Source organism: Podarcis melisellensis (assembly GCF_964234715.1).
Source record: "Podarcis melisellensis genome assembly, chromosome: 16".
NCBI lineage: Eukaryota > Metazoa > Chordata > Lepidosauria > Squamata > Lacertidae > Podarcis > Podarcis melisellensis.
Window position 1 is genome coordinate 6,420,802 of NC_138533.1, and position 72,089 is coordinate 6,492,890.

At 43.5% G+C, this 72,089-nt stretch overlaps 6 long non-coding RNA genes across 7 annotated transcripts in view; 2 read left to right on the plus strand and 4 right to left on the minus strand.

Annotated features, from left to right (window-relative positions):
- Nucleotides 1–1,689, minus strand: part of LOC309358721 — a 4,510-nt gene extending 2,821 nt beyond the window's left edge. Inside the window, exon 1 of the long non-coding RNA XR_014163516.1 lies at nt 1,505–1,689. This is a non-coding gene — a long non-coding RNA (uncharacterized lncRNA). The remainder of the gene's footprint in view (nt 1–1,504) is intronic.
- A 13,916-nt stretch (nt 1,690–15,605) lies between these two features.
- Nucleotides 15,606–17,704, plus strand: LOC309358722. The gene is made up of 2 exons (XR_014163517.1): nt 15,606–15,820; nt 16,920–17,704. It is a non-coding gene; the product is annotated as an uncharacterized lncRNA (long non-coding RNA).
- A 5,446-nt stretch (nt 17,705–23,150) lies between these two features.
- LOC309358798 lies at nt 23,151–46,783 on the plus strand. Of its 2 annotated transcripts, XR_014163611.1 has the most exons (3): nt 23,151–23,297; nt 37,071–37,244; nt 45,728–46,783. It is a non-coding gene; the product is annotated as an uncharacterized lncRNA (long non-coding RNA). The 2 variants fall into 2 exon arrangements; XR_014163612.1 differs by lacking the exons at nt 23,151–23,297; nt 37,071–37,244 and adding an exon at nt 44,750–44,776.
- On the minus strand, nt 31,407–34,624 carry LOC309358718. Its single transcript, XR_014163513.1, has 2 exons — nt 34,196–34,624; nt 31,407–32,014 (listed from the first exon to the last, which is right to left on the minus strand). It is a non-coding gene; the product is annotated as an uncharacterized lncRNA (long non-coding RNA).
- Nucleotides 40,452–42,575, minus strand: LOC309358739. The gene is made up of 2 exons (XR_014163541.1): nt 42,531–42,575; nt 40,452–41,582 (listed from the first exon to the last, which is right to left on the minus strand). It is a non-coding gene; the product is annotated as an uncharacterized lncRNA (long non-coding RNA).
- Nucleotides 46,784–68,673: 21,890 nt separating the features above from the next.
- LOC309358723 lies at nt 68,674–70,597 on the minus strand. Its single transcript, XR_014163518.1, has 2 exons — nt 70,356–70,597; nt 68,674–69,378 (listed from the first exon to the last, which is right to left on the minus strand). It is a non-coding gene; the product is annotated as an uncharacterized lncRNA (long non-coding RNA).
- Nucleotides 70,598–72,089: the final 1,492 nt, after the last annotated feature.

Consider the following 72,089-nt stretch of genomic DNA (forward strand, 5'->3'; position numbering starts at 1 on the left):
GGGGGGGGAGAGAATTCAACCTGCAATTTGTTAACTGCCTGCAGAGCATTTGGCACAGTAACGGGGAATGTAAATCTGCACTTGAATTTGTAAGCTTTAATAACAACTGTTCTCTAACAAAGGTGTCAAAAGCAGTATATAAGTCAACTAAGGGTTTATAGAAATGTGTCCAGCGCTGGATTTAGGGCAGTTTGGGCAGTCCGCCCCCCCAAACAGGGTGCTGAGTCAAGGGGACACATAATAATAATAATAATAATAATAATAATAATAATAATAATAATAATAATAATAATAATAATAATGCCACCTATATTTATATGGATACCTACTGAGAAGATCCATAAGAAAGCAACTGTGCCAAAAGGAATTATAAGAAATATTTAGGGAGCGGGTTGCCAAATTTTGTGCTCGCTCAAGGTGCCATATTACTAAAGTCTGTTCCTGATGTGCCCTTTCAGCCCTAATGTCTTCATAAAATAAAACAGGTTGGGATAAAAGAATTATAGGTGAGGACTGACTTAAAGCACGGTGGGTTGGTCAAAAGCATGACCTTGTAGTTGTGGAAAACGTTGTTGAGTGTGACTGAACCCAAATTAGGAACAATACCTCTTTCCTGACTTATCTTGTGTAAATAAATAGGTTATAATTGTAAAGGTTTTGGTGGTGGTGGTGAGAGAAAAGATGGTGGGTGAACTGCCTCATTCATTGCCCTTCTAAGGTAAAGGTAAAGCTAAAGGATTGTTAAGTCCAGTCAAAGGCGACTATGGGGTTGTGGTGCTCATCTCACTTTCAGGTTGAGGTAGCCAGTGTTTGTCCACAGACAGCTTTCTGGGTCATGTGGCCAGCATGACTAAACTGCTCCTTGCACAATGGAACACCGTAACGGAAACCAGAGCACACGGAATCGCCGTTTACCTTCCCACCGCAGTGGTACCTATTTATCTACTTGCACTTTGACATGCTTTTGAACTGCTAGGTTGGCAGGAGCTGGGACAGAGCAATGGGAGCTCACCCCGTCACAGAGATTCAAACTGCCGACGTTCCGATCAACAAGCCCAAGTGGCTCAGTGGTTTAGACCACAGTGCCCACCCGTGTCCTTCTAGATTGCCCTTCTAGATTCACACCAGCCAGGTGGAAATGATTTTCAGACCATTTCACTCTTGTTACCAATCAAAGGGGAATTAAGTATGCCAGCTACAGTGACTTGTCTTATACTAAGTCAGACCCATTGGTTCATCCAGTTTGGTGTTGTCTACAATGACTGGCTGTGCCTCTTCAGAGCTTCAAGCAGGGAACATTCCCAGTCCTACCTGGAGATTAAACCTGTGACCTTCCACAAGCAAAGCAGGTACTCTCCCACACAGTTAAAGACCCTCCCCACAATAATTTAGAGCCTTGCATCTTTTGCCCACCACAGTGACACAATTAGCTGACACATCATCCACTCCCAACGTCCACCATTCCCAAACCCCATGCACGCTGAGATTTCCTCTCAGAGCTTACCTGATGTCTCGGAGGATCAGAAATCGCAAGAAGTGGTTTGAAGATCCCTCAAGCTCTGCCTTTTTATACGGTTTCTTGGGTGGCCTCGAGAAGTTGAGACATTTTTGTGTGTGCTGTTACTTCATGCTGGAAAAAGAAATAATTACATCCTTGACGGTGATTACCAAAATGTTGTGAATAATAATCTTGCTTGATAGTGTTTATGAGTTTATCCTGGATTCAGCAACCCTATGTTTTAATATGTTACACCCTAAATACCTGGTTTTATTTCAAAACAGCACTGGCCTGTTTCTTGGGGTGTTCTCACCGGATCCGCTGGAAAAGTGGGAGATGGCAACCCCTTGGAAACATAGGAATCAATAGATCTAGGTATTCTCAACCAGAAACCACAGGGAGAATGCCAGCTGTTAAGAGTTGCCAACCATGATGATTTCATGTAGCATTTCAGATGTCCTGATAATAATTGTCCCTTAGCATTGTCAAGCACCTCATGCTGTGCTTTTGTTATTTCATTCTCTGTTCTTTTGTGGAGTGGGCCTTAACTTTGTATTATTTTGACAGCCTGATTTCTGTATACTTTTGACAGCATGTGGGAGCACAAGGATTAACCTTAATTTTTGTCATCCTCTCTAGAACTGTTTTAATACTTTAATCCTGGGATATATACCTTGGGCACTCCCAAAACATCGGGTGTTTGGGATCCATAGCGGCCAAAAAGTATTGAAATGGAAATTCCGTGTTTTTTCTGAGATTGCAATGTATGAGAGGTTTGGCCCAAGGGTGATAGTGGGAATATTTCAAATTGTATCCCACTAATTCCAACTCAGAGTAGACCTACTGAAATTAAACCACCTATGTTAGTCATGTCTACTGACTTCAATGGCTCTATTCTGTGTAGGACTAGCATGGGACATAAGCCTTCTTCTATGATTGGAGAGACCTCTTTGATATCTTCATGTGTAAGGTTTTCATTGTTTGAACTAGGGGGGTATAATTTTATTTACTTGTTGCATTTATACCCCACCTTTTCCTCCAAAGAGTTTGAGGTGGTATACGCAGTTCCTCCTTCTTTATTTAATTCCCCAACAACCCTGTGAGGCAGGTTAAGTTGAGAGGCAACGAAGGACCCAAAGTCACCTGGTCAGTTTCATAGCCAGGTGGGGATTTGAAACCTGATCTCCCAGGCCCTAGTCCAACACTTTAGCCACTACACCACACTGAATTTCACACTATGTAGCTGTGCCAGAAATCAAGACCTCCTAGTGAACTGGTAGCCTTTCCCTACACAGTGATACCTCTGGTTGTGAACGGGATCCATTCCAGAGGCCTGTTCACAACCTGAAAAGAATGCAACCCATGTCTGTGCGTCTGTGCATGCGCAGGTCACAATTTGCCGCTTCTGCGCATGCATGTGACATCATTTTGCGCGGCAAAACCAGGAAGTAACCCGTTTCATTACTTCCGGGTCGCCACAGGACGCAACTTGAAAACACGCAACCTGAAGCAAACGTAACATGATGTATGACTGTAATGTGAGAGGCTTTCCCAGGAGAAAGAAGGTCATTAAACTCTAGTGAGTTTCTATCTTTAAATACATTATCTTCTGTATCAATAAAAGAAGATAGACCAAAAAAAATAAGGTCAAAGGTAAATAAAGATGCTTTGGAGAACATGTTCTTGGTTACGTGTCTAAATGTGGCATGTCATCCAGGAAATCTGAGATCTGTCACAAGTGCTGCAAACCCTATAGACAGTCTTGGGTGCTAACCTCAGCAGAGAGGCTTCTCTCAAGGGTTCTGTCTGCCTCAGAAATGCCCAGCTTATTACCTGGTCTCACCAGCTTAAGTGACATAAGGGTGGATTCTACTGGGACTTAAGGATAAAAACCTTGGCGGCAAGAGCAGTTTGACAATGTGACCAATGGACTAGGGGGGTGGGCGGGCTCTTCTGTGAAATGGCAGGCTGTGTAGAAGAAGAAGAAGAGTTTGGATTTGCTATCCCACTTTATCACTATCCAAAGGAGTCTCAAAGCGGCTAACATTTTCCTTTCCCTTCCTCCCCCACAAAAAAACACTCTGTGAGGTGAGTGGGGCTGAGAGACTTCAGAGATGTGTGACTAGCCCAAGGTCACCCAGCAGCTGCATGTGGAGGAGAAGAGACGTGAACTAGGTTCACCAGATTACGAGTCTATCACTCTTAACCACTACACCACACTGTACTTTGCTGTACCTCAGTGTCTATGCACATTTATATCAAAACCCATTAGAGGGACAATTAATCCAGTGCTCTGTAGCTGGAGATTTAACTTCTGTGATGGGTTGGGTCACATTCCCTCTTGGTCACCCTTTTACGGGGCCACAGACCAATGGTGGATGGGGCCAAAGACAATGAATGCAAAGTTTATCTTTGTACAGAAGGCTAGTTTCTGCACATGCTCACCCCACCCCCACCCACCCTACACCCAGACAAGCCACAGTACTGAGAAGGCCTTCTGCCTGGTTCCCTGTAACCTCGCTTCTTGCAGGGAGGGAACCACCAGAAGGCCCTCGGAGCTGGACCTCAGTGTCTGGGCAGAACAATGGGGGTGAAGACACTCCTTCAGGTATAGTGGGGCGAGGCCATTTAGGGCTTTCAAGGTCAGCACCAACACTTTGAATTGCACTCAGAAACATGCTGGGAGCCAATGTAGGTTTTTCAGGACCAGTGTTATATGGTCTCGGTGGCCACTCAATGAGAGTGTGAGGGCTGTGGCCTAGATAAAGGCACAAGAGCCACACAGGTAGGCTTAGAGGGCCTGGTCACTGGGACTTGAGTTCCTCCATTACTGTTCTTGAGACTCTAGGGAGTTAAGGGCACAGACAGGGGCAGAGATTCTCAAGACAGGGACCAGAAAATAGAGACCATCTCATGCTCTCCAAGTGCCCTGATTTTCCAGGGACAGTCCCGGGAGGAGGATGAGCTGGTGCTTTTTGCCAGCGGTGGCGGCAGCTGTGAGAGAGCATCCCATTGCCTCTCTGTGTCCCTGCCAGCCTACTTCCTTGGGCAACTTGGAGCAGCTATTTACTATTTATACACCACACATCTTACTGGGTTGCCGCAGCACTCTGGGCAGCTTCCTCCAGAAAAATAATCTCTCAAAGGACCTGTTGATGGCATTTTACCATTGTACTGTTGAGAGTGTATTAACTTATGGTCTCTGTGTGTGGTTTGGGAGCTGCACAGTCAGGGGAAAAACAATGCTGTCCAGGGTTGTAAAGACTGCAGAGAGAATAATTGGGTGCACTCTCCCTACCTTGGATCAAATCTACGCTTCCAGGTGTCATAAGAAAGCTGCAGAGATAGTGCAGAATAGTGCGCAGCTCGGAAATGATCTCTTTCAGCTTCTGCCTTCTGGAAGGAGGTACAGGGTTATAAAGACTAGCACTAGCTGCCTGAGAAACAGTTTCTATTCAAATGCGATTTTGGTTTTAAACGCAGTGTAAGGTAGTCTCTATGGGAGTATATTGTATTTAATTATGGGGTATCAGAGTTTTTAGGAGGATAACCAGGCTGAGATAGCAGGCTTGTTGGTTTCTGAATGTCTGATGTAGATTTTCAATTTCATTGTTCTGTACGGGACAATGACAATAAAGATTACCGTATGATGCATTGTATCGTATCAATTTACTGTATTTATTTTTCCTGATTTGAACTATAAAATGATGTTTTTCTTGCGACAAAATGAGAGTATACCTAAACATTTTTTTTAGAAAAAAAAAGCATGGTATAAACCTAATAAAACATCAAGCATTAAAAAACTTCCCCATACAGGATTGCCTTCAGACAGCTCAGGGGCTGGATAACTTAGGAAGAACTTCCTGACAGTAAGAGCTGTTGGACAGTGGAATTTGCTGCCAAGGAGTGTGGTGGAGTCTCCTTCTTTGGAGGTCTTTAAGCAGAGGCTTGACAACCATATGTCAGGAGTGCTCTGATGGTGTTTCCTGCTTGGCAGGGGGTTGGACTCCATGGCCCTGGTGGTCTCTTCCAACTCTATGATTCTATGATTCTATAACTCCATACCCTCTAACACTTCTCTGATGAAAATAGGGACCTCCTAAGGAAAAGCGAGGGACGTGGGTGGCGCTGTGGGTTAAAGCCTCAGCGCCTAGGGCTTGCCGATCAAAAGGTCGGCGGTTCGAATCCCTGCGGCGGGGTGCGCTCCCGTTGTTCGGTCCCAGCGCCTGCCAACCTAGCAGTTCGAAAGCACCCTTGGGTGCAAGTAGATAAATAGGGACCGCTTTCTAGCGGGAAGGTAAACGGCGTTTCCGTGTGCAGCTCTGGCTCGCCAGAGCAGCGATGTCACGCTGGCCACGTGACCCGGAAGTGTCTTTGGACAGCGCTGGCCCCTGGCCTCTTGAGTGAGATGGGCGCACAACCCCAGAGTCTGGCAAGACTGGCCCGTACGGGCAGGGGTACCTTTACCTTTACCTTTACCTAAGGAAAAGCGGGACATTCTGAGATTAAATCAGAAACCAGGATGACTTCTCTAAATCAGGGACGTTCCTGGAAAATAGAGACACTTGGAGGGTCTGTGTGAGGCCACCATCCATGGGCCACCTCCATTTTTTTCCTGGCTGTTAGTGGTGAGGTGACTGCCTACAGGATACAGTGGATATAGGCAGAGGTGGGTAGCTTTTTACTTTTCAAAGGTTCATCTGTCAGAGGTGACATGCTGGTGGTAGAAGAGCCAGTGGTGGGTCAGAAGTGAGGAGAAATCTTCTCTCTCTCCCTCCCTCTCCCGCTTTCTTCAATCCCATTTCAGCCTCTCATTCTTCCACCCCTGACTCTCACCCTCTATCTTTTTGCTACTCTCTCACTCTCTTTCATTCTGCTACCTTTTGCCCTTTCTTTCTCTTTCATCCACTGCTTACTTTCTGTGTCTTTCTGCCCCTCTTTCTGCCACCCCCTCTCTCCTTCTCAGCTGCTCCCCTCCCCCTTTCTCAGCCACCCTTTCCCCTTCATTTCCCCCTCTTTGCCAAATGCATGAAATTATGCTAGGGGCCTATGTGGCCCCCTAACTGGGCCTGTGTTGATGTCCTACTTATGGAACAGCCTCCCTGTGGATGCATGTTTATTTGTTTGCTGAATTGCGGTTTATCTTCCCTCATAAAGATTCCCCTTTGATATAGGTTGCAAGTCTGGAGATGCAAATAACATTCAAGTGTCAAGGAAGAACAATAACAACAACTGTAAACCACAAAGAAAAACAGTAACAGCCTGTTAAATTAAAGCATAGCTAAAGCAGGACTAGCAACAACCCTCCGGCTCATGAATGACAAACCACAAGAAATGATAGTCTGCAAAATAACTGAAGGATGTGTTACTCCAACTGTGCTTCATTCGTTTTCGTGGGTCTAACTCTGACTATGTTGGGTACAACCTAGACTGATAGGAGCCAACTCCGAGGGTCCAAAGTCCCTTCTGCCCCTATTAAAATATTTGAGTAGGGCGGGTCTCCCCAAATTTGATGGACATTGCCATTCAAATGGTGTGCATAGACCACGTCTTGTGATTGATTGCGCAGACTGGGGCTTACCTGCCCCCTCCAATATTTTATTCAAGTTGGTACTTCTGCCCAGACTCAAATTAAAAGCCAGGGCAAAAGAGAAAGCTGTTGGCAACTTGTCTTTGGCCTGTGAAGTTGGCAAGTCATTACCTTTTTACATTCTTCACTTTTCATGTGAACATGTTCTGTTTAGTTCTTCTGGCAGTGGCCTCCTTTGGCTAAGACTAATTCTACCAGTTTTGTGTGGGTGTCTTTTTCAAGACATTTTTATTTTTCATGTTAGGTCACAGCTCAGTGATAGAGAATCTCCTTCAAATGCAAAAGGACCCATGTCCATTCCATGGAATCGCCAGTTAAGAATGGGCATTTTCAACCTGAGACTCAGATGCTGTGTCAACAATGCACTAGTAGGGCTGTAGCTCAGTGGCGGAGCATCTGTCTTGCATGTAGAATATCCCAGGTTCGATTCTTGGAATCTTTATGTTGGTCTTGGAAATATCTCTGTCTGAAACACCCAAAAAGTCACTGCTGGTCAGGACAGGCAATGGCGAATGAGATGAACTCATGGTCTGACACCACCTTGAAGACCTTTCAGCAAACAGCTGAAAAAGTAGCATTGCCCTTACCCAAATTTCACTTCCCCATTGACATCTGGCAAAGTCAAGGGGTCTCTTTGATCATTTGATGTCTTGGAGTGTAGGAGCGAAAATTGGCAGAACTTGCCGGAGAGCACGATGGTGCTACCCACAGGCCACATTTTAGGAACAGTACAGTGGTACCTCAGGTTAAGTACTTAATTCGTTCCGGAGGTCCGTACTTAACTTGAAACTGTTCTTAACCTGAAGCACCACTTTAGCTAATGGGGCCTCCTGCTGCCGCCACGCCGCCAGAGCAAGATTCCTGTTCTTATCCTGAAGCAAAGTTCTTAACCTGAAGCACTATTTCTGGGTTAGCGGAATCTATAACCTGAAGCGTATGTAACCTGAGGTACCACTGTAATTTGTTAAGGGAGCAAAGAGTTGTCAGGTTAAGCCACTTGGCAAAGTTTAGCTGGGGGTGTGTGTGTCCTCCTAACAACTCTCAGCACCCTAAACATATTGCAGTTCCCCTCATTCTTTTGAGGAAGCCATAACTGTTCACAGTACTGTCCTTGTGCTTTGAATGTGTGGTATGACTGTGACCACAGAGGCTGGTGGCTCTTGTAGTAACATTGTTCAAAGGGATATGCTTTTGTCTGGGGGGGGGGCAAAGGGAGAGGCTGGTTGGAAGTCCCAAGAAGTTGTACCAGTGCAGAACAGGTGGTGGTAAAAGAAAGATGAACCAAGGGGTAGCAGAGGTGGAGAAACATTTTGTTCTCCCCACAAAAAAAATACATTGATGCCAAAAGTTCCTTGCATATAGAATCATAGAATCATAGAATCATAGAGTTGGAAGAGACCACAAGGGCCATCGAGTCCAACCCCCTGCCAAGCAGGAAACACCATCAGAGCACTCCTGACATATGGTTGTCAAGCCTCTGCTTAAAGACCTCCAAAGAAGGAGACTCCACCACACTCCTTGGCAGCAAATTCCACTGTCCAACAGCTCTTACTGTCAGGAAGTTCTTCCTAATGTTTAGGTGGAATCTTCTTTCTTGTAGTTTGGATCCATTGCTCCGTGTCCGCTTCTCTGGAGCAGCAGAAAACAACCTTTCTCCCTCCTCTATGTGACATCCTTTTATATATTTGAACATGGCACATCATATCACCCCTTAACCTCCTCTTCTCCAGGCTAAACATGCCCAGCTCCCTTAGCCGTTCCTCATAAGGCATCGTTTCCGGGCCTTTGACCATTTTGGTTGCCCTCCTCTGGACACGTTCCAGTTTGTCAGTGTCCTTCTTGAACTGTGGTGCCCAGAACTGGACACAGTACTCCAGGTGAGGTCTGACCAGAGCAGAATACAGTGGCACTATTACTTCCCTTGATCTAGATGCTATACTCCTATTGATGCAGCCCAGAATTGCATTGGCTTTTTTAGCTGCCGCGTCACACTGTTGGCTCATGTCAAGTTTGTGGTCAACCAAGACTCCTAGATCCTTTTCACATGTACTGCTCTCAAGCCAGGTGTCACCCATCTTGTATTTGTGCCTCTCATGTTTTTTGCCCAAGTGCAATACTTTACATTTCTCCCTGTTAAAATTCATCTTGTTTGTTTTGGCCCAGTTCTCTAATCTGTCAAGGTCGTTTTGAAGTGTGATCCTGTCCTCTGGGGTGTTAGCCACCCCTCCCAGTTTGGTGTCATCTACAAATTTGATCAGGATGCCCTTGAGTCCATCATCCAAGTCGTTGATAAAGATGTTGAATAAGGCCGGGCCCAAGACAGAACCCTGTGGCATCCCACTAGTCACTCTTCTCCAGGATGAAGAGGAACCATTGATGAGCACGCTTTGGGTTCGATCAGTCAGCCAGTTACAAATCCACTGAGTGGTAGCATGGTCAAGACCGCATTTTACCAGCTTCTTTACAAGAACATCATGGGGCACCTTGTCAAATGCCTTGCTGAAATCAAGGTAGGCTACATCCATATATGTCTGCCTTGGCTCCAGCTAGAACACAGAGCTTTCTACCCAAATATGATATTACATAGATGGGATATGTTTCATCTCCTTCAAAGTGTGGGGTGTTTGTGTGCCCCAGTGACTCTTGTTTTCCCCTTTCTTGGTTACACTCCCTGCAGTGAGCCTGCTGGAGTGGCCAATGGAGCACTGCTTCAGCAACTCAGTCTGCCCTAAACCAGTGCCCCCCACTTGCCTTCAGAACAGAGGAAGAGCCTGTTGGATCTGGCCAGTGGCTCATCTAGTCTAGCTTCCTGTTCTCACAGCTTCTCAGGTGCCTATGGAAAACCATCAAGCAAGACTCAAGGACAAGAGCAATCCCCCTTGACGTGGTTTCCAGCAACTGGCCTGCAGAAGCATAACTGCCTCCAACCATGTAGGGAGAGCATGGGCATCATGCCTAGTAGCCATCAATTGCCTTCTTCTCCTTTGATAGCCTTGATACTGACAACCAGTATCAGAGTGTCAGTTTCATCTCCCTTGGTCTCAATATTGCCCTTTATGCAATTCAGCCGTGGGGAAAAGGATGGGGACAAAACCAGAATGAGTTGAGCAGTGGCTATCATTGGCTCTGGCACTATCTATTGTTAGGCTCTTTGACCAACCACTCCCAATGTTTGCCAGCCTTCAATGACTCCCAGTGCAACATCTAGGGACAGGGGAGACATCTGGGCCATTTAACATCTTAATACAGACATACTTCATTTGCATGTCCCAAAATGATATTCAAATCTACCAAAATGAGCAGGAAGAAGCCATCTAAACTGTGAGTTTTACATAGACACGCCTTTATTTCAATAGTTGGGAAACCATTGAGACATGTAGCAAAGGCAGATGCTTCCCATAATATATTGGCTCAAATTTCTTGGTTGTAATTATTGATTAGGGATGGGTAAATGTATAACACATTGAAGCTTCTGATGAACATGGAAGATATGCTGAAAACAACCTTCTCCAGGCAATTATCCTCCTGAAAGCATCCCAAGAACACAGGATTTGTGTGGTAATCCACTGATGACAAGGCTCCTTTCACAGCTGTACAATCTAAATGGGATTTCACCATTTTTCCCTGGGAACTTAGGGGTGGCTCCTGGTACAAGGAAACTACCAAGACTCACTGAAATGATTTCCACTGCTCCCAGAGCCAACCCAAGACCAGCAGGTTCCTCTGGAAAAGGACAAGATAATATCTTCCATTTGATGTACGGAGGCCAAGTGGACTGGCAGTGTGAAACTTATCTTCAAGCATTTATATCTCATTTTCCTTATACTATACCCCTTATCCTGAGTCAAACCTTTGGTCCATCTAGTTCAGTATTGTCTATACTGACTGGCTATGGCTCTCCAGCGTTTCTGACAAGGGTACATTCTCAGCCATACCTGGAGATGCCAGAAATTGAATCTGGGACCTTTTGCCCCTGCGTTATGGCAGAGTCATGTTTTCCATCATTCTCAATCCTGCATGGTCAATGGTCAGGAAGGATGGGAGTTGAAGTCCAGCAACATCTGGAGGACCACAGGTTTCCCACCCATGAATTAGGCTATGCCAGTCAAAAAAAGGCAACAGGAACATAAGAAGCTGCATTACATACATATTGTCTACACTGACTGGCAGCGGCTCTCCCGGGTTTCAAGCAGGTGGTCTCTCTCCTAGAAAGATCAGGCAAGTGGCCCATCTAGTCCAGCATCCTGATATCACAGTGGCCAACCAGATGGCCCAATGAGAAGTCCAGGACCTGAGTAAAACATAGTGTTGGAAACTATTCTTTATAGTTGAAGTTTCCTGCGGTTTCATTAGGACAGACAGACCCACCAAGTTCCAACAAAGGCTCCCTCCCCTTTCTTTTCCCTTTTAAAATAAAATAAAATAAAATAAAATTTTTCTTTTCTTTTTTTTACTTTGGTGGGTGGTTTCAACTGAATGAAAGAGGAAATAAGGTCTGCTACTCAGACTTCCCCAGTAGCTCAGGAATATTTTTATTTTATTTTTTTGAAGTCCCTATGACAGTTCATCAAGATTTTACTATGAATTTCTGTTCATATACATCATTTTGCATGCAACGTTGCCTAAAATATGCATTTTTTGCAAAGCAATTCCTTCTGATATAATGAGATCCTTAGTTTAAAGTAGAAGTCGGAAGTTCTCTCACACATAAGAACACAAGAAGAGGCCATCTGCATCAGGTCAGTGGCCCATTAATCCATAATCCTATTCTCACAGTGAGCAACCAGTTGCCCCAATGGGAAGCCCACAAGAAGGATTCAAGCATAAGAGCCTTCTCCCCCTCCTCTGGTTTGCAGCAGCTGGATATTCAGAAGCATTGCTTCCTCCAGCTGTGGAGGCAAAGCATAGCTTTGATAGCCACTGATAGCCTTCGCCTCCACACACACGTACCTCTTGCACAGTAGGTCATAATTAAGGGCAACCAAAATGGTTTCAGTCGCCTGAAATCCTGGCTAATACCAGACTGAAAGGGATCAAGATGATCTATTTCCTCCAAGAACACCAAATAGCCTGCTGCAATGATCTTTGGTTTTACCCTCAGCTGCTTGGCAATTGCTGTTACTTCTGGTAATCATTTTCCAAATTGGCCTTCTCTTCCTACAAACATTCCAGTTAACACTGGCAGATGGCAAGCACGCTGCAATTTGGGCCCGAATAATTACACCTTCCCTGCTATATCTTTCCAGGTAATTATTACCTGGTGTCCCAGGGCACCCAGCAATTATGAGATGTATCAATTCGTAGTGTCAACACCATCTGTAATAGCGAGTATTACCTGTGGTTTGAGCAACATATTTCCTGCACTTAACTTACGAATCACACTTTCAGTGTGGTCCAAGTGGGCAGAGCTCAGTCACAAAGGTGTGGACCATTCTGGGACTCAGTTGCCTGTGGAGGCATGTACTTGCCTGGTAGCTTTGAGCAAATCAACGCACTACCAACCACAGTTCATTATCTTCAGAACTGGGAGTCACAAGATGGTTGTCTGGAATGTTGCATGTAAACAAATAAGGTTTGCAACTGTCCTCACATTTAGAAGATGAGACTTCTGGCAAGATGTCTCAGAGCTTCCTTTACCCTCCACCGTCCCCACCAGGGTTGTGTTTGTGGGATGTGTGTGTGTGTGTGAAGCTGGTCAGCTCCTCCGGTTGCTATTCCTTTTTTCAATGCTTATTTTATTAAAATGCAAAATAGAGCATAGAACAAAATCATCACAGAAAGCAGGTATGAAAGATCAAAGCAAAGAGGGCCCAAAGACATCAGCAATACATTCCAGTCTTTAGATATAATAGAAACTATAGTTAGTCTATAAACAATTTAAGAAACACCACTGACAATGAGAGTTAGTGTGGTGTAGTGATTAAGAGTTCTGGACTAGAATCTGAGAGACCAGGGTTCAAATCCCCGCTTGGACATGAAGCTCACTGGGTTGTGACCTTGGGCCAATCACTCAGTCTCAACCTAAACTATTTCACAGGGCTATTGTGAGGATAATATGGGGAGAACTATGTATGCCAACTTGAACTCTTTGGGGGAAATATGGGATATAAATGTGAAAGATGGATAGACAGATATTCCTTGTTTTCTGGCTTGTGGAACTCTACACATACTCCTTTTTTATAACCCACAGCCATTTATATATGGAGGGAGATTGGTTATGTTCTGAATTATTGATGCAAATAATAGTAATTTCAAACAAATAAATTTGTTCCTGGTTTTTGTTGGTTCTCAGTTTATATTTTGATTTTTCTGGTAGGGCTGATTCCCATACCTTTGGGTCCCCTGAAGAAATATCTGCCCTGACTAGATCCCTTGAAAATTGGACTATTGTGACTCTGGCCACATTTAGCACATGAATAATGAACTCCTTACAGTGTAATCTTTTAACATACTCTTCCAAAATGTTTAGGAGAGCCAGCTGTGAGGTGGGTAGTGTGCTACAATTTGTAATTACAATTATCTCTTAAAACACAGAAAGCCAGGACTTTTGTATTTTTCCACAATCCCAGGGATGTCTATAATCACACACTTACTTGCATCCCCTACAACACTATGGTGAAAGTAAAAATTGTAATTAATATAGTTTTAATAGTTTTAATTCCCTTCTCATCTTGTAGAGGAGACAAGGGGAGTTCCAAACAAGCATTGAAAACAAACTATAAACATTAATCCATCAATAGTACCTGACAGGAATTATTAAATTTAAAGTCCATGATGTTCAGAGCAGCTATTGAGTTTCGTTTGTGGCTTGGACATGAAGAAGAAGAGTTTGGATTTGTTATCCCGCCTTTCACTCCCTTTAAGGAGTCTCAAAGCGGCTAACATTCTCCTTTCCCTTCCTCCCCCACAACAGACACTCTGTGGGGTGAGTGGGGCTGAGAGGCTTCAAAGAAGTGTGACTGGCCCAAGGTCACCCAGCAGCTGCATGTGGAGGAGCGGAGACGCGAACCCGGTTCCCCAGATTGCAAGACTACCGCTCTTAACCACTACACCACACTGGCTCTTGGTGTTTCAACTTTGCTAGCATAAACAATAAAACAGCACCAATCTGCCACAAACAGATTGTTATATTTTTTTTCCTACTTGCCAAACCATCTTAAATCAGTTAGCTATTGTAGAACACATTAGCAACAGCTAACAAATCATCAACAACTAACTGAGAAGCTGCAAAATGACATCTTCCTGTCAGTTGTTGTTCTGAGAATATAGGAGATTCTCAAGAAAATTTGTTGTAGACCAAGAGTGGAGGCCCTGCTTCTAGAAGTTGTGGAACTCCAACTCCTGTCAACCACAGCCAGCGTGGATAACTGTCAGGTTTGGTGATGACAACTGTAGTATAATAACATCTGGAGGACCACAGGTTCCCTATTCCTGCATTAGAAGAAGACTGTGCTTTGATGGAGGTGGTACAGGCAGCAAGGTTTAGTTCAAGCATTGGTTTAGTACCAACATAGGGAAGCTGTGGTACTGTGGCTGTTGTTGCACTACAACCCCCACCAGGCCCAGCTAGCATGGCCACTGGTCAAGAGTGGAGTAAGTTATGGGCAACCATCATGACTTGGAGCCATTGATGGCCTCCATGAATTTGTCTATTGCTCTGTTAAAGTCTTCCAAGGTTCGTTGCCATCACTATACAGTGGTACCTCAGGTTACATACGCTTCAGGTTACATATGCTTCAGGTTACAGACTCCGCTAACCCAGAAATAGTACCTCGGGTTAAGAATTTGCTTCAGGATGAGAACAGAAGTTGTGCTCTGGCGGTGCGGCAGCAGCAGGAGGCCCCATTAGCTAAAGTGGTGCTTCAGGTTAAGAACAGTTTCAGGTTAAGAACGGACCTCCGGAACGAATTAATTACTTAACCCGAGGTACCACTGTATATTAATGAGTGAATTCCATAGTTTAACTATGCACTGCATGAAGAAATCAGTCTTTTCATCTCACCTTGATCTTCTAACATTCGGCTTCATTGGATGGCCCCATTGGGTTGTAGTATTATGAGAGAGGGTCCACTTTGTCCACACCAACATAATCTCACAGACCTCTATCATGTTCTCTCCCCTTTCTTGTCTGTTCTCTAAAGAGTTGCAAGCTTTTCAAATGTTGCAAGCTTTGCTGATATTGCTCCAGCTCCTTGATCATTTGGGTTGCCTTATTCTGCACCTTTCCCAGATCCCCATCTTCTCAGGGGTCTTCCATGAAGGGAGAATTGAGTGGCCAAATTAGTGGCTTCAAGGTATTGACAGTGACTCTATCCTGATGACCACCAACACCAGCTATGTCCCGAAACCACTTGCTGATGGTGATGAACAATTTTCCGGGAAGCAGCTTCATGAAGACGAAATGCTGAGTCATGGCACTTTGTCCATGCACGGCTGAAATATTCGTCATGCAGCCACTGGTATTGTAAAAGACTTTGATACGGAGTTCGAGAGAAATGTATGATGAAAGTGAGGTGATAATTCATGAATATTAGATTATAAAGGAAAGGGTGTCAGCTCTTTGAAGCAATCTGGGATTTTCCCTGTGGCAATTTATCAGCTCACCATCATACCCCCCTGAGAAAAAAAAGGAAGTCTTAAATATGCTTCCTGCTAGCAAACAGTATAAAAAGCCTTTGCTCTAGGCTTCTTCCAAACACTTATCTTAATTTCTGCACTTCTCAGAAAAATAGGTAAGTCCACTTGGATTCTGGATCTGTGGCCATTTCTTTTTCTTCTTCTAAGTGTGCCACAGTTCTGCAGGGGTCTGTCAGTAGCTGATGATTGTTGAGGATAAGTAGGCTCAGGGATTTGCTGCATTGTGGGAGGGTTTCAAGCAAATCGGCCTGTGTTGCTTCTTCTTTGCATGTTGGAATATTGTAGTGGGTTGGGGTAGTGCAACCTTCAAAGGCTCTCTGGGGCTTACAATATAGGTGAGGAACATGCAGTCTTCCAGATGTCATTGGACTCCAACTCTCCAACAAATGGGAGCAGCAGTCCAGCACCTTCTTCAGTGCCGCAGGTTCCTCACCACGGATTTACCAGCATAGATGAGAATCTTTCTTGAATATTGTTATTGGGGTAGAAAGTCCAATCGTAGGTTGCTTCCTTTTCAGGAGAATTCAAAACCTTTGTGGTAGAGGTATGGTTGCCAGCTGTTGCCACAGGTTCCTCACCACTGATTTACATGCTTAGATGAGATACTTGATTGAGGTTTATCATTGGTCCAAATGGAAGGTAGCTTCATTTTGCTAGAACCCCCAAGCTTTGCAGTAGCAGTAGCAGTGGTGGTGGCAGTTGTTGCCTTCTACATAGCTCTACCATGAATCTGTGAGTCCCACCAAGAAGAAACTACCAGGCCCTTTGACTATCAATCTAAAATGTGTTAGGTTTCCTGGTGTCAGGCTGAAGTATTTCCCATTCTTTCTATGATGGGTCCTTTAAACTGATACCACCACTATTTAGACCTTGGACCTTTTGCACTTTCTCATTTGGTTACGGGAATTGCTTATATTGAGCCGGAAGACTGGCTCATCTAAATTGTAGAGTTGGAGGAGGCCATGTAGATTTAGAAGAACAACTTTCTACTCAATGAGGAAAATACAGAGCTAGATAATCCAGAATATATTACTGCCCAACTATGAGTCCCACAAAGAGGAAGCTACCAAGCGATCGGATTATCTTTTCCATGGTGTGCAAGTAGATGGCCTTTTGGTCTGATCCAACAGAACCCTTAACCTGTGTCTGTCTCAAACTTCTGGGAATTCTGCATAACACTTACTCTTCTTTTAGATCCACCTCTAAACCTCAAAGATGTCTTATGGCCGTCGTTCTGGTATGTGGCAGGATCCTTGCTATGCCCAGTGCCCTCCTTCAACAGTGACCATCCGACCACCACCTTTTGTCTTGACCATCCCAGGGCCAGCTCTCTGTTGCCCTGACCAGCCTTTCTGCATTGAGCAGAACAACCCATGTGCTAGATACCCTCTTGGCAGACCTTCTCTGTATGGCAGTGGTGGCTCCAACGTGTCCGACTTCTACTCTCAGCCCCAGCTACCATGCAACTATGGTAGCTGCCAATTCTAAATCAAGACCAAAGAAGGATGTGCATGGAAGAACAATGGGGCAAACAAAATTAAAGGAAGAGCTGGACCAGTTCTTACCACTGCCTTCTGAGAGATTGAACACCCAGCATCAGAACTGGCACAAGCAACAACATGTGGCATCTGAATTGGGAATTATGGAATTGGGAGAAAGAGCCAGAGAGAGACTGCAATATGAATGCCACACTGGGGCCCTTCCCTAAATTCCCCAGTGTAATGTCCTAAGAAGATCTCTCTCCTCCCAAAAAGAAAAAGGAAATGCAACCTTGATTGTGAATGCTCCCATTTCTGAACATGCATTGTATACCATTTTGGTTTGTGATCTTCTTCTATCCTGTTTTATGACCCGTGTTTTCTTGCGGGAAGAAAGTATTATGGAACATGGTGTCTTTCAGTCTGTATTCTATTTGCCCTTTTCACTGAACTATGTGCATCTCTTTGCTCTCATATTAAAATTTCAATTGCATCGCAAAACATTTGCCTCCCCTTTTTCTTCTATGGTTGAAATGAAATGTGGCAATGCGTAGCGTTCCCTTGTTGCCTCCTGTCCAGAAATTGAGCTGACCTAGACCAGCTTAGCTTCAGCACAGTTGCAGCAGCATCCAGTTCCATATGATACCTTGGGCCCCTCATTCTATAGCAGAAGTGTCTTCCAGAGAACCATTAGGTAAAAGGTAAGGTAAAGGTACCTCTGCCCGTACGGGCCAGTCTTGACAGACTCTAGGGTTGTGCGCTCATCTCACTCCGTAGGCCGGGAGCCAGCGCTGTCCGCAGACATTTCTGGGTCACGTGGTCAGCGTGACAAGCTGCATCTGGCGAGCCAGCGCAGCACACGGAACGCCGTTTACCTTCCCGCTAGTAAGCGGTCCCTATTTATCTACTTGCACACGGGGGTGCTTTCGAACTGCTAGGTTGGCAGGTGCTGGGACCGAACGATAGGAGCGCACCCCGCCGCGGGGATTCGAACCATTAGAAACCCGTAAATAAGGAGAGATGAACAGTGGAGTTGAGCAGATAACATTAATGGAGACTGCTTTGTTTCACAGAATTTATGCTGTCCTTCAACAACCATTTCCAGCACAGTTTTATTTTGCTAATTTAAGTACTTAAATAGATACAAATTGCACGTTTGTGGTATACAACCTAAAAACACAGTATTACTTCCAAATTACAGTACAGTGGTACCTCGGGTTACAGACGCTTCAGGTTACAGACGCTTCAGGTTACAGACTCTGCTAACCCAGAAATAGTACCTCGGGTTAAGAACTTTGCTTCAGGATGAGAACAGAAACCGCGTGGCAGCAGCGTGGCTGCAGCGGGAGGCACCATTAGCTAAAGCGATACCTCAGGTTAAGAACAGTTTCAGGTTAAGAACAGACCTCTGGAACGAATTAAGTTCTTAACCCGAGGTGCTACTGTAAACAGGTTAAATAATAATATCCACATCAGTAGAAGTTAGTTGGGAAGTAATCCCAGAGACTTTGAAAGCCCTGTCGGAATGATTCCTGCTGAGTCTCCACTGGCAAAGAGTTCCATGGGGGAGGCAAGCTACACCGAAAGCTTGCCCCCTAGCAGAAGCTAGCTGAACACCAAGGTCATGTGAGACCACCCAAAATCCTCCATCAGAAGACCTCAGCAACTGGGGCAGAGCACAAGGAACCATGTGATCTTGAAGGCTTTCTAAATGAACACAACAACCTGGAGCAAGGCCCAGGTAATCTGTGCAGCTCTCTTGGACTGGAGTAGCATATTGCTAGTCGCCTCCTCCTGCCACCAGTTTGTCTGCTGAATTCTGCACTAGCTGCAGCTTCTGCATCAGAAACAAGTGTTGAGGTATATATATATACAGTGGTACCTCGGGTTACATACGCTTCAGGTTACAGACTCCACTAACCCAGAAATAGTGCTTCCGGTTAAGAACTTTGCTTCAGGATGAGAACAGAAATCATGCTCTGGCAGCGCGGCTGCAGCAGGAGGCCCCATTAGCTAAAGTGGTGCTTCAGGTTAAGAACAGTTTCAAGTTAAGTATGGACCTCCGGAACGAATTAAGTACTTAACCTGAGGTACTACTGTAAAGTGTTACAGTAATCAAGTCTTGAGCTTATGAATTTGTGAACGGCTGTGTTCAGGCTGTCTTGGTCTGGCAATCAGATTCTACTAGCAAATTCATTAAATAAATGCCTCCTGAGAGGGCTATGAGCAGGCTCTGGGAAGAAAACACAACGTTTCTAGAAGAACGAAACAAATTCAACTGGGTAGATCAAAACAACAAATTCAGCTGGGTAGATCAATGAGGGTTGAGCATGTGCAGGGGGCACAAAACACCGTATTTGGGGTGTGGGAATGGAAAAGTGGGAGGAGTGTTTAGGAGAATGGAATGGAGTAGCTTATAAGAGGGCATGGTTGGCTGGAACTCTGAGCAACATCTACTCAATCATAACCAAGGAGGCATTAGTGAACATCCGTTTTTGGAGTCAGACTACCTTTGATGAAAGGGAACAAAGAAGCAAATGAGAAATTTTATTTATTAAAACATTCCTTCTCGGCATCCAATTTCAGGGTATCCATGAGGCCCCCATCATCATGTGGCTTAGGGCCCTTGTATTTACGGGACCACCTCTCCTGGTATGCCCTGCAGAGGACCTTAAGGTCCATGAATGATCATAGTTTAGAGGTCCCGGGCCCTAAGGAAGTCAGATGAACCTCCACCAGGGCCAGGGCCTTCTCAGTAATGGCTTCAACCTGGTGAAATGCTCTGTCCCATGAGACCAGGGCCCTGCAGGATTTAACTTCCTTCCACAGGGCCTGTAAGACAGAACTATTCCACCTGGCTTTCAATTTGAACTTAGCCTGATCTTTTATTCCCCTTCCTTCCCTCCCCCTCCCCTTTTTATCCTCCCCTTAACTGCTCTGGGATCCCACAGCTAATTCTCCCCTGGTCTCCTCACTGACCCAAATAGGACTAATTTAGCCAGCTAGCCCTGGTGATCATCTAATGTTTATTGGATGGATTTTCCCCCTAAATTGATTTTTGAATTATGAATTTATTGTTATTCATGTTTTATACTGTATTTTATACTGTTTTTTGTTGCATCAATTAAGTGTTTTAAATTTGTTGTTAGCTGCCCTGAGTCCAGTTTTCTGAACCGGGAAGGGCAGGGTATAAATAAAAATTTATTATATCACCCTTGAGACTATGTGGCCCTCAGAAGAAAAATAGGGCTGCCCACCCCTGCTGTATCATCTTCTGTTCTGATGGCTTACTGTACCTCACCAGAACATTGTTCGGATCAGTGGAAACAACCTTGTGTGGCAAGATTGTATCCATCAGTCCTTGTTCTTGCACAGCTTAAACGCAAGAAACCAGAGACACATTGATCGTTTTGATGATTCCTTTGATTTCAATTGACGAAACCTCAGGAACTGAGAGATTGCATCTCATAAAAGAATGCGGCTTTAGTTTGTTATGAGGAAAAGGACCTGTAGGGTGTAGCTTGCAAACGCTATTGTTCTGAGGTTTGTGAGCAACTCATGCTCATAAACAGAGCGCTCAATTACTTACTGTAATTAGAAGTTCTTTCCACATGGAAAACATTCAGCTGGGAGGCAGAGCCCTGTCTGAAGATGTATCATACAAAGTCAGATGCCAGCATCTGAAGTCATTCTACATAGCTCTTCTTGTTTTAACAAAACTTTAACATTGCTGGTATGTAGTGCTCGTGACTGGGAAATAAAATCTGAAAACATGACTTTTAGGATCATAGTATTTTGGGGTTGAGAAGGACCATCAAGCTCATGCAACCCACTACCACCCTCTGCTCAGTGTAGGGATCTTGCAAGTATAACACTCCTGAAAGATGGCTGGCAGAGGCTGGTTGCTCCACCAGCAAACAATTCTTAACAATTAGGAAGGTTCTCTGGACATTGACCATGGAAGCACAGGCAGTTCATCTTGCTTCTGCTGAAATATTTGGAATTTCAATCCATAACAGATCTACTTCAGATCACCCAGAGAATGAACTGCAGAGAGTAACCTACCTTCTCATCACTGTTGCCCTTAAGCAGTCTGGTAGAAGCTTTCAGTTCTCATTGAGAACAATCTGTTTCTTGGGACTAGAGGAGTATCTGTTCCAAGATTTGTTCATTTTCTGTTGGAAAACATGGAGCATATGCTCTCCAGGGGGTACCTCCCAGAGCATCTTCACCTCCTCATTATCTAATACAGGTGTGGATAGATTTTTGTCTCCCAATTGTTGCTGAACTACAGCTGCCATCACCCCTGACTGTTGGCCATGCTTGCTGAGGCTGATGGGAATTGTATTTCATCTATTATCCAGAGGGCAAAATGTTCTTCACCCTTCGTGTACAGCAACATTTGAAAGCAGATTTCAAGCCTTTCTGCTTGCATGAAACACCTCTGAAATGTCCTGGGAAATTAGAAGACAGTCAAGAAGAACCATAGTGGTTTTGGTTATGGAGTTTTGCTTCAGAGTATTTGTTCCATGCCCCTCTACCTGAGATCCACATCAAGCAGTAATGCAAATTGTCCTAGAACCAAGAGGTATTGCTGGCTTTGCCAAAAGTTATTTTGCTACCCTCAAAACCCATCAGCTGTTTCTCCCAATTCAAATAAGGCTGGGCCAAAAGGGAGGTGTGAGGAGGTCAGGGAAATAAGCTAATGAAAGATAAGTAATGGGAAGATTTGCTGTATGTTTCTTTGTTGTTGTTGTTGTTTTGTTTTTTGCTGAATGGATTTTAATTCTCTCCTTTTTCTCTATTATTATTTTTCTTTTTCTTTTGTCTATTGGGTTGTGTTGTATTGTTTTTTTGTTTAAAATGATGTTTTTTGCTTTTTCTTTTTGTACCTCTCAAAACTTTAATAAATATCTTTTTAAAAACTAAAAAACAAAAAAACCAACCTCTCATACTCTAATGATCTGCAAACAGAAGCACCTACCCTACAAATTTTGCCGTTCACCAAATTTTGCAACAAAAGAATATGTTCAAAAGCAGAGAAAGGGAGGGGCAAGAAAATGCTTTTATGCCTGCAAAAATGAAAAGCAATCATGCATGCTAATAAGGGAAATTGTTTCCAAAAACGTGTGAAGGAGGAAAAATGCAGACAAATTGTGTGCTTTTGTGAAAATGTGAACTTAAATGCTGATGAATTCCTATGAGGATTTAAAAGCACATCTGTACTGTTGCAGAAATATGGAGAACTGAATTTAAGACTGGAGAAATGAGAAAATGACAGAAACTCACGGAACAGAAATCAACCCATGTGTTGCCAAATGTCATTCCTGCAAAATTCAAATGCAAACCGTCTGTTTCATTATCTACCTTTTCTTTCCTACATTTCTGCCTTCTTTCCCCCACTTCTCTCCTCTCCCTCCTACTGAAAAAAGAGAGAGAAACATGGGAGAGGGGAAGACTAGCAAGAAGCTACAAAGAGACTTTAGTTATAGGATCGAATGAATGTCAGGAACCAGCAAAATGGAGCGAGCAAGTCCAATTGTTTTGTTTTGTTTGACAAAGTTCCCTTGAAAGTCCTTGGATTCTTACCCCAAACATGAATCTCCAAGTCCACCATGGAGTTTTGCTGCAGTCAAAACACACTGGAATATTACACAGGGAAAGAGAAAGGAAGGCTAATGGGGAATGCATCCCTGGGGATGAAGGAAGAAAGCCCACTTCTTCCGAAGCCTGGTGTGTTCAAGTTTACTCTCAGCAATCTTTAGATCTGGGACAGGATGTGCCAGAGCAAGGGAGCAGGGAACAGCCTTGGCTAAGGCTGATGCTAAGGCGGAAGGCAAGTGGGGGCAGCCCAGCCCAGCCTGTGATGCTGATTGTTGATTGCAGTATAATAGTTACTTATTAAATTATATTGCGTGCATGTGGTTGCACCAGCCTAGCTGGCACCACTGTGGATAGGAGGCTGCTGTTTGGAAGGTATGAAATGCAGCTCTCTGCTTTCCTGCCTCCATACTTCTCCAACTGCACATAAAAATGTTTATCAGTTTCTGCACTATAAAATGCTTTGATGGATCTCCAGTGAGTGGCAGTGGTGGTGAGTTGGTTAGATTGATGGATTGTGACCTGGGGAGAGTAGAGTTTGAATCCCCACGTAACCATGAAGGTTAATGGGTGACCTTGGGCCAGTCCCTGTCTTTCAGCCTAACCTAGCTCATGGGGTTGTTGTGGGGATTAAATGAGGACAGGGAGAACCTGCAGGCCACCTTGAGCTCTATGAAGAAGAAAGGGGGATATCAATGCAATAAAAGAAAGAGAGAGAAAATTCATATCTCACGCAACAGGGGTAACTGTTGGAAGAACATCAAAGGTATTGCCCTCCCACTTTTACAATTGGACTAGCACAGCACTTTATAATTATCATTATCATTAACATTTATGTAAAGGTAAAGGACCCCTGGACAGTTAAGTCCAGCCAAAGGCAACTATGAGGTTGTGGTACTCATCTCAATTTCAGGCCAAGGGAGCCAGAGTTTGTCCACAGACAGCTTTCTGGGTCATGTGGCCAGCATGACTAAACCACTTCTGGAGCAATGGAACACCATGATGGAAACCAGAGTGCACAGAAACGCTCTTTAACTTCCCAGCGCAGCAGTACCTATTTATCTACTTGCACTGGCGTGCTCTCGAACTGCTAGGTTGGCAGGAGCTGGGACAGAGCAACGGGAGCTCACCTTGTCATGGGGATTCGAACCACCCCCCTTCTGACTGGCAAGCCCAGGAGGCTCAGTGTTTTAGACCACAGCGCCACCCGCTTCCCACATTTATGTACTGCCCTTCATCACAAGGTCTTGTGGTGGTTCAAGAATATAATACAGGATAAAAACACAGGTAAATACAGTAATTAAAACGAAAACAACAAAACAATAATCCTCCCTTCCAACAGACACCTTTAAAAGGCTGTAGAATATCAGGCAGCCAAAGGTCTGGTTGAAGAGGAACATTTTTGCCTTGCTCCTAAACATATATAATAAAGGCACCAGGTGAACATTCCTGGGGAGAGCATTCCACAAACAGGGAGCCAGTAGAGGGAAGGCCCATTCTTGTGTTGCCACGCTTTGGACCTTATGTGGAGGAGGCACACAAAGAAGGGCCTGAGATGATGAACACAAAGTCCAGGATGGTTTATATGGGAAGACACAGTCCTTCAGATATTGCTCAGAGCAACTACCTTAAAATTTTGTGCCTGTGTAAGTATGTGGAATGTCCAGGTAATTCCAAAGGAAGATCCTTGAAGAATTTTGATGAGAAAGCATGGAGGGTTTCTCCACATGAATAGGGCCGCATTCACACTATACATCACAATGCAGTGTGATACCAGTTTAAACTGTTGTGGCTTTCCCTAAAGAATCCTAGGACATGTAGTTTGTTAAGGGCAGAGTTTCTCAAACTTGGGTTTCCGGCTGCTTTTGGACTATGATTTTCATCATCCCTGACCACTGGTCTTGCTAGGGAGGATGGGAGTAGTATTCCAAAAACAGAGGGAGACCCAAGTTGGGGAAACACTGGTTAAGGGAGTTGAGAGTTGTTTGGAGATCCCCTTTCCCCCTCTCAGAGCTACAATTCCCAGAGTGGTTTAACAATCCGTATTCACAGGTCATTCTGGGAATTCCTCTAACAGCAACCTCCTGGTTAGCTGCAGGGCGACAACATGCCCTGTGTTATAGAGAACAGCTGTTAAGCAAGAGGCTCTGATCTTTGTGGTGCTGGTGCACCCCTTACCTTTTTTTAAAATAAAATCATATTTGAACTTTCATAAAATTCAGTTTTCAAAACCCTTAGCCTCACTCTCAGATGGTTTCATGGATGGATCTAGGAGAGGGTGGGTAGCTGCCAGGGTGTCACAGGATGAGTAAGCCCATCAGGGTGCCACAGATTAGGATCAGAGGGTGGATCAAAATGTCCATGCACAGCTTTTTCTTTTTCTAAAAAAAATACTTGGTTTTACAACAATACAAAATACATATCCATATTTAGAGATTTCTCTGAATCTCTGGACTTCCCACCTTCCCCTCCATGGGTCCTATTGTTAACCTTTTCCAACTGCATATGATTCAGTAATCCATATCTTATATCTCTCCATTTTATTCATTATATTTGCCACATTACAAGTGTTATGGCAATCCTGCTAAAGTTTTCATCTCCTTACAGTGGTTTCCCAAGTACCGTATTTTTCCGCCTATAAGATGCCCCCCATGTATAAGGACCCCCCTATTTTGGGGGACTAAATTTTAAGAAAATGGGGGGAGATGGCTCAAAGTTGTTGAGCCCCCCCCCCAGCTGCAGGCAGGAAACACTCCCTAGATCATTTCCAGCTCACTGCGGCATCGGGGGAATTGTGCTCCTGCCAATCAGCTGGCTGGCGGGTGTAGCTTGCCTCCCCCATGGAACTCTTTGCCAGTGGAGACTCAGCAGGAATCATTCCGACAGGGCTTTCAAAGTCTCTGGGATTACTTCCCAACTAACTTCTACTGATGTGGATATTATTATTTAACCTTTTTACAGTGGCACCTCGGGTTAAGAACTTAATTCATTCCAGAGGTCTGTTCTTAACCTGAAACTGTTCTTAACCTGAGGTTTCACTTTAGCTAATGGTGCCTCCCGCTGCAGCCACACTGCTGCCACGCGGTTTCTGTTCTCATCCTGAAGCAAAGTTCTTAACCCGAGGTACTATTTCTGGGTTAGCAGAGTCTGTAACCTGAAGCATCTGTAACCTGAAGTGTCTGTAAACCGAGGTACCACTGTACTCTGACAGCTTAGTTTGCCATTCCTCTCTTGTAGGGACTTTGTCTTCTTTCCCTCTCTTGGGCTAGTAACATCCGTACGGCTGTCATCATGTACATAAAAAGTCTTTCCTGCTCCTTTGGGATCTCAGTCCCCATGCACAATCCTAATACAAACTTGTGTCCCCCTTTGCCCTTGGTTTTGCCCTCTCTATTGTAGGAAATTCAAAAGTGTTTACCCTAACCAGCAGCAGTGGTGAGTGGCACTCACTGGGACTGGTGAGGTGGAATGCATGGAACCCAAACAGTAGGTGGCGCCAGAGCCAATGGCACCCATATCCCAACTGCTTGTAACTTCCTCTTTGTCCTCTTCCCTGCTGAGTTCTACAAGGGACAAGATGGAGGGCTTATCCACACTAGTTGACCCTAGATGGCCCCAGAGTCCCTTGCAAGTCCACAATTCTGTGATTCAGCTCTATGATTCTTTCCAGGCATGGTTCATGATTTAAAGCTCAGTGTCTGAGTGCCTTCCCCTGCTTTCTCCATGAAAACCAACTCTTTAAAGCTCAACCTGAGCAAATGGCCAACTGCAGAAAAACTGAATTGATGTTGAGCTCTAAAGAATGGGTTTTTGTGGGGAAAGCCTGGGGATGGGGCAGGGCTGGATTTAGGTTTGATGAGGCCCTTGGCTACTGAAGGTAATGGAGCCCTTTGTATGACCAGCTGTCCTTTGTCAACAACAAATTGTTGCTGTTTTTGTGTTGAATATATGCTATATGGTAATTGTCAGGGTTTCAGGGAGAGAAGAGCAGATGGGGGAGGAGACAGAGAGCGAGGGGGAAGAATCCCAGAGAGATGAGGAGGAGGATGACGATGACCAAAGGTCGTCCATGAGTCTGTCCAGTGAGTCAGAGGACTCCCAAAAGGGGGCCCCCCTGGTCAGACCAAAGGGAGGCCAAGGGGGAAGCAGTGAGGAGCAGGGGAGCGAAGGGAGAAGCTCCAGTGCGAGTTGGGCACCGGAGCCGGCTTCTCAGCCGGAACGGAGTGAAGGGGGTGGAGTTACCAGTGTGTCAGAGGGAGGAGAGCAAGAAGGAGACAGGGGAAGGAGATCGGAGCAGGACGCTCAGCCGGAAAGGGTGGAGAGCAGCACCGGGAGCAGTGTAGCGGTCGAGAGAAAGGTCAGAAGCAACGTACGCGCGCCAAGTTCAAATGTAGAGGCGCGTGGAAGTGAGGAGAGCCCTGGGGAGGAGCCCGGCCCCAAAGCGAGAAGGAGGGGGGCAGAGGCGTCAGAGGATTCAGCCTCGGGCGAGTCCCGGCGAGGGGGAACCCAGGGAGGCAGAAAGACCCTGCGGAAAAGGAAGGAGAGGAAGAGGTGGTCCAGCACAAGCCTCTTAAATTGGTGTAGAGGCGGTACGGATTCAGAGGGTACTTCAGCGGTCTAACGTTACAGACGTAGAGTCACAAAGATGGAATGTAAATGGAGCAATGATCTTCAATAAAGACTTTTTGTAAATAAACTGGATCGGACTTGGGTCTCTTGTGAGCTGGGACCAGACGGGTGGCTCTGACAGTAATTTATGGACCTACGAGGTATCTAACACCATTTGCATATATCCATTTATCAAAGTAATTCTTGAACTGAAATACAGTTAAGAAGTGTATTAATAGTGAAATGCAATTAAGAAGAAGTATATTATTAGTGAAATAATTATTAAGTTCTAACTTTAAATGATTTTTTTTCATAACAAACTTAATAATGCAAACACATTGGCATTTGGCAATAACAAAGGCTCCTTTAGAAACACTTTTTTTCCCTTTAATTTTTTTGGGGCCCCCCAAGAGAGTGGGGCCCTAAGCCAAGCTTCCTCAACCTCGGCCCTCCAGATGTTTTAGGCCTACAACTCCCATGATCCCTAGCTAGCAGAACCAGTGGTCAGGGATGATGGGAACTGTAGTCTCAAAACATCTGGAGGGCCAAGGTTTAGGAAGGCTGCCTAAGCTATAGCTTGTTTAGCTTATAGGTAAATCTCAGACACAAAGAGTTAGGTGTGGACCTGTGCCTGTAAATAATCAGAGAACTCTCATGGAATTGTGGAGTTGGAAGGGACACTTGGAGTCATCTAGTCCCAACCCCTGCAAAAGGAGTGCCTGGTGGGGCAAGAAAGGTTAGTGTTGCTAAACCCTAAGACTAAGGAGGAGGAAGCTGGCAGACATTGCCACTCTGTGGACTGGTTTTAAGAAGGCAGACAGAGGTTTGTGGAATTCTGCCTCATTCATCCTGATGAGCCAGTCTCCACTGCAAAGTAGTCGTAGCATCTTGAATCTCCAGATCCAGCCCCCTTTCTGATTTCCAGTTAATCATAGAACCATAGAACTGTGGAGTTGGAAGGGACCCCAAGGGACATCTAGTCAACTAAAGCATCTGTGGTGTTCTCCCTCCTATGTGTATGACTTCATACTGGGTTCATAGGGAAAGGGTTAACTAATTGTAATATGACTAACCCATGGGAACACAGGGGGCAGAGTTAACTGTGTATAAGTTTAAGCACAGAGGTTTTTAGTGAGTTAGAGTTGTTGAGAAGACAGTCTGGAGTTAGGGAGAGACAGAGAAGATAAGTCTGTGGGTTGGGCTAGTCTGGTGTGAGAGAGGGAGATAATTTGTTAAGAGGAGTCAGTCAAACAGTTGAGATAATCAGTCAGAAGGTATTAGGAAAGTATAGGCTGGTAAAGAAATTAAAGTTAAGATACTGACAGGAATATTATCTGAGAAATCACAAACTCATTAATGTTTGTAAAATAAACTTGGGGTTTTTTGGTTTACTTTTAACAACTGACTGGACTCAGTGTTTACCAGAGAGTAACTGGTTGGTGGCAGCGGGAAGCGAGCACAGTTGTGGCATAAGGGATCAATAGACCGTTAAACGTCCGGGGACCCTGTGTGATCACCACAGCACCTGTAACAGATGACCAGCCAACCTCTACTTTGAAACCTCCAAGGAAGAAGAGTTCACAACCTCCTGAGGGGAACCATTCCACCGTCAAATGGTTCTTACTGTCAGAAAGTTCATCCTGATGTTTACATGGACTCTGGTTTCTTGTAACATGGAGCCATTGGTTTGAGTCCTACCCTTCAGAGAAGGAGAAAACAAGCTAAATGTTCCATCTGACAACCCTTGAGATATTTGAAGATGGCTATCATATCTCCTCTCAGTCTTGCCTTTTTCAGGTTAAACATACCCAGCTTCTTCCACCATTCTTCACAAGGCCTGGCTTCCAAGCCCTTGATCATCTAGGTTGCCCTCTTCTGCACACAGTTGCAATGATAGAGAAGCAAGTGAATTAATTGCCCAGAAAATCCCTGCATTTCAGGACTAGATTCAGGGCTGTGTATCTTTGATAGGAGCCTGTTGATGTAATAAGGAGTTGGCTGGGTGAAGTTTCTGTGAATCCTGGAAGGATTTTTATTTTTATGCAGATAGGTCAGGCTACTCTAGTAAACTGGGCATGTGTTTGTGTCTCTGCACCTTTGCTTGTGTAATATGATTTGCTCCCTTTTCTTGACAATAGTTATCACCTGATTTGGGTTTAATGACAGCTGATGTACTGGCAGAGTCTCGCCAGTGTTGATGTTACAGCCCTATTCTTTTATGAGCTGAAAATGAAAGGATGGCTAGATGGGAGGAGGATTCTTAGACTACCTCCTTCCTGATATGTTCCTCACCAACAATTTTTTATGCTCAAGTGGAAGGAACTTAGAAACATCAGAAGAGCCCAGCTGGATCAGGTTAGTGGACAGTCTCTGGACCAACATCATTGTCAGGGAACTGCCATCGGAGCCAGAGGGAGAGGGAGGGCTCCAGAGGGATTCCGGAGAGCATCCCAGGAGGGAGAGAAGCAGCCCATCTTCTGGGGAAGGAAATCAGCATAGCATCAGTGGAGAAGGGGGGCAGATGGGGGAATCGGCGAGGTGGCTCCATGACTCCTCGCCGGGGACCAGCGGGGAGGGCATGGGTCCTCCACTGCCCACACCCTCCCAGCGCAGAAGGCTTCCGCGCAGGGAGAGTAGGCGGAGACTAGGCGTCAAAGAGCTTCTTTGCTGGAAGAAGTTCAAGAAACGCCCTCTGACGGATTCTGCCAGCGATTGAGACAGCCACGGGTGAGTGGCTGTCCAGGCAGAAAGGGTTCACTCAGGCAACCCAGCCAGGTGTGGTGCCGATTTACGCACGAGCAACCCCTTGAACCATTACAATCATGTTCCCACAGTGGCCAACCAGGTGCCTCCATGGAAACCCCATAATCAGGAGCTGAGCACAACACAATGCTCTCCACCCGTGGTTACCAACAGCTGCTATACAGATGTTAACAGCCTTTGACAATAGAGTTATACAACAAACAAATCAGAGCTAGTAATATTGTGTTTTCAGGTTGTAAACCCCTTTGTGATATGTTATGGACAACTGTGGTTTGTAAATATTTAAATCTATAAAATAAAATAAAATATATACAACCGTATTGGAAACGCTTGTTGAAGGACAACATAAAATCTATTTTCAAAAGTGGCTTATCTATTCTGTTATTCAACTGTTGTGTTATATATATATATATATATATATATTTGCTTTCGTAGATTTTCACGGGTACAGGAATGCAGGTTTTGGTGTCCTCGGGTGTCTTCCCGTGTAAAAGTTGGGGTGTCTAGGCGACGTTTCGACGAGGTCTCACTCGAGGTCTCATGAAGATGACGAGTGAGACCTCGTCGAAACGTCGCCTAGACACCCCAACTTTTACACGGGAAGACACCCGAGGACACCAAAACCTGCATATATATATATATATATATATATATATATATATATATATATATATATATATTTGCTTTCGTAGATTTTCACGGGTACAGGAATGCAGGTTTTGGTGTCCTCGGGTGTCTTCCCGTGTATATACCACAGAGCCTAGGGCTTGCCGATCGGAAGGTCGGCGGTTCGAATCCCCACAACAGGGTGAGCTTCCATTGTTTGGTCCCTGTTCCTGCCAGCCTAGCAGTTCGAAAGCACATCAGCACATCAATGTGCAAGTAGATAAATAGGTACCGCTCCGGCGGGAAGGTAAACAGTGTTTCTGTGCTCTGCTCTGGTTCGCCAGAAGTGGCTTAGCTATGCTGGCCACATGACCCAGAAGCTGTATGCTGGCTCCCTCAGCTAATGAAGTGAGATGAGCACTTTTGCTTCTTTGAAAATGAGCTGATTGGCTTGATGACTCTATGAAATCCACTTATTGTAGAGAATGAGGGCCCCAAGGTATCATGAAACCAGATGTGGGGCTGTAGCTGTGTTGAAACTAAGTTGGTACAGTGCCTGGACAGGAAGCAAGAAAGGAAGCCCACACTTCAGTTCAACCATAGAAGGAAGAGAGGAGATAAGTGATTTCGGATGCAATTCAAATTTTAATATGAAAGCAAATAGGAATAACCCGGTCAGAAGTGCAAATAACGATGTGAAACGAAGTACTGGATGCACACAATTCTCAACCTGTTGCTAAGATCAAGTTGTCAGCAGACAGTAAGAGCAGTATACAAGGATTTTAAATACAACTGCCATAGGCAAAACAGATATAGACATAAGGAAAACATCCAAGTATTGTGGATGTTCAACATTTAGGTTGGAGTTGTGGAAGCTGATCTAGCTCTTCTTGTTTTCTCATCGTTCTTCCTTGGATCTTCCACTTTGGTCTTGATTTAAAGCCAGCAGTTACCACTGCTACATGTGTTGCTTGGCAGGGCCTGGGTATAGAACGAGGACATGTTGGAACCACCACTGGCATACAGAGAAGATCTGCCGCCACCATATCCGTAAGCACATGGGTTGTACTGCTCGATGCGAAAAGCCTGGTCAGGGCAACAGAGAGCTGGCCCTGGGATGGTCAGGACAAAAGGTGGTGGCCGGATGGTCACTGTTGATGGGGGGCACTGGGCATAGCATTGATTATTCCATCCACCACGGCCAGCAGACATCTTTGAGGTTCAGAGGTGGACCTGAAAGAACATGGAGTCAGCATCATGCAAAGTTCCCAGTGGAGAGCACAAGTTTGATATTAACAATAGTTAGGAGCTCAATAAGACACCAAAAGGCCATCTAGTTCTATACCATGGGATATATATATCCATGGAGTCAATAGAGCGATTTTTTTTTCATTCTCCCCCTTCCATAGTAAAAAAAACCCAAAACATTTGCTCCCATTCAATGAAGCTGAACTGCAGAAGATTCAGCATAGAGAAAAAGGAAGTTCTCTGTCACACAACATATTGTTAGACTGTGGAATCCATTTCCACAAGATGCAAGGATTGATCACCAACTTTACAGGCTTTACAGGTGGTTTATATCCAGGCACATACAAAACTGCCCTATACCAAATCAGACCAATGTTCCATCCAGCTTGGCTTTGTGCTCATTCACTGCCAGTGGCTCTCCAGGAGTTCAGACAGGGGTCTCTCCTACCCAGAGATGCCAGGGACTGAAACAGAGACCTTCTGCAAGCATGGTGGATGCTCTCCCGTTGAGCTGTAGCTTTTCCCCCAAATCAACTGCGGATAAAGCTATCAAAGCCTACAATGGTTGTATACTACCTCATTTTCTCTAAGCTAAAGTCTCAAATACTGTGGTGTTTCCCTGTAGGGTAGTGATTCCATGGAGCTGAAGAGTTTAGGGAGTCTTGGTTTTGCTGGGTGAGACCATCAGAATAAGAACATAAGAACAAAAGAACATAAGAACATAAGAAGAGTCTGCTGTATCATGATAATGTCCCATCTGGTCCATCATCTTGTTCTCACAGAGGCCACCCAGATGCCCTTATGGGAAGCCCTCAAGCAGCAACTGAGCACAAACCACTCTTGCCTTCTGTGGTTTCCAGCAACGGATGTTCAGAAGCATTACTGCCCCTGACATTTGAAACAGAACATGGCCATTGTGGCTTGTAGTCACTGGCAGCCTTATCTGCCATGAATTTTAAAGCCAACCAGATGGGTGGCCAACATTGCTTCCTGTAGGTTAGAATACCATAACCACCTCTAGTTAAAATGGATATCAGATGATTTTGATAAGTCATCAACCTGAGACCTTGGAGAACACTGGGCTAAAGGAAGAGCTTCCACAAGAGATAGCTGTCCAGCTTATGGGAGAGGAGGGAATGCAAAGCTAGGCTTACTCAGAGTAGGCCCATTGAAGTTAATGGCCAAGTTAGATTCATTAATTTTCATGGGTATGTAATGAGCTGGACTTCATTGAATAAAACCCTCTGACTCTAATGAGGGAGAAACTCTAGGTTCCATTACTGGTACAAGCAGAAGGGTAGTGGAAGGGTTCTTCCACTCTAGAGGTCTTCAAGCATACACTGGGCAGTAATATATTCTGGATTATCAAGATCTGGATTTTCCTCATTGAGCAGAAAGTTGGTCTTGAAAATCTACATGGCTTCCTCCAACTCTACAATTTAAATGAGCCAGTCTTCTGGCTCGATATAAGCAATTCCTGTAATCAAATGAGAAAGCGCAGAAGGTCCCAGGTCTAAATAGTAGTGGTATCAGTTGAAAGGACCTATCATAGAAAGAATAGGAAATACTTCAGCCTGACACCAGGAAACCTGACACATTTTTGGATAGATAGTCCAAGGGCCTGGTAGTTTCCTCTTGGTGGGACTCACAACTTCATGGTAGAGCTATGTAGAAGGCAACAACTGCCGCCGCCACTGCTACTGTTACTGCAAAGCTTGTGAGTTTCAGCAAAAAGGAAGTTATCTTCCATTTGGACCATCTATCCCAATGATAAACTTCAATCAAGTATCTCTTCTAAGAATGTAAATCAGTGGTGAGGAGTCTGTGGTCCTCCAGAAGTTTCTGGATTGCTGCTCCCATCATCCTTGACCATTGTGCCTGTTGATGATGTTGGAGTGCTGGAGTCCATAGGTTCCTCACCTTTACTATAAACCCCAGAGAAGTTTTCCCCACCCAAGTGCTCCAGCCCAGCATAATGCAGCCACACACACACACAATTCAAGTGCACTTGCTTGAAAACCTCACATAGCAGTGCAATCTACCCTTGAAAATTAGCAACAACTGACATTCACCTGCATAACCTTTGTAAACCTAGAAAATGTGCATCCTAGAAAATTTGTACATTCAGAAAATGTGCCCGCTTTCTCAGAACCCAAGTGGACTTACCTAGTTCTCTAAGAAGCAGGAATGCAGAGAAGTGTTTGGAAGCAGCCTAGAGGATGGGCTTTTTATACTGTATCTCTGGTAGCCTGGAACATACTTAAGACTCCCCCTTTTTAAGGGGTGTATGATGACAAGTTGGTAAATTGTCATAGGGAACTCCCCAGATTCCTGTAAAGAGTTGACACCCTTTCCTTAATAATCAGAATACTCACCTCACTGAATACTCACCTCACTGTTGTCATAGGGTTCTCCCAAACTCAGTATCAAAACATTACAAATCTTTCAACATACCGATTGCTGCATGGACAGCGTGCCAAATCAGCATTTCCTCTTCACAAATTTGCTCTCCTAACTGGTACACCATAATAAACAAGTTGTTATGGGGCATAGCTAATGTTAATTGCAATCAGGATGGAGTCACTGCTGGTGCCCTCAAACCAGTAAGGTGACCACTAAGTTAACCCACCATAAAACACCCCTGAGAATTTGGAAATCTGGAAAAAGTGTCAAATAAGGCAACAATAATACAGCTTCCTATATTCCATTGTTCCTAATTAAATATTGTCTCACCCCCTTACAGACGTAACTGGTCACTCTACTTTGCCAGGGATGGTATCTTGTAGATACCAACTCATCAGGTAGTCTATTTCATGCAATGTTGGGATCAGGCCCTTGGACGCATCACATATCAGGACAAGTGATGTCTCTTGTTCTCTTATTGGTGCCTGTTAATGCAAAATCTGTCTCCCAACTTCTCTACACTTCAAACGTCTGGAACAACAGCTTATTTCCTAAGTTAGATGGGTTCCAGGCAAAGTTTTTTTCCGGCCCTTACTACAGGTCTCAAATTGCCTTGAGATAATGGCTTAAGATCTCAGTATTTGGCCTGGGGAAGGGATTACTTATACAGTGGTACCTCGGGTTACATACGCTTCAGGTTACAGACGCTTCCGCTTACCCAGAAATATTACCTCGGGTTAAGAACTTTGCTACAGGATGAGAACAGAAATCGTGCAGCGGTGGCGTGGCAGCAGCAGGAAGCTCCATTAGCTAAAGTGGTGCTTCAGGTTAAGAACATTTTCAGGTTAAGAACGGATCTCCAGAACGAATTAAGTATTTAACCCGAGGTACCACTGTACATCTAACCAACGAGGAGTTTATCAGTCCATGGCTGAAAACTATGGCAAGGAACACCACCTCGATTGGACTGCCACCATTCCTTTTGTATCAACTGGGCTACGATACCGCCCTTGTATCCCTGAGGCAAAGGCTTTGGGACACCTCACATAGCGACCTGCGATCCAGATCCAATGTAATCTGTCACCCGATTGCAGCAGGAATCCAATACGGGCACGACTTTCAGTTAGCCTCATATCTTAGGAATTTGTCCATACCCACCTATTGACATTTATTTACCAAAGCTAGATTAAATGTATTTCCATCAGAACTTCTAAATGGTAGACTGAGAGGCATCCCCTATTAGAATAGGCTTTGTTTATGTTCTCAGGATGTTGATTGCATGAACCATATCCTACTGCATTGTGGGCAGTATGAGCAAGCAAGGGATCAAATGATCAAAGCCTTACTAGCAAATCTGAAGCCTTCCATATTAAATACCTTCTGGAGGATAGGTCAAATGGTATTACACTGACTGTGGCGAAGTTTCTTACGGAAGTCGCAAGAAACAAAGACCATCACGCTCTAGACATAACAAAATGACTACCTCAGTCTCTTTCGCCTGTTGTTTGGTTGTCTTAACTGTATCTTGTTTTGAAACTGTTTTGTGGGTCTATGGACGGCAATATATATATATATACACACACATACACACACACACACACACACACACACACACACACACATTGGTGCCTGCTGAAGGCTTTCCTTTCCCAACAACCTTTTTATGGATTAAAAAAAAAAAGCTCTGATCTGATTCTATAATAAATTTGAAAATGTTTTTAGTAAAATGTTTTTATTATCAATTCCTTTGGGATGTTTCTAGCAAGTGGTTCATAAATGATTTTTCCTTGTATTGATTTCTCTTTCTCAGCTCATTTTAAACGATGCTATATTGAGCTTATTGTCATTTTGTATGGTGTATTTTTATGGAAACTGTGACCTATAAGGGTTGTATCCCATGCTGCTCTTCCTCAGAGTAGACCCAGTGAAATGGATGGTCATAACTAGCTTAGGTCAATGGAACTTAGCTTCTAAGAACCCTAAAATTTAGGGCCTAGATATTAGATCAAGTTGGGCAACCTCTGCTCTCCAGGTGTTATAGCTTCCACCAGCACCAGAAAGCATCGCCAAATGGCCAGGAATACAGGACTTGCAGTTCAGCTATATTTGAAGGCCCAAGGGTTCCTCACACCTGTATTAGATAATAGAACATGCAGAGGTGATGCTCTGGGAGGTGCTCCTGGAGGGTTTATAGTCCATGTTTTCCTCCAGAAGACAAGCAAACACAACCCAGAACTGATTCTGCCCTAGCACCAGGGGAGAAATGTACCTTCAGGGGAACTGGAAGTTTGTACCAGGCCATTTAAGGGAAACAGTGGTGAAAAGGTAGGCCAGGAACTGCAGGCTAAACTTTGGGTGATTGTTAGGAGATCAATGAATGATTGTGATTCCAAACAGTTTAACAAAAGCCAGATAAATTTGCAAGTGTATGTGTTTGTGGTAAATGCTAGGAGAAACTGCCTAATTGTTGAGATATGTTTGATGGTGGAGCAATCAGCCTCTGGGCAGCCTTTGGTTAGGGATGCTGTACCTGCGAGATCCCTGCATTGAACGAGGTGGTGGTGGACTGGATGCTCTTGAGAGTCTCTCTAAAGCACTATAATTGTAGAAGTTAGTTTTTCTAGTTTTCCTTTTCTAGACATCAGTACTACGAATCTGGGAACACTGAAGTTTAGTTAAAAGAAGAAGGGCTGTGAGAAAAGACTTCAGATACTGGCATTGATGTTGCATGATGCATCTTCAGGATGAGTTACTTCATAGGGCTCTGCCTCCCAGCTGAGTGTTTTCCATGTGGCAAGAACTTCAAATTACAGTAAGTAATTGCCTGTTCTGTTTATGAGTTTCTTGCAAACCTCAGAGCAACAGAGCATCCAAGTTACACCCTACAGGTTCTTTTCCTCATAGCATGCCAAAGCCACATTCTTATATGAGATGTAATCTCACATTTCCTGGAATTTGCTCAGTTGGGATCAGGAGAATCATTATCAAAACGATCACTGCATTGCCGTCTTTAAACCACCCCAAAACCAGGACTGATGGCTACAAGCTTGCCACATCTGGGTGTTTCCACTGAAACATGCTACTTCTGGTGAGCCATGGTAAACAAGAAAGGCAGAAGGTGCTACTTCAGAGGTAGCCAACAATGTCTTTCTTCTGAGGACCACATTTCCTTAAGGATGATCTGATAGTTTTCTCGTGGCTACCCTGAAATTTTAATTGAATACAGAGCAATAATGTTTTAATACTTGAAGAAATGAAAACCTCAAAGGTATTTATGTATGTGACTACAGCGACAATGATTCTGTACACTCAGTACTTAGCCAGCACTTAGCTGACACTCATGATGCACAGAGTTTGTTTAAAGCCACAAAGACCATCTATGGCCAATAAATCATGGCATATGCCCCCTATGCTCAACAGACGGTAAAGGTAAAGGGACCCCTGACCATTAGGTCCAGTTGTGACCGACTCTGGGGTTGCGGCACTCATCTCGCTTTGTTGGCCGAGAGAACCAGCGTACAGCTTCCGGGTCATGTGGCCAGCATAACTAAGCCGCTTCTGGCGAACCAGAGCAGCACACGGAAACGCTGTTTACCTTCCCACTGGAGCGGTGCCTATTAATCTACTTGCACTTTGACGTGCTTTTGAACTGCTAGGTTGGCAGGAGCAGGAACTGAGCAATGGGAGCTCACCCCATTGTGGGGATTCGAACCACCGACCTTCTGATTGGCAAGTCCTAGGCTCTGTGGTTTAACCCACAGTGCAACCTGCATCCCACAACAGACAGTACCACACTTCTAAAAGATAAAGAAGCTATTGCGCTGCACTGGAAAGAACATTAACAGCATCTCCTTAACTGCAACTCCCCCATAGCTGCTGAGGTTCTCTCACAAATTCTGCAAAACCAAGTTAGAGATGAGCTTGCAGTATCTGCAAGTCTGGGAGAGTTGTGTATAGCTATTAACCAAATGAAAAACAACAAAGCCAGAGGACCTGGTGGGATACCTGCTGAAGTCTTAAAAGTGGGCAGAATTGAACTTACACAACAACTTCACAAGTTCATTGAAAAAATCTGGGAGAGAGAGGAGATCCCAGGAGGCTTTAGGGATGCCAAAATTATCAATTTATTTTTAAAGGTGATAAAACAGATTACAGAAACTATTGAGGCATCTCTTTATTAGCTACTACCTGCAAAATTATTGCAAGGATCTTAGCAAACCATCTCCTAACAATATCTGAGGCTAATCTTCCTGAATCCCAAAATTGTTTGAGACCTTCTAGGACAGTGGACATGATTTTCACCTCCCAAAAGCTTCAAGAAAAATGCAGGGAGCAAAACCAACCCCTGTATATCTCATTTATTGACCTGAATAAGGCCTTTGACACGGTAAATGGTAATGCCCTGTGGACTGTCCTTCCAAAAATTGACTGCCCAGATAAATTTGTGAACATCCTGCAGCTCCTCCATGATAATATGTCAGCAACAATCACAGATAACAATGGCTCTCAAAGTGAACCATTCACAGTGGGATCAGGTGTCAAAGAGGGTTGTGTTATCGCCCAACTCTATTATTTTCAATGTCATGATTCTACACATTGTTGAAGACAAACTCCCTGTTGGAGTAGAAATCATATATTTATTTCCTTGACATCTGATGGGAGGGCGTTCCACAAGGAGGGCACCACTACCGAGAAGGCCCTCTGCCTGGTTTCCTGTAACTTTGCTTCTCACAGTGAGGGAACCAAGAGAAGACCCTTGGAGCTGGACTTCAGTGTCTGGGCTGAACAATGGAGGTGAAGATGTTCCTTCAGATATACTGGGCTGAGGCCATATAGGGCTTTAAAGGTCAGCACCAACACTTTGAATTGTTCTCAGAAATGTAATGGCAGCCAATGTAGGTCTTTCAAGACCAGTGTTGTATGGTCTCAGCAGCCACTCCCAATCACCAGTCTAGCTGCCGCATTCTGGATGACTTTTAACATTAAGAAAGGGTTAAGGAATGGTTTTCATAACTTAGTTGGACACATGACATCCTACTTTTAATAGCAGAGCAACCAGCAACCAGCAGTAGGGAAACAACATTTTGATGGAGGAAACAAAGGGAAGAAACACTTTTAATTTACAAGTATGCCCTGTGACATTTTAGAACAATATATCTAATATCATTCTAAGAATGTTAAACTGGTCAGTGTAGACTGAGCCATGGCCTTAATTGTTTGACATTCACTGTGGTGCACATGTCCGACCTTCAGTGCAAGTTGGCAAGGGAATGCTCATACTCAAAATGCTTTGGGAATTTTACCCCAAGGACTTTGCTTTCCTCCCCAGACTAGAGGCCAGATTAAACCCATGAACAAAAAGCCACTTCAAGCAATGGCTCCCTACAGTTTGAAGTAGGTGAAAAAGAGGAGTCCCATGCCAGTTCTGGGTTTTCTTCCAAATTCCACTTTTGGGGTGTTGAGTTGTGGCAAATCTACTCCGACCCTAGAGTGGGAGCAAAATTATTCAGACAGTGCTTCGAAACTTTATATTCTTTGTGAACTAACTTCCACCAATGTATTTGATAGTTTTGAAACTTTTCTCTGTAATACTGTCTTTTTAAGTGTTATACCACCTTGTGATATCTTATATGAAGGTACAATTGGTAAACATTTAATTCAAGAAAGTGAGATATATGGAATTATGCTAGGAATGGTGGTTGAAGGACAGCATAAAATCTATAAAATGAAATAATCTGCATTGATGTTATATGTTCTGGTGTTTGAGTCAATTTAGTTTAGGTTCTTTATTTTTGTTCTTTAAAAAAAGAGAACCGATTGAGTCAAAGGTACTTTGAAAGCCATTTCTCATTTCATATAAGGACCCCAAGGTATCATGATGGTAGATACTGCTGCAATTGTGCTGAAGCTGAGTTGGTCAAGATCAGCTCAGTGCCTCGACAGGAGGCAATGAGAGAAAGAACCCTACCTAATTCCACACTTGAATTCAATCACAGGAAAAAGAGAGAGGAGATCAATGTTTTTGGATGCAAATAGAAGTTTAATATGAACCCAAAGAGGTATGCATAGCCCAAAGAGAAGCGCAAATAGAATGCAGAATGAAATACATTATGTTTCATAATACTTTGTTTCCATAAAATACAAGGCTGATAGAACATGGTGGAATAAGACTGCAAACCAGATGGTAACCAATGCATGTTCAGAAATGGGATAATTGACAATCAGGGTTCCTTTTTGCTTTTCTTCTTTGCTTTTTTGAAAGGGAGGGATCTTCTTCATATAATTCACCAGGGAATTGAGAAAAGAATCCCGGGGAAGGTGTCATATATATAACCCACTCTGGCTAGCATTCCAAATTCAGAGTAAAAATTCAGAATGGATAATACTCCCTCAGTCCCCATCCCATAATATTGCTTCCTCACAATGACCTGAATGTGCAATTCCTTGTAGAAATGGCTTGGTCAACCCACAGTTTGAATTCTGGTGCTCAGATCAAGTGGCCTGCAGATGGTGAAGCATTATTCAAGGATTTTAAATTCAACCACCTGAGGCAAAACAGATATAATGCGGAGAATTAGAATGTAGGCATAATCAGTATGCGATAAGCATACTGCATAAGCATAAGGAAAGCTTGCGTGCATCTTATTTCAAGAAGGGCTCAGATGCCACAGGTCACGCCTTGTGCCAACTGTGATGTTCAATATTTCAGGAGGGAGTGGTGGGAACTGGTCGAGCTCTCCTGTTTTTCTCTTGCTTTATTTTGGTTGCCGTCCTTCTTCCATGCATATCCTTCTTTGGCCTTGATTTAGAACTTGCAGGTACTGTAGCTGCTATTGTGGCATGAGCTGCTTGTATTGTGGCTGCTGCTAGTGTGGCTGCTGTTGTGGCATGAGCTGCTTGGCAGGGCATGACAGCCACCACTGGCATGCCTAGAAGATCTGCCCAGAGGTTGTGCCAGAGGTTTAACACATGGGTTGTGCTGATCAATGACAAGAGGCTGCTCAGGGCAGTAGAGCTCTGGCCCTGGGATGGTCAGGACAAAAGCTGGCGGCTGGATGGTCACTGTGGAAGGAGGACATTGGGCATGGCAAGAATCGCGCCAGATACCAGAACGACGACCGGCAGACATCTTTGAGGTTTAGAGGTGGATCTGAAAGAAGATAAGAGTAGGCATGAGATGCTGGTTAAGAACCTTAGGGGAGCCCTGCTGGATCAGACCAAAGGGCCATCTAGGGTAGAGGTTTATCAATTGAAGGTTTTATTCCTTCATAATTCTAGAACATGGGTCCATGCAGTGGAGCTTTCTAGTTGCCTGGCTCAATCAATTAAGGTCCCATAGCCCCATGATAAAGCACACCTGTTATGAACATGAGGCCTCAGGACCAAATAGGAGCAAGTTCTGCTTTAAGGACCTAAAGCAGAAAGGCTGGGAAGGATGTCCACCTAACACCAGGAAATCTGATGCATTAGCATCCATATTCCAATGGCCTGACAACTTCTTAGACATGGTAGCCTCAGCTTCCTGATGGAGCTACGTATGTAGAAGGCAACAGTTGCAATCCACACCTCCAGCCCAAAGGTTTTGAATTCCACTGAAAAGGGAGCTAACTGCCTTTGGGCTTTCAAACCCAATGTCAATCTCCAACAGAGTCTCATCTATGCCTGCACTCCAGGACTACCTATCCCTACATCAAACTTCAGCAAAGTATCTCATTGATTTCCAGGGCTTCTTTTGACCTGGAACTCAGTTCCAGCACCTCTCAGGTGGGCACCATTGTCATTCTAAGAGAACAAGGGAGGTGTTCATGGTGAGTTCTGGCACCTCTTTTTCTAGAAAAATAGCACTGGCCGTGCCCATAAATCAGTGGTGAGGAATCTGTGGAGCTGAAGGTTGCTGAATGGCGGCTACTAACCAAGTATAATGCATCCAGATCCAAAGAAAGAGAAGCAATGCAAGTAAGTTAGTTTGAAAACCTCACACAAAGGAGCAAGTCCTTGAACCAACTTATCTATCCTGCAGATGGACTCCTGTGTAACCTCTGCATATCTAGAAGATCCAGAAGCTGTGCCCATTGTCCCAGAACCCAAATAGACTTACCTAGTTCTCTGAGAATCAGAAGCGAAGTGTTTGGAAGAAGCCTAGTGCATGGGCTTTTTATACTGCTTGGTGGCAGGAAGTTTATTTAAGACTTCCCTGTTTTTCTTTTGGGGGTGGAATGGCTATAATGAAGAGCTGACATATTGCTACAGGGAACACCACAGATTTTTTAATAGAGGTGACACCCTTTCCTTGATAATCTAATATTCATTTATGGTCACCGCGTTGGCATGTTATGTTTCTCCCAAACTCAGTATTAAAGCACCACACATATTTTAACATGTCGGTTGATGCATAGGCCAATGTGCCAAAAACAGCACTTGATCTTCACAAAGTTGTTATTGAAACTGGCACATGATGATCCATCTTGAATTTTAACATAGGCCAATGTGACAATAATCAGCACTTGATCTTCACAAAGTTGTTACTGAAACTGGCACATCATGCTCAGCACGTGGTTCCAGGACATAGCCAGTGTTTGTGGCAATCAGGATAGAAACATTGCTCATACCCTGATACCACTAAGTGTCTACTAAGGTCTCTCTTTGTGGAAGACCTCTGAGAAGATAGGGATCTGGAAGAATCAGGATAGACAAGGGGAAGGACATACTATGGGGAAGTTATACTATTAGCACATCTTGAATTTTTCAGCTTTCAAATTCCAAAGATAAGGGGTGCTAAAAATATTGAGAATTCAAAAGATTCAGAAGGTAAAATTCCCTGTCCCTTTCTCCCTGGTTTCTGCCCAAAAATGGCAAAAAACTAATAAACAAGTTAGTAGGTGTGCAAACTCTGACTGAATTAACGAAGAATGTAATGAGGTTTGAGCATCATTTTTATGTTTGGAGATCTGAATTTGTGGATAACAAGCATTCCAGTAGCAGGACCTGCATGTATATGTCATGGGGGTGAATTCTATATGGCATGTCATTTTAGGGGCAAAACGTATCTTTTGCATTTTTTTTTCAGTGAGGGGCTCTGAAAAATCTGATGTTTGGGGATGTCAGGAATTCAAATCTGCTATTATGTTTATGAGTGGACAACATTTAGCTTGGTAAGTCTATGTCTGATGAAGAAGTACATGAACTCCTTTCGGAAAACCGAATAATTAGAATTTTACCTTCTGAAAATGTCAAGTAATGCTAAACAAGTAAATAATAATAATAACATATAACTGCAAGTACTTGGCAATAATTTTTTAATGATTTCTATGAAATATTACGGGACGCGGGTGGCGCTGTGGTGTAAACCACTGAGCCTCTTGGGCTTGCCGATCAGAAGGTCGGCATTCCAATCCCCGCATCAGGGTGAGCTCCCGTTGCTCGGCCCCAGCTCCTGCCAACCTAGAAGTTCCAAAGCACGTCAAAGTGCAAGTAGATAAATAGGTACCGCTCTGGCGGGAAGGTAAACGGCGTTTCCATGGGCTGCCCTGGTTTGCCAGAAGTGGCTTAGTCATGCTGGCCACATGACCTGGAAAAACTGTCTGCGGACAAACGTTGGCTCCCTCGGCCAGTAAAGCAAGATGAGAGCCACAACCAGAGTTGTTCACGACTGGACTTAACTATTAGGGGTACCTTTAAGAAATCTTTTTTAAATGAAATCTTACACACTTTTCAATTACCAAACAGAATACTAATTCAACCAAAATATCTTTTGAATTCTCAATTTTTTTAGCACGCCTTATCTTTGGAATTTGAAAGTTGAAAAATTCAAGATGTGCTAATAGTATAAATTTCCCATAGTATGTCCTTCCCCTTGTCTATCCTGATTCTTCCAGATCCCATCTTCTCAGAGGTCTTCCACAAAGAGAGGTAGACACTTAGTGGTATCAGGGTACCAGCAATGTCTCTATCCTGATTGCCACAAACACTGGCTATGTCCTGGAACCACGTGCTGAGCATGATGTGCCAGTTTCAATAACAACTTTGTGAAGATCAGGTGCTGTTTTTGGCACATTGGCCTATGTTAAAATATGTGTGGTGCTTTAATACTGAGTTTGGGTGAAACATAACATGCCAACGCGGTGACCATAAATGAATATTAGATTATCAAGGAAAGGGTGTCACCTCTTTATTAAAAAATCTGTGGTGTTCCCTATAGCAATATGTCAGCTCTTCATTATATCTATTCCACCCCCAAAAGAAAAACAGGGAAGTCTTAAATAAACTTCCTGCCACCAAGCAGTATAAAAAGCCCATGCACTAGGCTTCTTCCAAACACTTCGCTTCTGATTCTCAGAGAACTAGGTAAGTCTATTTGGGTTCTGGGACAATGGGCACAGCTTCTGGATCTTCTAGATATGCAGAGGTTACACAGGAGTTCATCTGCAGGATAGATAAGTTGGTTCACGGATTTGCTCCTTTGTGTGAGGTTTTCAAGCTAACTTACTTGCATTGCTTCTCTTTCTTTGGATCTGGATGTATTATACTTGGTTAGGAGCCGCCATTGAGCAACCTCTGCAGCTCCACAGATTCCTCACCACTGATTTATGGGCACGGCCAGTGCTATTTTTCTAGAAAAAGAGGTGTCAGAGCTCACCACGAACACCTCCCTTGTTCTCTTGTAACGACAATGGTGCCCACCTGAGAGGTGCTGGAACTGAGTTCCAGGTCAAAAGAAGCCCTGGAAATCAATGAGAAGTTTGATGTTGGGATAGGTAGTCCTGGTGTGCAGGTATAGATGAGACTCTGTTAGAGATTGACATTGGGGTTGAAAGCCCAGAGGTAGTTAGCTCCCTCTTCAGTGGAACTCAAAACCTTTGGGCTGGAGGTGTGGATGGCAACTGTTGCCTTCTACATACGTAGCTCCATTAGGAAGCTGAGGCTACCATGTCTAAGAAGTTGTCAGGCCATTGGAATATGGATGCTAATGCATCAGATTTCCTGGTGTTAGGTGGACGTCCTCCCCAGCCTTTCTGCCATAGGTCCTTAAAGCAGAACTTGCTCCTATTGGGACGTGAGGCCTCGTGTGCATAACATGTCTGCTTTATCATGGGGCTATGGGACTTAAATAGATTGAGTCAGGCAACTAGAAAGCTTCACTGCATGGAACCATGTTCTACAATTGTGAAGGAATAAAACCTTCAATTGATAAACCTCTACCCTAGATGGCCCTTTGGTCTGATCCAGCAGGGCTCCCCTAAGGTTCTTAACCAGCACCTCAAGCTCAACGTAATGCTGACTCTTATCTTCTTTCAGATCCACCTCTAAAACTCAAAGATGTCTGCCGGTCGTCCTTCTGGTATCTGGCGCGATTCATGCCATGCCCAATGTCCTCCTTCAACAGTGACCATCCAGCCGCCAGCTTTTGTCCTGACCATCCCAGGGCCAGAGCTCTACTGCCCCGAGGAGCCTCTTGTCATTGATCAGCACAACCCATGTGTTAAATACCCTCTGGGCAGATCTTCTAGGCATGCCAATGGTGGCTGTCATGCCCTGCCAAGCAGCTCAGGCAACCACAGTAGCAGCCACACTACCTGCAAGTTCTAAATCAAGGCCAAAGAAGGATATGCATGGAAGAAGGACGGCAACCAAAATAAAGCAAGAGAAAAACAGGAGAGGTGGACCAGTTCCCACCACTCCCTCCTGAAATATTGAACATCACAATTGGCACAAGGCGTGACCTGTGGCATCTGAGCCCTTCTTGAAATAAGATGGATGCAAGCTTTCCTTATGCTTATCGCATCCTGATTATGCCTACATTCTAATTCTCAGCATTATATCTGTTTTGCCTCAGGTGGTTGAATTTAAAATCCTTGAATAATGCTTCACCATCTGCAGGCCACTTGATCTGAGCACCAGAATTCGAACTGTGGGTTGACCAAGCCATTTCTACAAGGAATTGCACATTCAAGTCATTCTGAGGAAGCAATATTATGGGATGGGGACTGAGGGAGTATTAGCCATTCTGAATTTTTACTCTGGATTGGGAATGCTAGCCAGAGTGGGTTATATATATGACACCTTCCCCGGGATCCTTTTCTCAATTCCCTGGTGAATTGTATGAAGAAGATCCCTCCCTTTCAAAAAAGCAAAGAAGAAAAGCAAAAAGGAATCCTCATTGTCAATTATCCCATTTCTGAACATGCATTGGGTACCATCTGGTTTGCAGTCTTGTTCCACCATGTTCTATCAGCCTTGTATTTTATGGAAACGAAGTATTATGAAACATAATGTATTTCTTTCTGTTTGCACTTCTCTTTGGGCTATGCATATCTCTCTGGGTTCATATTAAACTTCTATTTGCATCCAAAACATTGATCTCCTCTCTCTTTTTTCTATGATTGAATTGAAGTGTGGAATTAGGTAGGGTTCTCTCATTGCCTCCTGTCGAGGCACTGAGCTGATCTTGACCAACTCAGCTTCAGCACAGTTGCAGGAGCATCTACCATTATGATACCCTGGGGTCCTCATTCGAAATGAGAAATGGTTTCAAAGTACCTTTGACTCAATCGGTTCACTTTTTTTAAAGAACAAAACCAAAGAACCTAAACTAAACTAAATCTAAACTAAACTAAATCGACTCAAACACCAGAACATATAACATATATGCAGATCACTTCATTTTATCGATTTTAGGCTGTCCTTCAACCACCATTCCTAGCATAATTCCATATATCTCACTTTCTTGATTTAAATGTTTACAAATTGCACCTTCATATAAGACAACACAACACTTAAAAAGACAGTATTGCAGAGAAAAGTTTCAAAACTATCAAATACATTGGTGGAATTTAGTTCACAAAGGGTATAAAGTTTGAAAGCACTGTCTGAATAATTTTGCTCCCACTTTAGGGTTGGAGTAGATTTGCCACAACTCAACACCCCAAAAGTGGAATTTGGTAGAAAACCCAGAACTGGCATGGGACTCCTCTTTTTCACCTACTTCAAACTGTAGGGAGCCATTGTTTGAAGTGGCTTTTTGTTCATGGATTTAATCTGGCCTCTAGTCTGGGGAGGAAAGCAAAGTCCTTGGGATAAAATTCCCAAAGCATTTTGAGTATGAGCATTCCCTTGCCAACTTGCACTGAAGGTCGGGCATGTGCACCACAGTGAATGTCAAACCATGAAGGCCAAGGCTCGATCTAGACCGATCAGTTTAACATTCTCAGAATGATATTTGATATACTGTTGTGAAATGTCACAGAGCATACTTGTAAATTAAAAGTGTTTCTTCCCTTTGTTTCCTCCATCAAAATGTTGTTTCCCTACTGCTGGTTGCTGGTTGCTCTGCAGCGCATTAACATTCATAATGTGTTATTAAAAGTAGGATGTCATGTGTCCATCTAAGTTATGAAAACCATTCCTTAACCCTTTCTTAATGTTAAAAATCATCCAGAATGTGGCAGTGAGACTGGGGATTGGGAGTGGCCGCCGAGACCATACAACACCGGTCTTGAAGGACCTACATTGGCTCTCAGTACGTTTCCGAGAACAATTCAAAGTGTTGGTGCTGACCATTAAAGCCCTCATGCAGGGAGCCAGTGTAGGTCTTTCAGGACCGATGTTATGTCGTCTCGGTGACCGCTCCCAGTCACCATTCTAGCTGCCACATTCTGGATTAGTTGTAGTTTCCAGGTCCACCTTCTCCCCATGGAGAGCGCATTGCAGTAGTCCAAGCAGGAGATAACCAGAGCATGCACCACTTTGGTGAGACGGTTCGTGGGCAGGTAGGGTCTCAGCTTGTGTATCAGATGGAGCTGGTAGACACCTGCCTTGGGCACAGAATTGACCTGTGCCTCCATGGACAGCTGTGAGTCCATTATTATTCCCAGGCTGTGCACCTGGTCCTTCAGGGGCACAGTTACCGCATTTAGGACCCGGGAATCCTCCACACCCACCTGCCCCCTGTCTCCCCCAAACAGTACTTCTGTCGTGTCAGGATTCAACCTCAATCTGTTAGCCACCATCCATCCTCCAACTGCCTCCAGGCTTTCACCTCCTTCACTGGTTCCGATTTGAAAGATAGGTAGAGCTGGGTATCATCCACATACTGATGATCACCCAGCCCAAACCCCCTGATGATCTCTCCCAGAGGCTTCATATAGATGTTAAAAAGCATGTGGGAGAGGACGGAACCCTGAGACACCCCACAAGTGAGATTCCAGGGGTCTGAACACTCATTTCCCAACACTTCATTCTGGACACGGCCCAGGAGGAAGGAGCGGAACCACTGTATAACAGTGCCACCAGCTCCCAGCCCCTCTAGCCGGTCCAGAAGGGTGTTGTGGGCAATGGTATCAAAAGCTGCTGAGAGATCCAACAGAACTATCTGAGGTTGGAATCATTTCCCATCCTGCTTTAAGGCATAACATCAGGCATTACTCTTCCTGCTTACTAACACAGGACTGAAGGAGTCTGCCTATCTAGCTGGGTTTCCCCAGCCACTCTGGGTGGCTTCCAACAGAATATTAAAAATACAATAAAACATCAGACATTAAAAACTTCCCTAATTGGGGCTGCCTTCAGATGTCTTCTAAATGTCAGATAGTTGTTTATTTCCTTAACTTCTGATGGGAGGGCATTCCACAGGGCGGGCACCACTACAGAGAAGGTAGTCTTGGCCCAGTATACCTGAAGGAGCATCTCCACCCCCATCATTCAGCCTTGACTCTGAGGTCCAGCACTAAGGGCCTTCTGGCAGTTCCCTCACTGCGAGAAGTGAAGTTACAGGGAACCAGGTAGAGGACCTTCTCAGTAGTGGTACCTACCCTGTGGAACACGATAAAACATCAAATGGAAACAAGTTCCCTAAACTTCCTAATGTTGCTCCAGATCCTTTCAGCAGCTAGTTGTTGAATGGTTTCTTTAAATGTAAAGGTTCATCATTGTTGCACCCGATGTGTATGTCTTTAAGGAGCCAGAGCAAGGGCCAGAGCAAGATAACGAGACCCAGCTTTACAGCTGTGAAACATAGCAGGTGCTGCTGAGTTGTACTGATTAAGCTGTGTTGGCAATTGTGTGTAGTATATAAGGAGCAGCACCCAGCTCTCCCATTACCCTGGGGGATGGGTTGGTGGTTGGGTCTGGTTTGTTGTTGATGTATTTAGTGTATAAGGAGTTTTTGTTTTTGTTATTAAAACCTTGTTTAAGTACTTTTTGAGTCCCTTTTTAATGCATGGTCTCCCCAGCAAGCTCTCTGCAGTGCTACCATACTGCAAATAGCCAACACTAGTGTGGTGAAAGATGTGGAACACTTGCATACTGAGCTTGAGGGAAACATATGATGACAGTGATGTGATTATCTATCAATATTTGTTTAACAAGGAAAGTGTGTCTGCTGCTTACAGTAAACCAGGGTGTTCCCTATGGCAATTTACCGGCTCATCATCATACCCCCTGACAAAATAAATAAATAATAGGAAGTCTTGAATATGCTTCCTGCAACGACCTCTACTTCCTGCTACAAAACAGTATAAAAAGGCCATAATCTAGGGTTCTTCCAAACACTTCTTCTCATTTCTGCTGTTTAGAGAACTAGGTAAGTCCATTTTGGATTCTGGAACAGTGGGGACATCTTCTGGATCTCATTGGTGTACCAAGGTTATGTGGGCGTTCTGCTAGTAGCTGCTGGTTTTAAAGGATAAGTGGGTTTGGGGATTTGCACCATTGTATGAGGCTTCCAAGCAGATAATCTTGGAATGCATATCATTGCTTTGCGTGCTGCCGCATTCTGATGGGTTGGGCCACACTGATGGGCAACAACTCTCTGGGGTTACAACACAGGTGACGAACCTGCAAGCCTTCCAGATCTGGTTGGACTCCAACTCTCCAACATCAGCCACAGCAAATACAGACGATGGTAAAAGATGGTGGAGGGCCATAGGTCCTTAGGTTGATTGACAGCTGATGCCCTTTTAAATGTGTTGTGGCAGGGGGGATTGTTGGTTTGTTCTTGTTCTTATTTTCATTATGTATTTTGCGGGTTCTTTATTTTGCAATTTTATGTTTGAACTGCCCTGAAATCTACAGGTAAAGGGTGGTATACAAAATTATCATGATAAATCATAAAATAAATAAATTAGGTACAGTCATACCTCATGTTACTTCCGCTTCAGGTTGCGTGTTTTCGTCTTGCGTCCCATGGCAACCTGGAAGTACCGGAATGGGTTACTTCCGGGTTTTGCCACTCACACATGTGCAGAAGCGGCACTTTGAGTTGCGGGCTTTTCATGTTACAGACGGGCCTCCGGAACGGATCCCGTCCATAACATAAGGTACCACTGTACTTGATTGAAGCTTGACATTGGCTTAGAGAATCCAATGTTATGTAGCTTCCTTTCCAGCAGACCTCAAACCTTTGTGGTAGAGTGGGGGTGGCAGTTGTCTCCTTCTGCATAGCTCTACAGTACTAGGAAACTGACGCTTGTACAAAGAGGAAGTTTCCAAGTTGTTGAATTATGTACCTTAACGTGTCAGGTTTGCTGGCGTCAGGCAAAGGTATTTCCTATACTTTCCATCTTGGGCCCTTTACAGAGACGTTGCCAGTGTTTGGAGCAGGGGCTTCCTGCTCACAACACAGGTTCTTTATTATTTGGCTATGGGTCTTACATTGATTGAGCCAGACAACTGGCCCAACTAGAATTGTAGAGTTCATCTACGCTGAATCTTCTGCTAATCAGATTCATTGTGTGGTCTCAGATTGTAGTATTATGGCAGGGGGGGAAGGAAGGAAGGAAGGAAGGAAGGAAGGAAGGAAGGAAGGAAGGAAGGAAGGAAGGAAACTATTGAGTTCATAACCAGTGTATGTCTCAAACAACTTATCTTTATTGGAAACTGCATAACGTTGACTCCATCTTCCTTCAGATCCATCTCTAAACCTCAAAGATGTCTGCTGGCCGTCGTTCTGGTATGTGGCAGGATCCTTGCTATGCCCAGTGTCCTCCTTCAACAGTGACTATCCAGCCGCCACCTTTTGTCCTGACCATCCCAGGGCCAGCTATCTGTTGCCCTGACCAGCCTTTGTGCATTGAGCAGTACAACCCATGTGCTTATGGATATGGCGGTGGCAGATCTTCTAGGTATGCCAGTGGTGGCTCCAACACGTCCGAATTCTACTCTCATGCCATGCCAAGCAGCTCATGCAGCTATGATAGTTGCAAGTTCTAAATCAAGTCCAAAGAAGGATATATATGGAAGAAGGGTGGTACAAACAAAATGAAAGTAAGAGAAGGAAAGAAGAGCTGGACCGGTTCTCACCACTCCCACCTGAAATATTGAACACCCAGCATCAGAACATGGACAAGTCATGACCTGTGGCACCTGAGCCTTCTTGAAATAAGATGCATGCAAGCTTTTCTTATGCTTACCACATACTGATTATGCCTACATTCTAATTCTCAGCATACTATCTGTGTTGCCTATTGTGGTTGAATTTAAAACCCTTGTATAATGCTTCACCATCTGCAGGCCACTTGATCTGAGCACCAGATTTAGAACTGTGGGTTGACCAAGCCATTTCTACAAGGAATTGCACATTCAAGTCATTCTGAGGAAGCAATATTATGGGATGGGGACTGATGGAAAGTTATCCTTGCATTCCCTCAATGCATGGTAGTAAGAAGATCTTTCTCCACTAAAAAAAATATAAAGAATGCCCCCATTTCTTTGAATGCTCCCATTTCTGAATATGCATTGTATAGCATTTGATTTGTGGTTTTCTTCCACCATGTTCTACCACCCTTGTGCTTCGTGGAAGCAAGCTATTATGGAACATGGTGTCTTTCATTCTGCATTCTAGTTGCACTTTTGATTTCACTATTTGTACCTCTTTGCTTTCATATTAAAGTTTCAGTTGCATCCCAAAACACTTATCTCCTCTCTTTCTTTTATGGCTGAATTGAAGTGTGGAACTGGGTGGGGTTATCTCATTGCTTCCTTTCCAGGCACTGAGGTGATCTTGAGGAGCTTAGCTTCAGCACAGTTACAGCAGCATCTACCTTCATGATACCTTGGGGTCTTCATTCTAAATGAGAAATGGCTTTCAAAGTACCTTTCAATCAATCAGTTTGCTTTTTCAAGAACGGAAACAAAGAACCTAAAATAAATAGAGTCAAACAACAAAGCAGATGACATTAGTGCAAACTACTTTAGTTGGTAGATTTTATGCAGTCATTTAAGATTTCTAGCACAGTCGGAAATATTTATTTAATTTATTTGTTTAAATAGTAGCAAATTGCGCTTTTGTATAAATACGACAGGTCAGGTTGGTTTGCAACATAAAAACACAATATGACGGTAAAAACATTGAAAAAGTAAGTAGAAATTGGTTGGAAAAGAACCTCAATTTAGAAAGGCCCATCTGAGCACTACAGCTGTTCCAAACGTTTTCGCAGAAGCTAGATGAAATTGCAAGAGTGTGTTTCTTTATGGCGAATGTTAGAAGAACATGTCTAATTGTTAAGAGCTGGAACATTCCCGCGATCACCGCTGTTGTTTATTCTGGTCCTGGAAGTACATGCAAGAAATATAAGAGTAGATAAAGAGATCACAGGGATAAAAACTGGAAAAAGTGAATTTGAATTGAAAGCATATGCTGATGATTTAGTAATTACGGTGGAGGATCCAAAAAATTATCTTCCTAGAATGCTAGAAGAGATTCAAGAATTTGGGGAAGTGGCAGGATTTAAATTAAATAGAAAGAAAACTAAGTTATTAGTAAAATAAATTGAAGGAAGTAGAGAAAAAAGAGTTGATGCACAGTAGTGAGATAGAAGTTCATAAAAAAGTAAAATACTTAGGGGTATGGTTAACAGCAAAAAATATAAATGTCTACAAAGACAATTATGAAAAAGTGTGGTCTGAGATAAAAAGGAATTTAGAAATATGGAGTAGAATGAACCTTTCCCTACTAGGAAAAATAGCAGCGATAAAAATGAATGTATTGCCAAAAATGCTCTTTCTTTTTCAGACAGTCCCAGTAAAAAAAATGGCAGAAGGATATTTCTAAGGTTTTTTTTTTGGAGGGGGGCAAAAGGCCAAGGATTAAACACAAGATACTTAAAGATATAAAAGAAAGGGGCGGTTTTGCCCTCCCAGACCTCAAATTGTATTATGAGGCTGCATGTTTGGTGTGGATTAGGGACTGGATAAAACTGGAAAAGGAAACAGCATTCGATCTGGAAGGTCATGATAACAGATTTGGATGGCATGCATACTTATGGTACGGGAAAGGGAAAGTGCACAAAGGATTTTACAATCAAATAATCAGGAGATCACTAATGAGGGTGTGGGAGAGATATAAATATCTAATAGAAGCAAAAACACCCTGGTGGTTATCACCAATTGAAGCTTCATTACTCAAACCGCTTGGCAAAAAGGGGAAGTGGCCTACATATAGAGATTTGCTGAAGGATCAGGAAGGGAAATGGAAATTAAAAGATTACGAGGAAATTAAAGATCATTTTCAGAGTTGGTTGCACTATAGACAACTACATGAGATGTACAAGGAAGATAATAAAAAGGGATTTACCTATACAACTTCCAAATTTCAAAAGGAAGCTATAGAAGAATAGCAGAAGTTGTTGAAGAAAGCATATAGTATTCTGCTAGAATGGGAAACAAAAGATGAGGAGGTCAAATTGGTCATGATCAAATGGGCACAAGATAAAGGACACAATATACAATTTGAGGACTTGGTAAAATTGTGGAAAGTAAATTTGAAATTTACAGACTGTTCTCTTTTGAAAGAAAATTATATGAAAATGATGTATAGATGGTATATCACACCAGTACAGATAGCAAAAATGTATAAAACTGGGTCAAACATATGTTGGAAATGTAGAGAAAAAGAAGGGACTTTTTATCATATGTGGTGGGAATGCAGAGAAGTTAAAAAAGGGGGAAATGATATGCAATGAATTGAAAAAAAATGTTTAAAATGACATTTGTAAAAAAAAAAACAACCAGAAGCATTTTTATTAGGGATTGTAGGACAAGACCTGCCAAGAATAACAAAGAATTTATTTATGTATGCTACAAAAGCGGCAAGAATCTTGATAGCACAAAGATAGAAGAATGAAGAAATCCCAACGAAAGAACAGTGGCAAGAAAATTTGATGAGCTACGCAGAGTTGGCTAAATTGACATACAAACTGTGGGACAAGGACAACTATGACTTTAAGGAAGAATGGGAGCTTTTTACAAGTTATCTAAAAAGACAACAAAACGAACTGGACTCTTTGGCAGGTTTTGAGTAAACATTCACAAATTTATTGGTTGATAAAGCGTGTTCTCACTAAAGGAGAGCACGTGTTGCAGATGGGGACGGTCAAGGCACCCTGTTGTAAATAGGCTGGTGGAGATTAAAGGGCCTAACGTTGGTTGGTGCTTGATGTTGCTGGGGTAAATTTGATGTTGCAAGTTTATGGGTGGGATCAGAGGTTATTTAAGCAGGGTCCACAGCAGGCTACTTTCTCTTTCACTGTGGACATCGGATCTCCCGCCCGCCCTCCCTTGTTGGGCTTGCGCTTTGACCTTGCTTTGCCTGTCACGGGGTCGTCCGCATTGGTGCGGGGGCCTAGTAGGAATTTTCCCGACTGGCCGTTTGTGTGCCGTTTGGGTTTTGCCTACTGCTTAGCAAATCGTCACAACTTGTAAGGTTGGCGGTTAGGCATTGGTTTAAATTGGTTGGTGGAGGGGTATGGATTGGCTGTGCCTGCCCCTCCAATGCTGCTGTTGCACGGGAATTCCATTAAAGGAATTCAGGGGCTTACCATCCTTTCGTCCAAACCCCTGGAATCGGGTCTGGGCCGTGTAAGCCTCTAGGAGCATGCGGGGAGAAGCTGAGGGTCTGTGTCGCAGCTCCAGTTATCCCTGAACTTGTTCCTCCACACTGGCTTTTGCTGGAATCCGGGAGCCAGTGCTGTCCCCAAGGCGGGGGGGGGGGGACAAATAGTCTTAACCAATGCCTAAGCAACCACTCACAATTTGTATGCTAATAAAGTTGTGGCCAAAATTATGCCAAAAACCTTAAACAAAAATTATGTGTGATGTGTGAGTTATTGGGTGAGGGTGTTTTGGGGGACCTCAGCATGCAACATGGTTGACAGATAATGTAAGGATACGTATATAGCATGCAGAGAATAATATGTGTAGAGAAATCAGAGAGAGGAGCTGAGGGAAGTCCCTGGTGGGAGGGGGAGGGGGAGGGGGAGATGGAAGGGGGGTAGGGAAAAAAGGGGGGTAATATACAGTGGTACCTCGGGTTACATATGCTTCAGGTTACAAACGCTTCAGGTTACACACGCTGCTAACCCAGAAATAGTGCTTCAGGTTAAGAACTTTGCTTCAAGATAAGAACAGAAATTGGGCTCCGGCGGCACGGCAGCAGCAGGAGGCCCCATTAGCTAAAGTGGTGCTTCAGGTTAAGAACAGTTTCAGGTTAAGTACAGACCTCCGGAACGAATTAAGTACTTAACCTGAGGTACCACTGTATGTGATTATATGCAGTAGCACCTTAAAGACCAACTAAGTTAGTTCTTGGTATGAGCTTTCGTGTGCATGCACACTTCTTCAGATACACTGAAACAGAAGTTTCCAGACTCTTCTATATAGTGAGAAGGTGGGGAGGGGTATTACTCAGAAGGGTGGTGGGAATGGGTGATTGGCAGATAGCTGTGATGAGCCTGTTGACGACTCTTAACGACTGCAATAGGTCTTACAGGAAAAACTAAGGGGTGAGAAGGTGAAAAATGGCTTTGTCATGTATAATGAGATAAGAATCCAAGGTCTTTGTTCAGACTAGGACTCTCCATGGTTTTAAGTTTGGTGATAAGTTGCAATTCAGCAGCTTCTCTTTCCAGTCTATTTCTGAAATTCCTTTGTAGTAAAACAGCTACTTTGAGATCTTGTATAGAATGTCCTGGGAGATTGAAGTGTTCTCCTACTGGTTTCTCTGTCTTGTGATTCCTGATGTCCGATTTATGTCCGTTTATTCTTTGGCGTAAGGTCTGGCCTGTTTGTCCAATATAGAGAGCTGAAGGGCACTGTTGGCATTTGATGGCATACACAATGTTAGACGATGAGCAATTAAATAGTCCCGAGATGGTATGTGTGATGTTGTTGGGGCCAGTAATGGTGTTGTCCGTGTGTATGTGGCAGCAAAGTTGGCATCTGGGTTTATTGCAGGCTCTGGTGCCACTGTCCGTGTTAGGTCTGGTTGTAGTATTATTGTGGGTTAGGAGTTGCTTAAGATTGGGTGGCTGTCTGTAGGCAATGAAAGGTCTTCCTCTCAGAGCTGGAATATACAGCCTCTTGGCAGCCATCTTTCAAGAATGTTGTAGTTGCAGAATTCCTGCACTGAGCAGGTGGGTGGTGGATTGGATTACCTTGATGGCCCATCCTTACTCTAGACTAGAGTGCCACAAGCCAGTTTTTCTGTTCTCCTTTTCTAGTCATCGGGACTAAGCAACAGGCAATACTGAAAGTTTGCTAAAACAGGAGGAGCTATGTAGAATGACTTCAGATGTTGGAATCAGGCATCGCATGATGCAGTCTTAGAAGGAGCGACTTCACAGGGACCTGCCTCTCAGCCGAGTGTTTTCCATGTGGGGAACACCTCAAATTACAGCAATTAATTGCCCATTCGTGTAACACGCACAAGTTCCTCACAAACCTCAGGGTAGTAAGTCACACAAGTTACACCCTACAGCTTCCTTTCCTGATGAAACAATAAACCACATTCGCATATATGACATATAATCTTGTATTTCCTTGGCTCAATTGGCACCAGAAAGATCATTATCAAAATGATCGCTACATCCTTCATTTCCTTCAAAGATCATCTGACAGGGTCCTCATGCTTTTGGTGGGTGGAGCCAGAGACAAGAAAAAGTGTCTTCAAAGAAAGAAAGAAAGAAAGAAAGAAAGAAAGAAAGAAAGAAAGAAAGAAAGAAAGAAAGAAAGAAAGAAAGAAAGAAAGAAAGAAAATAAATTGTGGGCTATCAGCCTCATAAAATCACTCCCTCTCCTCCCACCCTCCATATTTGCTATGGAGTTTAATGTCTTGAGAGGGTGGGAAGCCATGATATAGAAAGAAGAAGGGTGTATAAAACTAAGTCCTACTTAGTATTGTTATTTGTTCATGGAAACAAATTTAGGTAAAGGTAAAGGGACCCCTGACCATTAGGTCCAGTCGTGACTGACTCTGGGGTTGTGGTGCTCATCTCACTTTAATGGCCCAGGGAGCCAGCGTACAGCTTCCGGGTCATGTGGCCAGCATGACTAAGCCGCTTCTGGCGAACGAGAGCAGCGCACGGAAACGCCGTTGACCTTCATGACAGAGAGGTACCTATTTATCTACTTGCACTTTGATGTGCTTTCGAACTGCTAGGTTGGCAGGAGCAGGGACCGAGCAATGGGAGCTCACTCCATCGTGGGGATTCAAACCGCTGACCTTCGGATCGGCAAGTCCTAGGCTCTCTGGTTTAACCCACAGCGCCACCCGCGTCCCAGAAACAAATTTATATACCAGTAAATTATATTAGTCTCTAAATGGTTTACAAAGATACAATACATCAAAATCAGTTCAAGCTATAAAATCAAGCATTAATTAAAATTGCTGCTGGATCATTATTATTATTAAGTCTCACTTCAGATGTTCAGTAGAAAGGGGGCTTGTCTGAAAGAAAGTCCCAATTAGTCATAGCTATGGATTCAAATGGGTCTACTCTGAGTAGGACTTAGTTGTACACCCTCCCCCCAATATATTTCCTGGTTTATTTATTTTTACCCAGCTTTCTTTTAAACAGTACTGGAAACTTTTCATGATATCCCATATAAATCTGACTTGGCACTCCTCTTACATTCTCCAATGGGCTTTTGACAAACATGCTACTGTGAATGGAAGGCGCATTTCAAAACAGGTGTCAAACATGACTTGCAATCGCTCACTGTGGAATGTATTTCTTTTTATCTGTTCCGCTGCCAGTGAGGGATGCCAAAGTCAGTCATCCATAATTGCTGTCAAGTTTTGGCTTGGCTTCTGTTGAAGTAATTTCATTGGAGACTTCCCACCCAGTCACAGCAAAAACAGCTTCAGCTGGATGAGGAATACCAACAAGTCATTATGAGGGTGGTTTTTGCTGAGGCTTCCTTCCTGAAGTGTTTTCCCCATGCCTGTCTGCCTCATTGTATTTGTCCCATGTGGCTTACCTATTTCCATATTCTCCTCACAGAGCTACAATTCTGGGAAGAAGGGTTGATTGTTAAACCTCTCTGGAAATTGCAGCTGTGTTAGGGAAACTGTTGGTCTCCTAACCGGTCTCAGAACCCTTAACAAACTACTTTCCTCAGGATTATTTGGGGGAAGCCACGACTGTTTAAAGTGGAATCACAACTCCATGCAAAAGGTGCATCTTTTAGGAGGAACCTGCACTTATCTGCTCTAAAATGCTGATAAGTTTTCATGAGACATTTTCATATAGTTATAGATATTGCAAATATCTGGGAAAATGTGGGGGAACTGAATTGAAGATAGGGAAAAATGAGAAACCAGGAGAATGTGAACCTGACAGATTTGTCCAACCCAACTGAAGTAGCCATATTGAAATTTATAGGCCTCGTTTAGGTATGTCCATTCATTTCTATTGGCCTGCTCTGAGCAGGAAGGATTTTGGATACAACACAATGCATTATGTGGGCTGAGATCTTACTGACTTTCATTGCTCCAGGCTCCCAGAATTAATCCCCAAATCTGTAGAATGGGATGCAGAAGGTCTTGGGTTCAATCCCTGGCATCTCCAGATAGGTCTGAGAACATACGTCTGAATGAAATGCTGAAGAGTTTTTGCCTGTCAGTGGAAACAACACTGAGCTAGATGGACCAATGGTCTAATGTAGTAGAAGGTTGATTCCTATGAACTCAATATAAACCAGACCTTCATTCAGAAACATGCAGATTGGAATCCTATTTTTTTTAAAAAAAAATATTTTTTAATTAATTTCATTTTCTCAAAACAAGTATCCAATATCATTGCTAAACATACATTTTCCAATTTCCCCGCTCCCTGTTGACTTCCCTCTGGTTTATTACATCAGATGGTACATTCTGCTGTTTATATACAATATTGTGTTATCACATTGTTGTACTTCTTGTTCTCTGTAAATAAAATTGTATATGTTTATTTAAATCCTGCCAGGAAGACCATTTCTTTCAGTTGTTTCTGCAAATATATTGTAAAGGGTTCTCTTTCTTTTTCAAAGTCACTATTGTCCTTTTCAAGCAGTTTGTCCATTAACTTGGCTAGCTCTGCATAGTTCATCAACTTTTCTTGCCATTGTGTTTTTGATGATACTTCTCAGGTCTTCCAATTTTGAGTTATTAATCGCTCGTAATAGCTCAGATTGGAATCCTACAGCCATATTTCACTGCATCCATTCTGGCTTTAAAATTAGCCTTGAGCACCTTTTCACTCTGCTCTGCTCTTAGTTGAGTCACTGGCCTATTTTTTTAATTGAATGATTTAATTATCTCAATTTCTTGTGGCTTTAAATCAGTGTCTCACAACCTGAGGGTTGTGATCCACAAGTGGGTCACAGGCCTGTGCAAAGGGATCACTGGCTTTATAAGTAAACCCAAAATTGTTATTGCTTTTAATCATGCTGGCATGATGAAATCACCTAACAGGTTTTTGTTTCATTGGTGTGCTATAATGCTGTGCTGGCACTTCTAACTGAATGCCGGAAAAGCTCAAGTCTTATATGTCAACACTTGGGAGCAGCTCTCTAGGTGCTGGTGGCAGACAAGACCTAAGGTTCAAAATTCATGTGACAATAATTTGATGGGTCAACATACCAAGTAACTATGGACCTAGGGGTCACCATACCAAAAAGGTTGGGAGCCACTGGTTTAAATTCTTCTATTCCACACACATACCTCAATTGTATTTGTTGTGTTTTATTGGAATGTGGTAGCCTGGGACTTTTCGGGTTGTGTCCAAAGGTAGTCCTACTCAGAGTAGCCTCTGTAAAATTTATGGACGCCAGTGATTTAGGCCGCATCCACATCATACATTTAAAGCAGCGTGATTCCACTTTAAGCAGTCATGGTGTCCTCCAAAGGATTCCGGGAGCTGTAGTTTGTTAATGGTGCTAAGAGGGTTTGGGAGACTCCCTATTCCACTCAGAGTTGCATAGTATTGTGTTTTGTAAGTTGCCTTGGGAGAACGTGTGCCCTGGAAAGGTGACACAGAGATACTTAAAATAAAGAAATAAAGGAAATCCCAGAATGCTGCCTGGAGAAATTGCTGCCTCATCTACATCCCTCCCAGAAAACCTAGCCCCAAACATTCTCTATGGTCATGTCCTAACAAGCTGACAACATGACGTTACCACATTGACAACACCCCAAATTACCGTAATTAATTAGCTGCTTCTCCAGAAGTATTAAATAGGCCTTCACCTGTCTCCAGAGCATATTATTATGCGCACATCGTTACAGCTGCAGATTTTTATCACCAGAGAGAGGCCAAAAGGCTGAATCACAGAAATCTGGGCTTCTGTTATTCCAAAGACTGAGGAGAGAAGCTTGCCTTTTGGGAAAGTGACTGCAAATAAAAGAATATCTTCCTAGATCTCATTGGTGGCTGGAAGTCACATTGTCTAGGAACATATATATAGGGCAGGCAAATGGAACCGATCTTTGGAAGGGAATATGAAATAGGAAGACTTTCTTTTTTAATGTTTAATGGAGAGGGGGCACAAAATGTTTAATTTTTTTAATGTTCAGTAGTGGGAGCAAACAAGCTAGTGTAGTGTAGCATTTAGAGTGTCAGACCTGGGCCTGGGAAAGACCAGGGTTCAAATCTCTACTTGATGAAGCTCACTTGGTGACCTTGGGTCAGCTACTGCCTGCCACCCCAACCTACCTTACCGGCTTGTTGTGGGGATTAAATGGGGAGGAGTAGAATCAAATACACCACTTTGACCTCCTTGGAGAAAAACTTGAAATAGAAATGCAATAAATAACACAACATAATGTAGTGGGACGCGGGTAGTGCTGTGGGTTAAACCACAGAGCCTAGGACTTGCCGATCAGAAAGTCAGCAGTTCGAATCCCCGCAACGGGGTGAGCTCCCATTGCTCAGTCCCAGCTCCTGCCCACCTAGCAGTTCGAAAGCACATCAAAGTGCAAATAGATAAATAGGTACCGCTCCGGCGGGAAGGTAAACGGCTTTTCCGTGCGCTGCTCTGGTTTGCCAGAAGCGGCTTCGTCATGCTGGCCACATGACCCGGAAGCTGTACGCTGGCTTCCTCGGCCAATAAAGCGAGATGAGCGCCGCAACCCCAGAGTCGGTCACGACTGGACCTAATGGTCAGGGGTCCCTTTACCTTTACCTTTTTAATGTAGTTCATGAAAATAAAACGTGATCCTAGATGTTTAAATCTTGCATTGCCTTGTTCATAAACAATTGGAACGCACAGGAAGCATCTGGAGCAGTGATGGCATTGTAGGGGTTGGTTCAGTGCTAGTTGCACTCAGAGTAGACCCATTGCCGTTAATAGCTATGACTAACTTAGGTCCAATAACTTCAGTGGGTCTACAGTGAGTATAATGTAGCTGGATACGGCCCATTATACCAGTATACATAATGTTCCAGATCATAGCCAATCACTGTAATTATCTCACGGTATGTCCTTCAAATTCTTGTTTTTCAAATATCCACAAAAGCACATAATGTTCAGTGATTCTCAGGAAGTTTGGCTTCTTTTGCAGCCTGGTGCTTTCCAGATGTTTTGAATGACAAACTCCAGCCATCAATGAAAGTGCCACGTTGGCAGAGGCTGCCCTAGAAGAACATCTTTGCATGCCAGAGCTGTTTCACAATTATAGCAAGGAAGCACCAGGAAGTAAGGCAGCTAATTAGGGAGGGGCTGAGCAGCTAATTCCATCCCATCCCATTCTTGCTGGTCCTCAGTCATTCATCTGTTCCTCTCTGACCTTCTTGCATCCCACTCTGTCCTGTTAAATGCATTTTAAACACATTTTGTGCCCCCTCTCCATTTTTTAATACAAAAGGATGGGGTGGTTTTGATTAATTTTATTTTTTTGGAACTCCTCATAAAAAAAGGTGTACAGCATGTGCCTGAAATGGACATATTGCACAAATTTATTGTGTAAAAACTTGTTAGGGTTTTATTGTTGTTTAAAAAATAGTTTGTCTATATGAAGGTGTTTACATGACAGTGATCATAATAATTCATTAAGGGAAAAGACAATAGAAATTACAAATATGTGTGAACAAAAGGATTAGACAGCAAGAGCAAAATGGAAAGGAAAAACCAATTTTTTAATATTTTTATGTTGTGAACCACCCTGTGATCTTCACATGTAGGGTGGTATACAAAATTATTTAATCATCATCATCATCATTAATAGTTTGTTTGACTATTTTTTGTGTTATTCTTTATGTATTCCTGAATTTGGATCTCTGATGCAGACTTCAGATCTAGGTGCAGACTTCATCTCTCAGAGAAGGGGGGGGAGCTTTTCATTTTCATTTATTATCTTCATATAGTTTTGAAATGCATTGATCAAATAAAAAACAAAGGAAGATAAGATAAACATGTGTATTTATATACACACTCGTGTGATTTTTTTTGCTCATGTTACCTGGCTGGAAACCTCATTGCCAAATTGTTGGGTTTGGGTCTGTGCAAATTAGGTAAGTTCCCCTTTAAATGCAAAATGGATTGAATTTCTCCCAAATCCTTTTTGCATAGGTTGAAGCATTCTGGCGTAAAGCGCTACAACTGCTGAAGAATGTGGCAAAAAAATCACATGAGGAGAGACAATTACAGGGTTCCATCCCAGATCAATGTCTTGACCAAGATTTGCATGGTGCAGAAGCATGTCATTCACTCTGTTGTGAAGTTTCCTCCTACCAGGAGTTCACTGGAACGCTGTGGAATTGGACTGTATGGAATTTGCTGCCATGCCGCCCCAGTTATGTAAAATGTGTTGAATTGCAGATGGCTAAATTGATCTGCATTGGGTCTGGCTCCCCCATCTGTTCCCTCGCAAGCTGTGCAGGGATATTCTGGATGAGTTTAACAGGAGCACGAGGTGACACAGTACCATCAGTGGAGGGTGGTAACCATTGCAAGCAGTAGGACAAAAGGCAGGGAGGTTGACAGTAGGTGGCGCCAGAGCTGAGGGCAGCTGGAGTCAAAGAATTATAGTTTTGTCCACATCCTCCTTCTCTTTGTTGAGTTCGACAAGGGGCAACACAAAGACTAAGGAGAAGAAGAGTTTGGATTTGATATCCCCCTTTATTACTACCCTAAGGAGTCTCAAAGGGGCTAACATTCTCCTTTCCCTTCCTCCCCCACAACAAACACTCTGTGAGGTGAGTGGGGCTGAGAGACTTCAGAGAAGTGTGACTGGCCCAAGGTCACCCAGCAGCTGCATGTGGAGGAGCGGGGAAGCGAACCCAGTTCACCAGATTACGAGTCTATCGCTCTTAACCACTACACCACACTGGCTCCCAGGAGGAGGAATCTGATTGGTTACCCCCTGACTGGTTGTACTTGGAGAAGGCAGGGCAGTTGAGAGGTGGCTACAGGCTGAGTGAGAGCTCTGTTTCAGGTAATGTGTACAGTCCTCTCATTAGGTAAGGTTTGCAGAGATGCCACACACACCAAAATAACATTGGAGGGTCTTGTCATGCTACTTTTGATTCTTCAGTTGTTTGAGCCTGCTGACAGGAATTGGCTTTGAGTTTTGCCTTGACAGCCTACAGTTGTGAAAGGCATTGAAATGTTGGTGTGTCAACATCAGGCGACTACTTACTACTTTCTGTAGGCCATGGGACTCTTTGTCATGCTTTGGCGCAATGCAATGACCTGCTATGAACTTTGAGTGGGCTTTTAAAAAATGAGTTTCGCTATCCATTATGTCGTAGATGAGGCAAAAAATATGTCTCTGATAACCACAGACTTCCCCTAGGGCACCCCTCCTGTGTTATACATTCATTCGTCTCTAATATCTCAAGTTGACGCACTAAGACGGTGCCTTCATGTCTCATGTGGCTGTAGGGTTTGCTGTGAAGGGACGCAAGGTCATCATCTTCCTGAAACTAAGCGGGTCTGGGTCTGGTCAGCGCCTGGAAGGGCAGCCATTCTCTCTCAACCAAGCCAACCTCACTGGATTGTTGTGAAAATAAAATGAAGAGGGATAGAACTGTGTATGCCACCTCAAGCTCCTTGAAGGAAAGGTGAGCTACACATGTAACTCACTTCGTATCAAATCAGGGATGGGGAACCCGTGGCCCTCCAGATATTACTGAATGGTAGCTCTTATCATCTCTGACCACTGAGCATACTAGCTGGGGCTGATGGGAAGTGGAGTCCAACACCCTCTGGAAGAAAATTGGCTCCACATCCATGTTTTACATCCCCATAAAGGCATTTAAGGATGCGGGTGGTGCTGTGGGTTAAACCACAGAGCCTAGGACTTGCCGATCAGAAGGTCGGCGGTTCGAATCCCTGCAACGGGGTGAGCTCCCATTGCTCGGTCCCTGCTCCTGCCAACCTAGCAGTTCGAAAGCACGTCAAAATACGGTGGCGGGATTTAAACTTAACAAGCAGAAAACTAAGGTATTGGGGAAAAATTTGACACCTTCAGAATCAGAAAGGTTTCAGAAAGAGACAGAGTTAAATGTGGTTAAAAAAGTAAGATATCTAGGGGTAAACATAACAGCAAAGAATATGAGCTTATTTAAGGATAATTATGAAAAGTGCTGGTCTGAAATTAAAAGGGATTTAGAAATTTGGTCAAGATTGAAACTTTCCTTGTCAGGACGAATTGCTGCCATAAAGATGAATGTTTTGCCAAAGATGTTGTTTTTGTTTCAGACTTTACAGATTGTGGATAAAATGGAATGTTTTGGGAGGTGGCAAAGAGATATTTCTAAATTTGTCTGGCAGGGCAAAAAGCCCAGAATTAAGTTTAAGATACTAACTGATGCCAAAGAAAGAGGGGGCTTTGCCCTGCCAGACTTAAAGTTGTACTATGAATCAGCAGCTTTCTGCTGGTTGAAAGATTGGCTGCTTCTTGAAAACACGGATGTTTTAGATCTGGAAGGATTTAACAACGCTTTCGGATGGCATGCATATTTGTGGTATGACAAGGTTAAAATTCATAAGGCTTTCAAGAACCATATTGTCAGGAAAGCAGTGTTCAATGTCTGGACAAAATATAAAGACTTATTGGAAAATAAGACCCCAAGGTGGCTATCACCAATGGAAGCTAAGGCTCGGAAAAGACTCAATATGGAGGCCAAATAGCCGAAATATTTGGAAATAATAGAAAAAAGATGGAGATAACTGGAGGTTGCAGAGTATGGAGAAAATAAAAGACAAAGTGCGAGATTGGCTACATTATGCTCAGATTAAAGAAGTTTTTAAGTTAGATAAAAAGATAGGATTCCAGGTGGAAAAATCAAAGTTAGAAACGGAATTGTTAGAACCTAAAACTAAGGTACTTTCAAGAATGTATAATTTGCTGCTAAAATGGAATACGCAAGATGAAACGGTCAAATCAGCTATGATAAAATGGGCACAAGACATTGGGTACAATATCATGTTTGCTGACTGGGAAAGGTTATGGACCACCGGTTTGAAATTCACGGCATGTAATGCCTTGAAAGAAAATGTTATGAAAATGATATATAGGTGGTACATGACCCCAGTCAAGCTTGCAAAAATATACCATTTGTCTGACAATAAATCTTGGAAGTGTAAAGAAGCTGAAGGAACGTTCTTTCACCTCTGGTGGACTTGCCCTAGGGTTAAGGCTTTCTGGGAAATGATATATAATGAGTTGAAAAAGGTATTTAAGTATACCTTCCCTAAGAAACCAGAGGCCTTTCTTTTGGGTATTGTCGGCCAGAGGGTGTTAAAGAAGGACCGAATATTTTTTCATGTATGCAACAACAGCAGCAAGGATACTTGTCGCCAAGCACTGGAAAACTCAAGATTTGCCCACACTGGAAGAATGGCAGATGCAACTGATAGACTATATGGAACTGGCAGAAATGACCGGCAGAATCCGAGACCTGGGAGAAGAGGCCGTGGAGGAGGACTGGAAGAAATTTAAGGACTATTTACAAAAGCATTGTAAATTGTATGAATGTTAAGAAAGATGTAAGATTAATAACAATATGGCACCATTAAACTAGTTAAAGGGAATATTAAGATAAATGGAAAAATTGGATAAGATAAATTTTGGATAAACATGAAGCTAAAGTTTAAGTTTGTAAGGTTTGGGTAAAATTATCTGAAATTAGGGACATAATATTGGGAAACTTTAATTTAAGAATTGATACAAGGTAATAAATTGCTCGGTAAAGCTCGAAAATTTGGAACGCAGGAACGAGAGATGTGAGGAAGTCCAAAGAAGTGAAGAAAATATGGTCATTGTAAAATTATTTTGTTTGTTTTTTATAATGTATTGAAAAATTCTTAATAAATATTATAAAAAAACGAAAGCACATCAAAATGCAAGTAGATAAATAGGTACCACTCCGGCGGGAAGGTAAACGGCGTTTCCGTGCATTGCTCTGGTTCGCCAGAAGCAGCTTAGTCATGCTGGCCACATGACCCGGAAGCTTTACGCCGGCTTCCTTGGCCAATAAAGCGAGACGAGCGCCGCAACCACAGACTCGGTTATGACTGGACCTAGTGGTCAGGGGTCCCTTTACCTTTAAAGGCATTTAATAAGTGATCCCCGATAGGTTGGAATATGCCTGCTACTTTGATTTTCATGATGAAAGAAAGGTGGGATATAAATGTGATGGAATAAATAAATGCACCAAGCTTCCATAAACACTCTGCATTAGCCCTACTGACTGCATTAGCCCTACTGACAGGAGATGTAGTCCAGACAATTTAGAGGGCACTAGTTTAGGGCTCCATTGATTTTCCGATATCATTTCGAATAACAGCCTTATTATAACAATGCCAATTTTATCCAATTAATGCAGGCTTCCTCAAACTCTGCCCTCCAGATGTTTTTGGCCTACAACTCCCATGATCCCTAGCTAGCAGGACCAATGGTCAGGGATGATGGGAATTGTAGTCTCAAGACATCTGGAGGGCCGAGGTTGAGGAAGCCTGAATTAATACAATTATTAAAAACAAAAAATATATACTGAATTATACATTTTAGTTAAAGTGGCCTCCTCACGTGCTAGATTTGATGGCTTCCTCTTTGGTTTTTTATTTTGTTTTCTGCATTCCAAAATCTTGGAGAAGAAAGCTTTAAGGGACTCTTATTTGGCCTATAGAAACACTGGCCTAAATTATCTACTTCCAACTTATTTAAAAATTTACAAAGAGTACAAAGCCCTACTGGCTATGAAAAAAAGACAGTTTGAACAAAACTCCTGGTCCCTGTTACTGAACACTTCACTAAATAATGATGTTAAACTGTTCTGGCTTTATCTGTATTCTGTCAAATGTTATAGCCAAATAACCAGAAAAAAGGTTATTTAGAGAGCCATTTAGGTGTTATCTTGTTTTGCCAATGCTGGCTCATAACACCACTTTTTCTTTTTTCTTTTTTGAGTAATTCCATAAAATTATATATCACTGGAAAGATAATTTAATGAAGAATGTAATGCAATGACTTTAATGAAGGATTATTTATTACAACATAAATAAGGAGGGCATTTGTCAGTGTGTGATGTGATTGCTATCAAGTTGGTTGGGTTTTTTGTTTTGCTTTTTGTTCTTTCATTTAGTGAGCTTGTAAAGAGCAATAAAATTAAAGAGGTGACTGGTCACCCAGAAAGGGATGTAAAATAGTACTATTAAGTGAACAAGGCTACAGTTATGAAGAAATTAGAAGATAATTTTACGGTATTACTCCTAAAAAGAGTGGTGTTATGAGGCATCAAACCTTGGAAATACACTTTCTCCACAGTTTTGGCTACTAGTGTAGTTGATCTGAGAGGTCAGCACACATAAGAAGCCACAGCTTCCAGATTCTTTTTGGGATGTCATTGCTGTTAAAGTGGTATGACTGCTTTCAATGTGTGCTGAGGTTGTGACCTGAGTCCAATGTGTGCTATAAAAGCCCTTCCTCCACCTGCACCCATCACTATGGTTGTTTTGTCAGCTGTGAATCGAAAGGAGCCGAGATGTTGTTGGCATGCAATATTAATAATATTTTATTATGAACAAAGACAAGAAGGAGCACATGCTACAAAGGCACATTTGCAAAACAAACTGCATTCCTGATGACAAACAGTTTCCCCCATGAAGCCCTCTGACATCAAAATCAAAGGCTGTTAGCAAATGGCAGATCCCAGATAGCAAATAAGGATCAAATATTAGGTGAATATATTACATACTTCATGCAAAATGACCTGAGCACTGTTGACTTGTCGACATACACATAGAAGTAGACAGAAGTGCAACATCAGATAGGCATGTTGAGTGTCCTCATTTTAGGCCTTAAGATATATATATATGGCTACTGTGGAAGATCAACCAATTGGTAAACAATGACATTTCTGGATCACTGGATCATATTCTTGCTTTGTTCTCATTCTCTCCGAGTGTGTTAATACCGATAGCTGCTGTAGCTGTAGTTGCTGCTTGGCAGGGCCCGAGAGGAGAAGTTGGAGAAGTCGCTAGCATACAGAGCGCTGGCACCACCATAGCCACCTCGGGCACAGGGGTTGTACTGCTCAATGGCTAGAGGCTGGTCTGGGCAGTAGATGGCAGGTCCTGGGATGGTCAGAACGAAAGGTGGTGGCTGGATGGTCACTGTAGATGCAGGACACTGAGCATAGCACTGGTTGTTTCCACCACCACTGGCCATTTTTGCAGGATTGGAGGGTAATCTGAAACAACAGGATTGGATCTAGAATGAAAGCAATGTATTAAGCCCTTTGCAGATTTCAGTGTCCTGTGGGCCAGATGAGGAGACTTCACTGATTGCATCCAAGCTGTGAGTCAACAGTTCCCCACCCATATTATAAGAGCTAGAATAGGAGTAGAAAATGAGGTGTCCTCCAGCTGTTGCTGAAACACAACTCCCACCATCTTTGACTATTGCTCATGGTGGCTGGGGTGGATAGGAACTGGAGTCCAGCTACAACTAGATAGTCATATGGTAGAAAACTGAGATAGTAGAACAGAGTCACCACTTCAGCTGGAGATACTATTAGTGCATCATGGGTAATGTTTGTAGAGCTTCTTTCTCCCTGTAGTGCTAGTCTTTTTCATATTGGGTGTTGTATAGGGGAACACTGAAAAAATACAATTCCGTACTTGCACCCTGAAATGGTACTGTCCATCATTTGACTTTGTTGTCCTTACCTCATTCTGAAACCATAGCTCAAAATCTCTAAAGTGACTTGTGAATGAAATGGAAACAATGAAAGGCTGCTTCATTGTCCTATGTTTTCAAACTCCTACTTGCCCACCTCATTCCACAGCCATAGAGATGGTTCCTTCCAGATGTTTTGGACTCCAGTTCCAACTAGCCCTAGCCACTATAGCTAATGGAGAGGGAATATGGCAGTTGAGTCTGCAGCATCTGGAGGGAATATCGGTAAGAAAACCTAAGGGAAATAAGGATTTCATTTTTCAGCTCAGCGCTCTCTTACAATCATGTTATCTGCATCTCCACTAATGCTTTACTAAGAAACAAGGGAATCACAAAGACCTCATGCTCAACGTTCAGCTTCTTTGTATTTTTAACCATGCATGGATGCAAAACAAAGAAGTCCCTCTCCAATCATATGAAATGCCTCCATTCTTAAGATTCATAGTGCTCCTCTACGATGCCCTCCCATAGAAAGCCCCTAGTACTCACCAGTTCGCACAGGGACAAGCAGAGGATTGATCTGATAGATCACCTAAAGGATGAGCTTTATATACTGTTGGCTCCATAGCCTGGAGGAGCTGAGACACACCCATAGAGAGTTTCCTAATCCGTTGTCATATGGAAGATGCCTCAACTGATTGTAGATAGTTACCCCTCCCTGTTGGTGATTACAAGTCGGCGAGTAAGGCGATAAAAGAAGACCCTCCCAGGTAGTGACAGATTCTACTTGGGTCAACGTGGTGTGGTTGCTATATACGTTACACCCTATAGATTGTTTAAATATTATGTCTCTATAGGGATAAATCAATGAACAATGTTTCCAGTTGACACACCAATGAAACACTTGGTGTTGGGTCATCACGACAGCATGACATTCTGGTGCATAGAGGAATGTATGAATTGCCTCTTGCTCAGTCCTTTACAGAGCAGACCAGTGGAAATAAATCAAATCAAATTATGCTAGGCATAGTTGTTGATTTCAGCAGGCCTACTCCTACTCTGAGGACGTTTTTGGAGACAACCATAATATCATTTATATCTCACCTTTTCCTCCAAGGAGCTTAAAGTGGCATATATGGTTCTCTGCCTCCTCATTTATCCCCCACAACAACCCTGGGAGGTAGGTTAGACTGAAAGCCAATGACTGGCTCAAGGTGAGTTTCATGGCTGAGTGACAATTTAAACATGGGTCTCACAGGTCCTTGTCAGACACTCTTAACCACTGTACTGCACTGATGCTTGATCTTTCTGTATTTCCAGGTTTGCGTATTACTGCAGCAACATAGTGAATCTTCAAGGCCTGTTTGAAATTAACAAGCAAGGGCCTTCTCTAATCACAGCTGAGACAGAGCCAGTGGCGTAGCGTGGGGGGTGCAGGGAGGCCAGCCGCACCGGGCGCAACATCTGGGGGGCGCGCTCGCACTCGCAGCTCTCTGCCCCTACCTGGCTCACTCACTCTCTCTCACTGCAGTGCTGGCTGTGCGAATCTGATCCGAGCCGCCGGGTCGCCGCACACTGGGAGGGGGTGGGTGCCAGGCATGCGGTGCGGAGAGAGAGCGAGGGACTATCTGGGGGAGGGACAGTGCAGCGGCCGCCCAGCGCAGCGCTGAGTGCAGGAGAGAACCACACCAGACCAGACCAGGCAGCAGCAAGAAGAAGCTGGCAGCGGCGGCAGGTTAGGGGTTAGGGGGCGCAAATTACTTGCCTTGCTCTGGGTTAGGGGGCGCAAATTACTTGCCTTGCCCCGGGTGCTGACAACCCACGCTACACCACTGGACAGAGCTCCATAGGTTCTCTTGTGAGGTGCTCCCACAGATAAGACACTATTCCATGTAACTGGCAATCTGATTTAATTTACAAGTGGACATCCCAACAGTAGCTCTAAAGTAGATCTTATGGCAAACTTTTCTGAACTTGGTGCCTACTTTATGCCAACTGTATAGTTTTATTTTATTTGCCCCCAAGACATTGGTACATATAGAGAATGGATGAATGGAGGTGGGAAAGTGAAATGATTTTTTGACACAGCATTAATTTTCATGGGCAGTGATGAAAAATCAAAGACAACAAATTCCTTTTCCAGTGCAGGTGAATAGCAGGTCAGTGAATAGTTTTGGGTGGACTCAACACAATCATACCCTTTTGGAATCATACCCTTTTTGGCAGTCACAAAAGGAAATTGAGGGCAATGGAAATGGTGGTTATTTTTCAAGCAGTGTTGAT